The 72,089-nt window shown below is 36.0% G+C and overlaps 2 protein-coding genes across 3 annotated transcripts; both read right to left on the bottom strand.

The window, feature by feature from the left end:
* Positions 1-17,669: 17,669 nt before the first annotated feature.
* Positions 17,670-23,147, bottom strand: LOC132300504 (small ribosomal subunit protein eS25-like). Its single transcript, XM_059797611.1, has 4 exons — positions 23,011-23,147; positions 22,831-22,905; positions 22,561-22,695; positions 17,670-17,986 (listed from the first exon to the last, which is right to left on the bottom strand). Exons 1-4 carry the CDS (start codon positions 23,011-23,013, stop codon positions 17,873-17,875), a joined length of 327 nt encoding a protein of 108 aa, XP_059653594.1. The 5' UTR covers positions 23,014-23,147; the 3' UTR covers positions 17,670-17,872.
* A 12,286-nt stretch (positions 23,148-35,433) lies between these two features.
* Positions 35,434-53,405, bottom strand: LOC132300503 (DNA topoisomerase 2-like). Of its 2 annotated transcripts, XM_059797609.1 has the most exons (9): positions 53,303-53,405; positions 53,117-53,191; positions 39,077-39,164; positions 37,934-38,230; positions 37,716-37,834; positions 37,300-37,636; positions 36,293-36,479; positions 36,146-36,195; positions 35,434-36,061 (listed from the first exon to the last, which is right to left on the bottom strand). In XM_059797609.1, exons 4-9 carry the CDS (start codon positions 38,006-38,008, stop codon positions 35,603-35,605), a joined length of 1,227 nt encoding a protein of 408 aa, XP_059653592.1. In that variant the 5' UTR covers positions 38,009-38,230; positions 39,077-39,164; positions 53,117-53,191; positions 53,303-53,405; the 3' UTR covers positions 35,434-35,602. The 2 variants fall into 2 exon arrangements, with proteins under 2 accessions (XP_059653592.1, XP_059653593.1); XM_059797610.1 differs by lacking the exon at positions 37,934-38,230.
* Between the last annotated feature and the right edge of the window lie 18,684 nt (positions 53,406-72,089).

Below are 72,089 nucleotides of genomic sequence, written 5' to 3'. Positions count from 1 at the left end.
TGTTCATAAAACAATCAATACAACTCAAATAACACCCTATAACATCCCCTACCTCAATTGGAATGAAAATCCCAATTACCACCGAAGTGAAATCGCCCCAAATTTTTGGTCCGCAAGATAGATATTTCAACTTGTTACCTTCAACTTGGGAAATTCATAAAAAATTCAATTCTCATCCAAATTGAATGAATCTAAAGCCCAATGAAAGCTTAAATACTGTAATTTGATAATATCAATTTAGTTTAACAAAATATTTTCCCCATTGAAACAGTTTTGACCCACAACTTTGAAACAAATTCTGCCCAGAAAACACATTTTCAGCCTGTAGCTTCCAACTTTGAAAATTCATGAAAAATTCATTTAACATCCAAATTGGGCAAACCTAATCTATTTTGGAAGTAAACATATTAGAGTGTAAAACTAAAAATTTAAGCCATGATCCAATGTCAAAAGGTTAGTGAAATAAATCATCTAAAAATATATTTTCCAGCTGCAATAAAAACATGGACAGCAGATAGTCTCGGATTTTTAAAAACATTTTGAAATGCTCTAAAATCGTGAAAAAATTCTGAGTAATGTAAAATCCAGAGGGAAAGTTCTAGTAAAAATTTCAAGGTAATTGAAGCACTACAGCTCCATATAAAAATTCGTTTCCGGACCAGATAAGAAAGGATTTAAATTTCCAGCAACTAACTTGCAACTTCAAAAATTCATAACTAATTCATTTTAAATCCAAATTACATGAAACCAAAACTAAATAGAAGCTAATTGATTATATTTTCATGTTGTATATTTAATTTGATAATATTTATTTCAAGTTAAAACAGTTTAAGGGCAGAATACAAGTCCTTCTCTTCTATGCATGTAAAACACTCAATAATGACATAAAAATACTTCAAAATAATAGATCAATACCTCACTAGAGAATTGAATCTCTAGATACCAAAGCAAAACTAGGAGTTAGGCTAGATCCTTTAAGTGTTTTGAAGAGGAGGATGAGGGGAACAAAAAATATTCCAAGCTTTATGGTCTAAAGTAAGTGGAAGGGCCTCAAAAATCAAGGTCAATGCCTAAAGTTTCAAGCTTCATCCATGGAGGCTAGGGTTTTGTGGTGAGGAAAAAAGAGATGAAATGTGAAAATGTGTGAGTGGAGGAATAGAAATCCTCCACTCACTATGTGATCCTACACCATGGTCAACACACACATCTATGGTCAATTCCACAAAAACCCTCCTTTAAAACCATAATCCTAAAGTGGCCCAAAGATATTTGTAAGACTAAATTGTGAACCTACACTTGTCACCAATCCATGGCTCCTTCCTAGGCTTAATCCCACATCTACACTTGTCAACCATCCAAGCCAACAAGTGCACCAATCCCAGGCCAACAAGTGGGTGAATCCTCACCCTCCAAATGTCATCATCCAATGTATCAAAGTGTTTCCACACAAATGTCAACAAGTGGACTAATAAGAGTGTGACACTTGTCACACTTTTCAAAAATTGAAAAAATGTCCTTTTTGAAAATATCTTCCAAATTTAATTGCAAAATGGTCCCAAAGATGAAAACTAATTACTTTATTTAATTACACTAAAACCCCACAAGTTAAGAAGAATTACACTAAAGTATGCATTAATGCCCCTTTATGAAGGAAGTAAGCAATCAACATGCTTTTCTAGAAAAGTAAAAATATCACTATCATGGAAATCAAATATCATGAATGCATGTAAAACCGGAATTAAATCCGAGCACAAAAAGTGAGGTTGTGAAAGGAAAAAGGATAAACGAGAAAAAGACAAAATGAGAATAGTGTTCGGAAAAATAAAATATGAAAATGACACAATCCCCAAAGGAAGTTGTCAATCCAAGGAAAAGAGTCTCGAAAATCATTCCAAAGCACTCGAGACAACATCAAGTGATGAAAAACCGAACCCAAAAAGGAAAAGACAACAGAAAAAAAATATCCGTTAAAATATGAGAAAAAGAAAAGGAAGAAAAATGACCGGGTCATCATAGTTCCAGTGTTGTAAAACTAAGCATGTGAAATTATATATATTCTATTATGCTTACTTAGAATTAATTGGTTTACATGTATGTCCTGTAGTATCAATTATTGGACTTTGCGGAGTAGTATCGAATAAGTCTGTTAATTTACAAAATTTTATCATGCTTAATATGGAACAATTGATGTTTATATTTAATATTTTAATATCAGTTGTTGGATATATGAGATAGTTGATAACTACATTTATTACTTGTTTTATCAACTGCTGGATGTTTGGATTGTATGCACTGGTATGGGACGGTGGCATATTAGGTTTGGATTAGCTCGAAACGCTAAGTCCTACCTATATCAGAATAAGGGAACAGATCATAAAAATAAAATCCTACTTATATGTAAGTCTGTGCAGCTGAACAAGCTGAATGGCTAACTGGATTTATTATGGATGGATAGGATGTACTTTAAGTATATATTTATGGTACCGTGATCTGAGCTTGAGTCTCAGAGTCGATGGTTAGAGAGCGTATATGCAGTAAGATGTGTAGCTAGATATAATAGATTGAGGTATACCCTATTAGGCTTAGGTACTCATGCCCACTCAGGTACGTTTTGCATGTTGCCTTCTATTCAGGTTGAGACCCCCTGCATAGTCCAGTGAGAGTCCCGTAGTGTGGATATATATATGTATGGATTATATAGCTATTGTTGAGTTGGTTAAGATGTACATGCCTATCGAGTCTCTACTTGGATTGTAGTAGGATAGAATTTGTTCGTGGGCCTAACCCACTTATGTTTTTTCAGGTATTTAACAATTCCAGTTTTAGGCTTGATCGTACTGAGCAGAGGCTATCACTCACTCTTACGACGACGTAGGACTTCTCTCCGTGGTTTAACTTTGGATATTCTTTCGGTTATTTACATTTCAATTTGGATTTTTATTAAGAGTCCATTGGATGGATTCCCGAGTTGTTAAAGTATTGGAGGTTTTGGATTTTAAGTATTTAATTTTAAAGGATTATATTTTAGAGTTCTTTCAGCTTTTAATTATTTATTTCTTAATTCCTTTTGAAATTTGTGTTTGGTTATATATTAATTGTTTGATATTCCCTCGGGTTTGAGCTTGGGCCTGATCAACCCATGTCTCGGATTTAAGGGGTATCACACAATGGAAAAGAAGAAGGATGACAATACGACTAGGCTAACACAAAACATGGGGATCAAAAAGGTTAAAGGTTATAAGGCAGTGTATGTTGAAGGCGAAGGAAACTTTTTCTTTTTTGGCCGACTAAGACACTGAAAGACGAACTGTCTAAGCAACAACGTGATATAGGAAATTGTATATTTCATTATTGAGCCATGTTATGTGGTTGTATCTATTAATTCCTGATGGATAGATTTTCAAGCCATTAAACATGTCTGTAATTCGTTGCAAGGATTTTAGGAATCCAGAAGCCTCAATGATATGGATATATAAATTTGTCTTTTGGACCTGATGTCAAGGTTGTAACTAACTTAGTAGGAGTATTACATCTGAAATTCAAGAGTAGAAGGATATTAGTATTAGAAAACTGTCTTTATGCACAGATGTTAGACGCAATCTCATTCTTGTTTCACTTTTGGTTTTGTAAAACTGTTTTTATAAAATTAAATAGATGTGCAATTGCTTCTGGTTCATTGAAAGATGGCTAATATACTATAACCACCAGCTCTAAATATTTGCATGATGTAGAAACTAATGTTGCATCTTCTAGATTGAATGTTAAAAGAAAATTTGTTTTTCCTAACTCATTAGAAGATTGAATCATTAAAAGAAAATGAGAGTTTTGAGTTAACTTATTTGAGTTGCCTATGAAATCGCGAAGAGTGTTTTAATGGGTAAAGATTGAATCTTTGGTATTTTTAGTATCTATTATTGGTTACAATCAGTCAAAATGAGATTCAAAGATTAGTTAAAGAAGGTTTATTACCTAGTGAGGTAGGGGAGCCTGAACCAACTTGTGAATCCTGTATTGAATGATAGATAACCCTAAGGGCTTTATCAGCCAAATGAAATAGACATAAAGAATAATTGGAGTCGGTACACATTGACAGGTGTGGTCTTCTGAACATCCAAGTAAGATTACTTATGTTTTGGATACATTTACCTGATGCGACACAAGTCTTAAACTTTTGGTATATTTCGAGAGTGTCAAGACTGAAATAGAGCACAGATTAGGTAAACTTATCAAAACACTTCGATCTGATCGTGGATGTGAGTATTTCTTAGGATATTACAAAAACTATATGGTCAATGAGGGTATTATGTACCAGTTTTCCGCAATTAACTACCCTTAATGAATTGAGGTGTTAAATAGGAATAACATAATTCTTCTTAACATGGTTAGATCTATGATCTATTATGCTACATTATCTCTTTCATTTTAGAGTTTAGATATCGATGCACATTATGAACTGCATTTTACCTTAGTCTGTCTCAAGGATACCTTTTGAGCTGTGTTTCTTACTAAATCTTAGTTTGAACACATGCACATATGGGGTAGTCTTGCACATGTGCACTTAATATGGAAAAGTAAGTTGGAAGCAGATCATAAGCATGCTTGATTTGTTGGCTACTTTAAAGGCACTAGGATGGATTATTTTATGATCTCAATGATAAAAGTTGATTGTTATCACTCACTGTTTATTTATAAGAGGATCATATTATAAATCGTATACCTAGTAGCATAATAGTGTTAGAGGAGATGGTCAGAGTATTTGTTGTACCACATATGAACACACTTATTATGGAGATTAAGAATTATAGATGAATTCCATATTGATGCGTAAGCATCATCAAGTACACAGATTCCTGCATCAGTACATTGTTGTAGGGGGTGGATTATCATCCAATCTGACAAAATCATGTTTTTAGGTGAGATCTTTATGGACATTCCTATTAAACATTAGTTTAACCCAGTAAGTTACACGAAAGCGTGAACCGATATAAATAGAGATCGTTTTAGCAAGTTGCTATGAAATCAGAGTTGGAATCTATGTATTCTTATAAAATCTAGGATCTTGTAGAACTTTCTAGTAGGGTGATCCCTATGGAATGCAAGTTAATCTACAAGAGGATACTAGAAGATTTCTTAGTGAATGAACCATGTGTGTACATGGTAATGTCATTATTTTTTTAATTCTATATATATATTGATGACATCCTACTTATTTAGAATAATGTGGAAGTTTCGTTATCAGTAAAGAGGTAGTTGTTCAATTACTTTAAAATGAAAGATCTTCAAGATGTAAGCTATATTCATAGGATGAAGCTTTTGCAAGATCAGGTTAAAAGGAAAATAGGCTTATCTTAATAATCCTACATTGATAAAGTTTTTACCAGGTTTGGTATGCAAAACTCAAAGAATGAGTTCTTGCTTTATTGACATGGATTACTCTCTCTAGTAAGTAGTTTTCCAAGACTAGCATAGGAGATTGAGCAAATGAGACTGGAATAATATGCTTCGGCATGTGGGATTCTTATATATGTCAATGTCTATACCAAATAGGACATTCGCTACATTATAGGGACAGTCAGTAAATATCAGTCCAATCCCGAACTTGATAACTGGTCAGTTATGAAAAATATCATAAAGTACCTTAGAAGAACCAATAATCTCAAACTCAGTTATGGATGTGATGATGTGGTCCCAATCGGGTATGCAAGTTCTAATTTTCAATCAGATATAGATACTATGAGGTTCATAACTTAGTGTATGTTCACTCAATGGAAGGGAAATTAGTTGGTAGAGTAATAAGTAGATTTTAACTGCTAACTCAAACCTGAAGGTGGAGTACATTACAGCCTTAAAGGCAACAAATGAAGCCTTTTAGTTTGATCTCACTGATTTAGACGTTGTGAAGCATACTAGCCTGCCTATCAAGCTATATTGCGACAATAATATAGAAGTAGCCTAAACTAATGACCCAATACTCCATAGAGGAACAAGGTACACTGAGAGAAAGTATCATGTCATATTGTCTGGCAAGAAAATGTACTCATGGCCGAGAATATTGCATCAAAACATAACTTTGTTGATCCATTAACAAAGATGTCATTGATCAATAGTTTTGATCGTCACTTAGATAACATGTGAGTTAAATGCGATTCGAATTGGCTATGAGGGCAAGTGGGAGTTGTTGGGATTTGTTTGCACTGGCATAGCAAATTCCTATTTGGATTAAAGTGACATATGTTCCTAACATATCTAAAATATTTATGCTTTACACAATTGGTGAATTCAATGTATTATGTTTCGATTCATTATGGAATTGATAGTATCCACTTGATTACAAGAGATATTTATATGTATGTGATGATGACCAATACATAGATATAAATAATAATCATAAATAGTTCATAGTCGGTAATTATGGATGGACTCATTATTAACTAAGACTTGAATCGGATCCACGTTAGGTTGAGACATATTGCTAGAGTCGTCGTATGCAATAGCTCCTTATCACTGTCATGGCATTTGACTCTTAAGCATGAGAGAAGTATAGACTCTTTTATTAATTAGTAATTACTTTAATTTGTTCGGCGGATTCTTCGGAATCCATAGATCGGCACTTTGGGTAATTATGTAATTAATAGTTAGAGTGTTATTCAATATTTGCATCATTGGTACTTGTATTTATTTTGTATTGATTATGGTGGATCACAAACTAAATTCGAAGGCCTTCGTGTGATTTTAGACAAAATGATTTTCTATATATTTATTTATTTAAATTATTATTTTTGTCAAACAAATGTTTTATTGTGATTAAGCCAGAAATAATCAAAGGTACGAAAATAAATATATTAATTTAGTAGTCAGATTGATGGCTTTATTTATTCGATAACTAATTGGAGTTCAATTAATTTCTTTTAGTGGAGTAGAAATTAATTTATGAATTAATTGAATTGGGTCTATTGAACGGGTTAATTATTAATTCATTGTAGCCAATAAAATAATAAGCCCAAATGATTCCCACTCATAACCCAACTTGATATTGGAGGCCCATTAGATTTGAGATATCACGTGAATTTTAAAGATTGAGAAAAATATATTTTCTTCAATTATTATTTTTATTTTACTTATATATACATGGGGTCCATGTATATTTTAGGTTACGCCTTTGTGCAATAATTTTTAGAAGATAAGAAAATATTTCTCTCTCTAGGATTTTAGGGTTAGTGTTCTCATCTGATGGAGGCTCCCACAAGCTAAGCTCTCAAAGGTCATTCATGTAAACTTATGGGTGATTCCTAAAGGCAAGATTATCACCAAGAAGATGAAAATCCAAGGAGAAGACATCTAACTAAAGGATTTACAATAAGTGAGAACATTCACTTTAAAGGAGAGATCTAAGGTTTACTCAAACCTTGATATAAGTTTTCTATCTCTAATTGAATGAATCATTATGTTATTCATACATAAAACTTATGTCTACACATGAATCAAGATCTTTATTTGAAAAACCCTAAGTTTTAAAAACTTCCATTAGAATAACTAAATGTATGTTTTTTTAATACTTAGAAGAAAAAATAAAAATAAAAAAAGGTTGTGGCTCTTTTCATTATTTTGAGAATCATCCAGTGTTTAACTTGTTGTCTAAAATCAACGGTAGCGGTATTAGGATCCTGCTTTCCAAAGGAAGGTCAGGGGTTCAAGCCTCAGTAGAGGTATGTGTGCGTAAGTACCAACTAGGAAAAAAAAATTCTTGTTGTCTAAAATTAGTCCAATTGACTTTAACCTTAGGATAAAACTTTTTAAATTAACATATAAAAGTGTCTTTTTTTATGCTATATTTTTTGTAGTGAAATTTAATTTTAAATAGTAATATAAATGATATGTTGAATTGAGTTAGACTAAAATGTGACTTTAATTATTCAGCAATATGTAAATATCTAGGGTCATGGGTGAATGCAGTGACTAAGCAAATGATAATTAAGTTAAGTCAATAAATTTAATTTTATAATTATCACATTCAACCAAACGGGGTCTCAAATCCTATTAAATAAAGGACTATTGGATGAATATTCTAGTCTCCATGAATTGTGGGATTACACAATATAAATTAAGGAGAAATGTATGGGATTACATACTGTAAATTAGGAGTGTATAGTGATAAGCGCCGAATATTGCATATTCAAGTGCCCTTATTTGCATTAGTTAAATCCATTATTTGATTATTTTATATAGATTATCTTCATTTGCATGTTTTTATATATTTTCAGGTTTGTTTCCCAAAAAGGAATAACAATGATGTTTTGATGAGTTCTTGAAGATCAGAGTGTGCAATGCTGAAATTTATAGCCTTGCAGCAGTGAACTTTGTTCTTCATTTTTGACCCACCAAAATTGAGAACTGGACTTCTATTAAAACATAATATACTTATATCTTTGAGTTAGCTTTCTAAATCATCAAACGGTTCATCATTTGGAGTTTGGAGCAAAAAGTTATGGCCTTTTTACCAAAGGTGCGCAGAACAGCCTAGCAGCAGTGAAGTTCGACTTTACTATTCCTTTTTGACCCACCAAACTTGAGAATTGGACTCCCATTAAAACATAATGTACTTAGATCTTTGAGTTAACTTTCCAAATCATCAAACTTTTCATCATTTGGAATTCGGAGCAGAAAGTTATGGCATTTTTATCAAAGGTGCGCAGAGCTGACAAGCACCCGCAGGCGCCCGCCAAGAACCCGCGGGCGCCCGCCAAAGTGACCAAAATCTTCATACATCCGCGGGCGCCCGCCATTCTGTTGACAGGCAGGCATGGGCTCCTTCTTTTCCCACCAAATGTTATCCCCTTAATTAGGGGATTGCTCTAATATTGTCTAGGGCTCATGGACCACGAATTTGGAAGTAGATAGGAGGATAAGGTTGATATAATAGAGGGGGGAAGAAAGGAGTGTTCTTGAGAGTTTGGCTTGTGGGCGGCTCCTAGGTACGAAAATGAAAGGGTTGGCCATCTCTTCTCCTTCCTCCATTGCTCCTATGGGTAACTAACTCCCTTTTTAGGGAGGTGATGAAGCCCTTCTTTGTAAGCATGCCTTAGTTTCATTTAATTTGGGGAATGATTCATGTATATGGTAGTTTCATGATTTAGAGCACTTACACTAGTTGTAATGGATTTTAATGCCTATAAATGATCATATTGAGTTCATTATCTTGTCTTAGATTTTATCCTCTCATGATTATATAACTTGCATCTTCATAGTGAGAATGGAAATGAAAATTGTGAAATGGGTTTAATGGCATGTTGTATGAGAAACTTGATATTCCATAGCTTAGGACCTTCCTTTGATGGATTACTCTTGATTTTTGACTTCATGTACTATTATCATTTGATTGAGGGTTTGATAATCTTTAGCTTAGTGAGCATGTTATGGCTACACCCTAGTTTAGATAGTTCAAGCATGTGGAACTTTGAGGGGTTATACTTAAGTCTTAATCCTATGAACTTCTTGAAGATAATGTAGCAATCTAGTATTGCTACATATCATTGCCATACATTAACATTATTTCCCAAGTTGATTGCAATCTAGCATGTTTATGTGGAAGGTAGTGGATTCACTTCCCTAGTCCCATTTACATTATTTTTATCTCTTCAATTCCTTACAATTATTGTTTTATGCAATTGTTAATTTCTAGTTATAAGTGACAAACCAATCAAAACTCTATACCTCTTTCATCAAACTAAAAGTGATTTTAAAGACCTTGGTTGCCATAAACTAGCAAACCCTGTGGTTCGACTTACCTAAACAATAGCCCTATTTTACAATGATTTGTGTTATTGCAAAGGTTGATGTATAATTGTCATATTGATTATATAGCTAGCTGTTATAATTCTTAGATTGCTTTAATCATGGGATATGTTTCCTTTATTAGTTGTACTCTATTGTATATATACATGTGATAGCAATACAATAAAGTAAGAAATTCTGTGCAATCTTTCATGGTATCAGAGCAGGAATAACCTAGCAATATTTCTCTTTTTTTTTTTTCTATGGCTTCTTCCTCCATTGCTACTTCATCCTCATCCACTATTATTGCTTCTTCTTTATCAAACCACATGCCTATGGCCTCTTTTACAAGTTCCTTTACTGTTCCAAATATTTCAACTCTTGTCTCTATTAAATTAACAGAAACCAACTATCTCCTATGGGAAAGTCAGATCAAGCCATTTCTTATTGGCCAAAATTACTGGCGTTTCATTGATGCAACTCATCCTTGTCCTCCCCAATTTCTCTCAAACACAGAATCTTCAACACATACCTTGAATTCTGCCTATACCAGTTGACTACAAACAGATCAAACTCTTGTAAGCATGATCAATGCCACTCTCTCTGAATCTGTTCTTTCTCAAGTTGTTGGACTCTCTACTACTCATTAGATTTGGGAATGCCTCAAACAAAATTTTTCTCAACAATCACTTGCAAACGCCACTCATTTGCGTTTTCAATTACTCTCCATCTCCAAAGGGACAAAACCTATTTTAGAATATCTACAACATGCTAAATCTCTAGCTAATGCTCTTGCTGCCATCAATCAACCAATTTCCAATGCAGATCTCGTCACATCTGTTCTTTGCAGACTCGGTCCAGATTATTTTATGCTTGTCATGGCTCTTTTTAACTTCCTACCGCTCCTACAATACTACAATACTAAGATCTTCGTGCCCGTCTCTTGTCATATGAATCTCATATTAGGCCCTCGGCTCATCTAGAAACTCTGGTTAGCTATGACAATTCCTCGCAAATAACACTACTTTCTTCTCGTGGTTGAAATAACCATAGTCGCGGTCACACCAACAATAATCGCGGTAGTCGTGGGGGTCGCTTTACATTCCATCAATATAAGTCATCCTACAACCCAGGTCGCGGGGCTTATGGTCCAGGTGTTTCTGGACAACAGCCTTCCACCACCACACCTCCTATTCAATGTCAGATCTGTTTCAAAAATGGCCACAGTGCTTCCACATGTTACCAACGATATCGCAATCCTTATACAACAGAGGACGATCTCTCCTCTACCTTTGCTGGAATACAAATAGCTTCACAAGTCGATCCCAATTGGTATCCTGATACCGGTGCCACTAACCATATGGCCGGTGATCCTCGTTCCATGACAAATAAGTCTGATTATGTTGGCACCGATTAAGTTCTCTTGGGTAATAGTGATTCTCTTCCAATTGCACACACTGGTAGTATATCCCTTCCTACTGGTTCCTCTCTTATACAATTTTCTCGTGTCCTTCATGTTCCTAATATGTCTAAAAATCTTCTATCCGTTGCTCAGTTCACTAAAGATAATTCTGCTAGCTTCATATTTTTTCCATCGGGTTTTGAAATTCGTGATTTACGAACTGGTGTTGTTTTATTTCAGGGCCGATATGAAGATGGTTTATACCCTATTAAACCCTCTCATGTCTCCCAACATGCTCTCACAGCCTCTTGTTCATCATCTTCAACTTGGCATCAACGTTTAGGACATCCGTCCAATAAAGTGCTTTAAGTCTTAGCATCCAATAAAGCTTTAGGCTCTGCTTTTCATTTTTCTCACTCTACATTTTGTAGTCACTGTGCTTTGGGAAAGTCTACGCGGCTTCCTTTTTCCACTCATAAACATCGTAGTAATGCACTATTTAATTTACTTCATTCTAATGTATGGATGTCTCCCGTTTCTTCTGTCTCTGGTTTTAGATATTATATCTTGTTTACGGATGATTATACCCGATATTCATGGATATTTCCTATGTGACATAAATCTGAAGTTTTTACTCATTTTCAACATTTTCTTGCTTTTGTTGAAAATTATTTTTCCACATCTATTAAAATTTTGCAAAGTGATGGTGGTAAAGAATATGATAACCCTTATTTCATACTTTATGTGCACAAAAAGGGATACACCATCAGTTATCATGCCCTTATACTCCATAACAAAATGGTCTTGCAGAACGAAAACACCGGCATATTTCAGAAATGGGTCGCACTTTACTTCTAGTCTTCCATCTCCCTCACAATTTATGGGTTAAAGCCATTTGTACCGCTGTATATCTAATTAACAAACTCCCAACCCAACTCCTCCACTGGTCCTTTCCATTTCAGAGGCTCTTTGCCACTGATCTTGATTACCTCTCACTCCGTACCTTTGGTTGTGCATGCTACCCTTATCTTGGTAATTATACTACTAACAAATTACAACCAAGATCTGTCACCTGTGTTTTTATTGGTTATAGCAATCGTCAAAAAGGATATCGGTGTTTTCATCCTCCTACTCGACGTGTCTAAATTTCAAGGCATGTGTTATTTAATGAGGCAGACTTTCCATTTGCCTCCTCTCAATCATCTATTGGTCCAACCTCTACATCATATATAGTCTTTATTCCAGTTATCTCGTTGACCCCACCTGTTGTCATCTTACCACCAGAGCCATCACCAACTCAAGCACTGACCACTACAATTCTTTCTCCGGCACCACCTTCACCACAATATGTTGTCTTTTCATCAAGTGTGAAGGATTTCACTGACATTACCACTCAACATACTATATCGGAACACCCTCTATCAGCTAAACCACACTCATCATCGCATTTCTCCAATAATGTACATCCTATGAGAACGAGAGGCAAGGATGGAATTTTCAAACCCAAGCAACGGGCAAATTTTGCTAGTTGTCATCCGATTCCATAAGCTTTTTCCACCTTGCTCACCTTATCTGATGTAGAGCCAACTTGTTACACTCAAGCCATTCGCTCCGCGAAATGGCGCAATGCCATGAACAACGAATTCAATGCTCTTCTCAATCAACGAACTTGGTCTCTTGTCCCGCCGCCACCTAATGTCAATATTGTTGGGTGTAAATGGGTTTTCAAGCTAAAACGACGATCTGATGGCAGTATTGAGCGCTACAAAGTGCGTCTCATTGCTAAAGGCTTTCATCAGCAAGCCGGCATCGACTATACTAAGACTTTCAACCTTGTAGTCAAGCCCACCACGATTCGCACAATTCTTACTGTTGTTGTATCTCATGCATGGCCTATTCACCAATTGGATGTCAAAAATGCCTTTCTTCATAGTTCTCTTACTGAGGAGGTATATGACTCAACCACCCGAGTTTGTAGATTCTAGTCGCCTTCATCACATTTGCAAACTCATAATGCCATTTACGGTTTAAAGCAAGCACCCAGGGCATGGTCTCAATGGTTTAGTTATTTTATTCTCTCTTATGGTTTTGTACAGAGCAAAGCCGACAACTCCATGTTCACTTTTCATCGCAACTCCCAAGTTATGGTTCTTCTTCTCTATGTGGACAACATCATTCTTACAGGCAATACTCCTTCTCTTATTCATTCCTTCACCTAAACACTAGGGGCTGAATTTGAAATTAAAGACCTTGGGCAACTTCACTACTTTTGGGGTATTGAGGTTACTCATTTTTCACAAGGGCTGTATCTCTCTCAAAATAAATACACACTGGATATCCTTCGCCGAAGTAAACTCCTTGACAGCAAACCTTGTACTACACCTGTTGCTGCCAAATCTCGACTTTCTCTTTCTTCTGGAACTTTATTGGCTGATCCTACTGAGTATCAACACTTAGTTGGCTTTCTCCAATATCTTACCCTTACTCGTCCAGACATCGCCTACGCTGTTCAAAACGTTGCTTAATTCATGAGTCAGCCTCGTACTTCTCATTTGGAAGCTGTTAAGAGAATTCTTCGCTATCTTAAAGGTTCCCTTGGTCGCGATTTTCCTATACGCCGTTCTAACATCCCGATATGTTGGACTGCCTTTTCTAATGCTGATTGGGCCTGTTGCTTAAATACTCGTCATTCCACCACAAGTTACTACATTTTTCTTGGCCCTGATTTAATCTCTTATGCTACGTTTGGTGTGCAGGAATGGAATAGAATACAAGTGGGAATGGAATGAGAATGGGAATGGAATGGAATGGTCATTCTCATTATATTGTTTGGTTGTAAATATGAAATGTGTAGGAATGAAATAATAATAACCATTCTAGTGTTTGGTTGGACCAATTTAAAATTTAGAATGGAATAAATTTCTAATTGAATTCTCCAAAATATCCTTCTTAGTAACAAATAAATTAAATTAAATTAACAAAAATATATTCTCTAATAATTTTTTAAAAATAAATGGTGGCAGTGGCAGTGGCGGTGGCGGTGGTGGATGGTGGAAAGCGGTAGTAGTGTAAGTGGTGGTGTTGGAAGGCGGCGGTAGTGGAAATTGGTGCAGCAGTGGTGGTAGAAGGTGGCAGTGGTGTTGGTGGAAGGCGGTGGCAGTAGTGTAGTGGTTGTGGTGGAAGGAGATAATGGTGTGACTATGGTGGTGATGGAAAGTAGTGGAAGTGGTGGTGGCGGTGGTGGTGGAAGGTGGTGGAAGGCGGTGGTGGTAGTGGTGACGGCGGCGGTGGTGGAAGGCAGTGATGGTGGAAGGCGGCGGCGGTGGTGGAAGGCAGCGGTGGTGGTGGCTGCGATGGTGGCGATGAAAGGTGGTGGCGGTGGCGGTGGTGGAAGGTGGTGATGGTGGTGGTGATGAAAGGTTACAGAAGGCGATGGCGGTGGTGGAAAGCGATGACAGCGGCGTTGGTGGTTGTGGAAGGCGGCGGCGGTGGCGGTGGTGGTGAAAGGTAGCCGTGTGGGGTCGTGTGGTGGCGTTGGTGGAAGGTGGAAGGTGGTGGTGGTAGTGAAAGGCGACAGCAGTGGTGATGGTGGAAGGTGGTGGCAGTGGTGAAAGGAGATCGTGGCGGTGGTGGTGGAAGGTGGTGAAAGGCAATGGCAGTGGTAGTTGAAGGTAGTAGGGGTAGCGGTGGTGAAAGGAGGCGGTGGTGGTTGCGGCAAACGGTGGCGGTAGCGGTGGTGAAAAGCTATGGCAGTGGTGGTGGTGGAAAGTGGTGGGCGATGGTGAAAGTCGGTGGTGGTAGAAGGCAGTGGTAGTGGTGGTGGTGGTGAAAGGCGGAGATGATTGTGGTGGAAGGTAATGGTGGTTTTTGGACTTAGAATATGAGGGTGTTTTGGGAAGTCGATTTTTTAAAATAAATTACTTGGGAATGGAATGGCCATTCCATAGGTTTAGTTGTGGACTGGATTTTCATTCCCAGGAATGGATTTTCATTCCAATGGAATGATTATTCCCACTTTAAGTTGCATAGCAGATAAAGGAATGGTTGGAATGAGCATTCCATTCCATTCCATTCCTGCACACCAAACGTAGCATTAGTGTGCCAAGAAACAATCGACAATCTCCCGCTCTAGTACTGAAGCTGAATATCATGCACTTGCCTATACTTGTGCTAACACGGTTTGGATCCACAGTCTCTTACAGGAACTTTGTTTTCCCTCTATCCCTCCAACTGTAATTTACTGTGATAACCTCAGTGCCACCTACGTGGCTGCCAATCCGGTGTTTCATGCATGCACTAAACATATTGAATTAGACTATCACTTTGTTCGTGAACGTGTTGCAGCCCGCACTCATCGAATTCAATTTGTGTCTTCGTCTTGCCTCCATCGTCGCGTTTGTGGGGAGATATTGGATGAATATTCTTGTCTCCATGAATTGTGGGATTACACAATATAAATTAAAGAAAAATGTATGGAATTACATACTATAAATTAGGAGGTATAGCTAGCTGTTATAATTCTCAGATTGCTTTAATGATGGGATATGTGTCCTTTATTAGTTGTACTCTATTGTATATATACATGTCTTAGCAATACAATAAAGTAAAAAATTCTCTGCAATCTTTCAAAGACAACAAATATATGCCACGTAAAATAAACTTCAGAAAATTTTTCGGAAAGTTCGTTGCAGAAGTCGATGCGAAGTTGTTTTGGAAGGTAGCCCACATAGTGTCCCATTGTAACACCAAGGGGTAGAGGTACACCTTAGAAGAGACATCACTCATGCTCGAGTCATAATTGAATAAAATATATCCTACACCACTGCGGTTCACACATTATTTTGTGGCCATGGGATTCTAGGGACCTTTAGTTAATTAAGTATTATATTCTTTTTCAAACCAAAGTTTTCATCATCGAATCAATTAACGAAGTGTGCCAAAAACCATGTACCTAACAGAAGCACGTGCAATTCAACAAGCCACACACTCAACCCACACAAACTCACCCAAAATAAAACCCATAAACAAATATTCATATATATATATATATATATATATATATATATATAACAGACATCATAATGCAGAATAAGTATTAAGCAAGATGCCTTACACCATCCCATAATTAAAATAGCATTTGACAATGCAGTTGTAAGTAGGGAAGAGAAATTCCCACGTCCGCGGGGTCCGTCCCTTTTGAAACAATTTTGGGGAATTGAATATATAAATGAGGACGTGAATGGAGATTGTTTTGAAAAAATTCAACGAGTTTTGGAACAGTTATACGATTGAAAAATTAAACGAAAACGAGAATGTAGAACCCAATATCATCTGGAGATTTGAATTCTCAAATTCCCAATATAATACTTACTACATCCAAGCATGAAGTTGGAGAACATGCATTCCTTCTTATAGTCCCACCACACAAGACTAGCAAAGTTCATTTTGAAGTGAATGAGAGATGACCTGATCTCAAGTGTTGTTTTGGGATTGACGTGCTAAAATCCCTTTAAAGCGTTTTTTCTTTTTGGTATGAAAATGTCTTTCAAGTTGCTGAAATATATTGCTGCCGACCCGACTCACCCGACTTGCAAACTACCTCGCATGTAAAAAAAGTGTGCGCGATTGTCAGTATACCCAAAAAAAACAACACTCTTTCGGACCTGGGCCACATGGGGGGCACATCTTGGGCATTTTTTAAATATGAAACCGTCCGTGCTATTGCTATTTCGATTGTTAACAGTGCCAACAGGGACGGAGTGGGGAGCGATAATGCAACTTTTTAACAATTTCAAGGGTTGGTAGTGTAATTTTGTAGGTATATATATCCAAATAATAATAATAATAACAAGATATATTACTAAAAAAAAAATCAGTGGGTCCACGAACTAAAAAAATATATTATTTGCTTGTGTGCTTGCCTTCTTAGGAAAAATATAATCAGAAAATAATTTATTTTATATATTATTTTTTAGTTCATGGACACCTATTAGGCAAGTCAAAAACAATTAAAATTTTAATCCATGGATGCAATCAGCCAACAGGAGTACCAACTCCCAGCATGTTTGGCATTTTTGTTACTTATAACAAATACCTTTTTCTCTCAGAAAGATCAAATAGTATTTGGTAATACACAATAAATAAATAAATTATTTTATTTTATTTCATAAACGCCTATCACTTCAACTATGCCAAACTCCCTATGGTATTTTCTTTGACAACTATAAACGATTTCCATCAAAGCCTCATCCTTGTAGTTAGAACAAGAACGAACCTTTGGATCCCTGACCTAATACAACAATGCACCACGAATACTAATTACAATAATTCGACAACTAACGGGAAAAAAAAAATTCCAACAAAAAACCGCTTTGACACCTACGAAAGGTAGATTTCTAGATCTTGCATCTACTTAAATCGTTCCGACATCAGAGACACCGAAACCATAATTCTCCATCTCAAGGGAGCCATAATCTGAAAGATTGGATATGCCCAATTAAATCAATAGAAAGGATTCACTTATATCCATCACCATTACCAGGAAAAAAATGATCGAAGATTAATATTCAAACCAAATCAATCTCGCTAGAGTAGCAAAGGCTATGTCTTTAACAAAAACGCGCAGAAAGTAATAACTCAAACAAAATAGCAGTCAAAATTACCAATTTATAGATATCTATAAGCAACGTAACAAGACGCCTAGGTGTTGGTTGCTCTAGTGTATATCTGCTGGCTTGCATGAACAGATACCATCCTGATCAAACCTCTAGCCATCAATTCTCTTATTGCTTTCCTTGCAAGTGATCCATTGACCTGAGAAATTTATTCAAAAATGAAAGTATTAAGTTTTGGATTAATAAAGAGAAGAAATTCTAATCCACACCAAAAATTAACGATAATACGAGGACAATAAGCAAGTCAACCAAAACATATTAATGAAGATGCCAAATCTAATATTTCAAATGGCTATAGCCAAACAAACATCAATTAGCAGTAAAAGCTTAGGCAATATCGACAAATGGCTGTTCCTGTAACGAACCAAGGAGCTAGGCCCTGCACTTTGATAAAGATGCTTACTGTACTATGATCAAACATAACCGAGTCATACAAAACATGAAAGTGTTGGTCCTTCAATCAGATTAGAAGAATGACCAGGACACAAACCCAACTTTGTCATTATTTGCCACATAAAACATGTATTTTGAAATCATTGCTAAACCAATGACAATCAAGTTAACTAAACAAAACTCAGGCATAAGGTGTGACCAAAAATTTTTCCATCAGCAACACTAGATCATCGGAATCAATGTATATTCTAAATATAAATCTAGGTACAAACACATGATGGACAATATTTTTTTGAATAAAGGATTGGTGGTAAAAAAACCAATCTTTCTTTTTTTTGGAAGTTAAAGCAATTACGCACACACTCTGCCTCCACCGAGATTCGAACCCCCGACCTCCCCTTTGAGGAGGAAGGGGTGATACCGCTGGGCCAATTGGTACCAAAACCAATGTTACTAATAAATAAATAACCAGTACCACTGCAAGTGGTATACACATGAAGTGTCAATTATAATAGAAATCTAATTTAATTCCTGGATATAAAGCAGTGACATTCCATAGTTATCCACAGGAAATGTCAAATGTATTGGATAGTAGTTTGCCCAGAGGGATTGAGTAGCATCTTCTAAATTCTAAATCGTCTCGTCTATGTCCCTTTCAGCACGTTTGGTCTTACTTTACCTTGAAAATCAAAGCATACAACTAAAATTACATTGATTAAATTATTTTATTTTATTTTATTCTTTTTCACTATTAACAATTTGCAGCTATAACACTAAGAACTTTGGCACACACTTGCAGCACTATTAATGCACAAGCCAAAGTACCTAACACATATCTCTTAGTTGTCAACTTCAAAAACAAACCTTGGGGATTGCCTCGGCCAACTGTCAAGCATTTAAGATGCCACCACACAATTTTACCCTCAAGTAGATTATATATTTTGACGTGTTAGAATTAATAGTCCAAGTGTAAGAAATCATTATCCCAATTCTTATGCAAGGACCTAGTTCACTGATGAGGCGATAGAAGCATCTTCACAGACAGACAAACAGACACAACTCAACCAAAAAAAAAAAAAGGCATTATCTCCATCCACCCGAAATTTACTACATGTCAAAAATAAATAAATAATAAATAAATTAAATTCAATAATTGTTTAAAGAACTGAGTATAGTAAAAGCTCCCTCATCCCCACCCAAAGCTCTTAAATACTTTCCTACTCTATTTGCCTCTCTTTGACACTCTACAACCTCTATAGAAATCAACTCTATAAGGTCAGAGCTAGAACACAATATTCTTATTGAATAGAAGCCCAGCTCCCAACCAAGATAAATCTAAATATTAATAACAGCTACTTAAACATGTTCAAAATCAGTTAGCCGGAACATGGCAACTTGGTTGCTGAAGCGTGTTCAATAAAAATGTATTTTTTCCCCAAATTACCTAGGTGGAGCAGTAAGATCCATTTGATATGCCTAGAATGACTTGCCCATCAGACAAAGAGATAGAAAAGAAACTGGGGGGAAAAGAGAGAGAGAGAGAGAGAGAGAGGAAGAAATCTTATGCCCTGCCTACACATAGAAAAACATATTACTTAAATCGTAACCTTCATTTATTTATTTAAATTATTTATGACTAAACCATATATTCTAGAACCAATTTTCTCGCCAACATTAACCACCAATATAACATATAAATGCCCCTAATTATCTAAACTGTAACTCTACTTAAATCTAGGGTATTTTGCAGTCCATCCCAAATGTCATGGAAAACATAATCACAAGACCAAGAGTCTCGATTTTATATGAGTGTAGTCCCAGAAGTGTCGAGGGGGATGAGTCACCTTCGGAGGTAACCTGTCCTTTATAATTCGAGATTCCATGAAGAAGTTTTTTAGGGGTAGAGTCATTACTGCGTGACTCATTGACATCATATTCCCTTTGGCAGTAGTGTTGTTTAGTGTGACATTAGGAAGGGCAATGACTGAATGAGCCCGAGGCAGTCATTTCTGGAAGGTACAGGTCTAGAATTCCCCTGAGTGAGTGATTGTGAGGCCACAACCATGTTATTATCTAGTAAATGAGTGTGTGATATGCTGAAGTTTGGTTAAAGAGTCCAAGTTCGAGATATAGTTCACTCTAGACCTTCAAATGGAGACTATTAATACTAAGTGTAGGTTCAAACCCAAAAGGTACCAACACCGATTACATGGTATAAAGTTGCCCTAAATTGAGAAAGGAAATGTGTGGCCTGGGGATATGGAGAGGCACCCAAATGCATTGTCCTAAAACTGCTATTTCCTCTATAGCGGCTCCAAAATAAAAACCAATTGTTCACATACATGAATCCTCTATGAGCAGATTCACAAAAAGCTTAGTATCTAGTTTGGATCAGTTGTCCAAAATAGTTATAAAGGCAAAAAGAATACTAAGATGCACTTTCTATTTTACTCAATTATGACCACGGACTATTGGACTATTATAATGTTTATAGACTTGCTTCGAGCGGCAAGAAACTGATAATGGGAGATTTTTGGTACTTAATGTTAATAAAAAGGGTAAATCACTACCGCCTGGTCCCACCTCCCTTGACGTTTGGGTAAATAACCCTCGGAAGCTTTCTTTTTCAAAATCACTACGACACCCCTTGTTAGAGTCTGTCACATTAACTGACACTAAAAGTAAAATTAAATTACTTTTTAACCTCAAATTATAAGACTAGTAAAAAATAAAATAAAATAAAACAACATTTTTTTATAAGTAAAATAAAGCAACATATAACACAAAAAGACTATTATGTCAATTTTTTTTCATTTTTATATCTCCCTAAACACCACCCACCTTTCTTCACTCTCTACGATATTATCACTATAACTTTCATTTGATTGCAAATTAATTTGTATCACCTTCTATTTCCTCTCTCAGTAGACATGGAACCCTAGCTTTAACTTTCTCTGTGACCATATACACTTGTACACCAACTCTTCTTCTTTGACTAGCTCTAAATTCTCTTGGGTCTTCTTTGCACACGTGTTTGCCTCTAGACTCAAATCAACATGTGACAAACAAAATTGAGTTTGTAACCAATTCTAAAGTCATCCAAACCAGCTGTGTGGCCATTTCAAGAGGTTTGATGAGATGTGTAATATGCTTCCATATTAAAGAATAACTACCAAAATATTTCATGCCTCCTGTTTTAAAACATAAAAGTAGTCCTGATTTTCTCTTTCTAAAGCATATACACGAACACACCAACCTCTAAACATATAAAGATCCACAAAACAAAACAAGGACAAAGCATAAACAAGGAAACCCAAATAAAAACCCGCCATCTTTGCTTTGATAATAATTGACCGATATACTTTGTGAAGACTTTTAGAGAGAGCAAGGCGGAATACAGAAGAAAATAGGTAGCTAGAGTGTAAGTCGAGAGAGATGAATAGGTGGTGGTGGCATTGGTTGGAATAGAGTGGTGAGAAGAGCCTTGTGGCTGTGGGGTGGGGGAAGGGGGCTTAGTTGATTTGTGATATATGTGTAGTATACCAATAAGCATATAATTTGTAGTGCAAATATTAATTGTGAATAAAAAGGGAAATTATGGCATTTAAGGAGACTTCATTTAATGGACTTAATACTTTGATGTGGGGCTATTCGTATTTTCGTCAAACCTCAAGGGAGGTTAATCACAAATTTTTTAAAAGTTTCATTTACGATTTATTTAACCAACCCTCAGAAGAGATTCAAGGTAAATCAGCATAAACAGAAATATAATGAGAGATATTTGGTACTTAACAATAATAAAAGCAACAGACAAGAAAATAAAAATAACCAGAGATATTGGTACTTCAGTTAATAAAAATCATCACAAAAACAAAGAAATCTGGAAATTAACATTAATAAAAATTAGCAAAAAATTGGGTCACCTAATGAATAGGTTAGCAATCCTTACCTATACATCAGTGCATAACAGCATAGAATCCCTATTAAACAAATCAACTTCTAACCAAAATAACATAAAGGATTAATGTTTCCCCAAAACCCAAATTTTCAAATGTCAAGCTCAAATTCCCATCCAAACATGCTCTGTATAATACTACAAGTGGGATACAAACAGAGGAAATCAGCCATACAAAGCTAAACACGAAAACGGGTATCCACAGATCCATAATTTGCGCCCATATATGGATGTCATGGACTCTGAATTAATTTGGATTTGGTTACAGCAAAAAATAATAATATAAAAAAAAATAAAATAAAAAAAAACACACACACACACAAGCTAGAGTAAAATGATAAATGATGAGAGAGAAGAATTGATACCCTTAGGCGATCGGAGAGAATGGAAGGAGTGATGAGCTTGTACTTGGGAGCTTCAGAGAGGAGCTTGTCGTAGGTACCCTTGTCAAACAACACCATGTTGTTCACCTTCTCCTTCTGCTTTCCCTTGCTCCACTTCTGTATATTCCACAAAATCATCATCACACCACAGCATCAATCACAATTCATTCATAATACATTATATATATACACACACATAAATTCATACATAAATACATACAAACATATATATATATGAAAGAAAATTTTGACCTTCTTCTTTTGTTTTCCACCGCCAGATTTGGCTGGCTTGGAAGACGGAGGAGGAGCTTTTTCCTTCTTTGGAGCCTGCCAAAAACAGATTAAACATTCAGATAGAAGATGATGAGAGAGAGAGAGTGGGTGTTCTGGAGAGAGTAACTAACGCCACAAGAGAGGGGAGGAGACGCATACCATCGGATTGAATGAAAGAAAGAAACAGAGAGCGGCGGAGGATTGAACAGCGAGAGGTAGCAAAGACTAAAGAGAGAGAGTGAGACGGAGGGGTTTCTAACACTAGGAGGAGATTAAAATGGCACCAAGATAATGACGTCGTTTAGGTGTCGTTTGATCTGGGACGAAAACGATGACGTTTTAACTACTTTTAGACTACTAGTTACAAATGCACTTTCACGTCGTCGTTTGGGTGGTGTTTGATTTGTGGGGTATAGGTCGAAAAAAGCACCGAGACCTGGTAGATGGTGACATAAAAAAAATTGTAATTGATAAATTTCGGTGGTGACAAGTGTTGGGGGATCACCTGACCCATTTACCCAAAAGCTCGAACTGTTAGGTAAGGTTGCATACCCACCCATTTATACCCATGTCATTTCCCATCCGGATCCGATGTGGGACAAGTTTCCCCTTGTAACATTCTCCCCCATCCGAACTCGCAACGCCCTCGTTGCGGTTGGGCCACCCTGCCTACCCGGGGTGGCACACCCGGATGCCTTCCGGGCCGGGCGCTTGGCGTGGCACCGGATCAAGGACTGGGTCTGGCTCTGATACCAACTGTAACGGGTGGGCGCTTGCCCATTTACCCAAAAGCTCGAACTGTTAGGTAAGGCTGCATACCCACCCATTTATACCCATGTCACTTCCCATCCGGATCCGATGTGGGACAAGTTTCCCCTTGTAACAATAATCGTCTAGCATAATCAAGATACGCAAATCATTACTTGGCCAATGAAGGACTGCCATGACTCACAACCACAAATTGCATCAGGATGACAAATTGTGATCGACAAATTTCGGTGTTATAATAAGTTAGAATACATAGCTACCACGACTCGCGATCACATGGATAATCGTCTTAGCATAATTTTTTTTTTTTTTTTTTAAGTTGGTACTTACATACATTTGTTTCTTCTAAGATTTGAACCCCTGACCTCCCTTAAAGAAGTAAGAGGCTGATATCGCTAAGTCACTGGTCCGTTGATCTCAACATAATCAAGTTACGCGAATCAAGAGAATGAGTGATCGAAGCTTGATTATTAGCAAGGGACGACGATATGGACGAAAATAGGGGAGGACGTTACAAAATTCATATATAAATAGATGAACCACAAAGGCATAGATGAGAGGGTGAGATCGAGGAAGGAGAAAAATCTGTTTTGTCAGTTATTCTTTTATTGTTAACATATTCCGAAATGAGAACAACATATTAAAAAGTAAGTGTGTAATGACACACATATTATTCATCTTTGGTAAGATTTTAGGGGTAGGCATTTAGGTAAATATTTTCAAAAATATTTCTTATAAAGTTGGATTGCCTGTGCTTTTTCACAACTGGTCCACCTTCACCTTGACTGTTGTACATTTCTTTTTATGACGGCTGTGATTTTTTGACTCATGTTTGAAAGTTTTTCGATGTAAAATTTTGGAGGATGTTTGGTTTGCCATTAAAAAAAAATAGAATATTACTTTATTTTTTTTTTTTTTGGTTGCATGATTGTTTTATTTTACATTGATAAATACATATTAGTCAGTCAAGCAAATTAAAACAACATAGATTATTTTGTTTTTGTTTATTAATCTTATTGTCAGAATACCAGAATAAGTTTTAATACTCTCTCAGTTCCATATTAGTTATCCATTTTAGGGAGTAGAACTTTTATAGGACATGCAATTATTACATTGTTCCCTTTTAAAATTATTAAGTTGACCTTTTAAATTTAAATATATATATCTATATATATATATATATATATATATATATATATATATATATATATATTACTAATTGGGGGGATTTTTGAAAAATTAAAAGGGTAATTATGGAAGGACAACTCTTATTTTATTTTGACCAACTAATTTGGGACATCTCTAAAAGAAAAGATGAACTACAAATGCGGGAAAGAGGGAGTAGAATTTAAAAGTTATACAAGTATTCACCCCTTTTCTAAGTTTAGATCAATGAACTTTGCACGACTTTGTTCAAAGCCTCTAGGCATGTAAATTTTTTAAATTTTTTTGGGAAAACTACACATAAATATAATTAGGAAACCTGAATAACAAATTGGTCTATTTTAGAAGTTTGTTTTTCACTTTGGTTTAACTAAAAATAACAATTACATATGCATCGAGAATCATTATTTAGGTCCAAAATGTTTTTTAAGCTCGATCTTATTTCAAAATGTAAATTTATCCTTTATTAAATCAAATAATTCTTTCACTCAAGAAATTCAGAAAGAATAATTCCTTCACCAAATTATCCAAAACTCTGTGTTGCCTATGAACATAGAAGAGGTCAAAAAGATCATCAACCTATCCATTAGCACTACCATGTTGTCAAGCTTGCTGACCATAAGAGTAAGCCAAGCCTCTGCGACCAATGGATTCGAACTCCCAGCAAACAGATCAATCTCCAAAGCCTCATTGACTACAACCGGTGTCGATGCTAGAATTCGTATCCCTGCAACCTCCCTTCGAAGCAACTCCTGAAGAGATGCAGCAATCCCTTAAGTCACTCCCCACATAATCTGATCCTTATCCACCTGAGCAAGTGGTGGATCAGTGCCCATATTCTGCTCTCTGACCCTAGCTCTCCTAGGGTTGCATATGCCCCAGATGAGCTCGGTATCATCAACTTGCTTATCCTCAATGTGACACAAAAACTCTCCACGTGTCATAACCATGATGTTATAAGCGCGAAGAACTAAACTAGCATAGATGTAAGTCTCGAATCAATCATTTGAGCTCAAAACCGTATGCTACTCACTCAATGAAAGCATGAAACGTTATCCATGATAATGCAAATTAGCATACATGTCATGCTAAAATAAATGGGAAATGCTTTTAAACACTTAGTCACATAAGCACATAAAAATTTAAGCATGTTAAGACATTTCAACAAAAAGCATGAAATAAATTCAAAACCCGTCATCCTTAGGTTCTCAAACCCAGACGCTCTGATTCCACATTGTGGCACCCCAAATCTCATAATTCAGTTCATCAACTAAAGTGATACGAAACCCCGTCCCAAAACGATAAAGAAATGCGAAAGCTAAGGTCAAAAGGGGTCAAATGATCCATCCAGGTACCAAATGACATCCAATGGTCAAATACAAAGTACTATCATGACAATGGTCCGCCCAAATAAGGTCAAAATGAAGCACAAGGCAAAAGGAGAGAGAAAATGAGGTTCCATGTAGAACCAGTCGGTTGGGTTCCAACCCAGTCGACTGGCCCAGATTGGGACCAACTTGCAAGAAAAGTGAACCAACTCAGTCGGCTGGGTTACGAATCCAATCGTTTGAATTAAAGACTCAATCGATTGGCCTAGAGTGGAAGTGACCTATAGAAAGGGGAAGCCAATGCAGTCAACTATTGAATTGGAAATTCAATTGGCTGAGTTATAGACTCTGTTGACTCAATTGTCCTAGGAGTGGAAAAAAATGGTCTTTAGTCTGCAATATGACTTTTGTCCTATTTTAACCTCCAACATGCGTTCTAAGTGATCTAAAACTGATCATTTTAAAATGTAGTACAAGGCCTATAAGTATAGATACCAAGATGGAAGTGTGTGTAGCATGCTCAAGAGTGCAATTTAATAAAGAAAAGACTTTTAAAACATAAGACTCCATGGCCTCATTACATAGGTTTCAAAGTTATACAAAAGAGAAAAGAGGAAAAGGAATAGGAAGTGACTTGAGAATTCCAAAAGATGGTGGGAGTTCTGTAACGCCCCGAATCTCGTGACCCGGTACATTAGCCTAGAAGACTAAAACTCGACCCGATATCTATTTTTTCTTCCTGAATGGGATGATTTTATAAAGAAAAGGATAAAAGTTAAAGTACAAATACAATAGAGAGGCATACCCCTCTTTACAGAAAAGGAAATGGAATGAAACCATTTCAAAAACCAACTGAAATACTATAAAAGCTTACACCACATTAAAAATAGTAAGTATATCAGCAAGCCTAAGAGAAAAAAAGCTTAAAACTTCCCAGACAATCTCATTTGCAGCGGCAACAACATAAACTTTAATATTCCTATGCAAAACAGAATTCCGTTCCTTCCATATCTTCCACACAAACACCACAAACAGCCCTTCGAAAAGCTTGGACCTAATACCATTACCCTGAGTAACTTCAATCATCCAATCCACAAACAAACCAAGCTCTTCAAATCTCCTATCAGTAATATTGAACCGAAGAACAACCTGTTGCTACACTTGAATAGCATACTCACAAGAACAAAATAAATGATTATTTGAATCTTCAGCCTTAAAACAATTATGGCAAACTGCAGGCCCCTGAAATCCCCTTCTCTGCAAATTAACAAAGGACAAATTTTTATTATGCATTATAATTGTGAAAACCACAGCAACCCTTGGTCTACAATGAGTCCAAGATAACCCCTTCCAGCTGACCTATTGCCCTCTAGCTCTGCAAACTTTCCAAGCATTTTTCAAATTGAATTCACCATGAATCCAACTAATTTCATCATTACCATCCTTCAGATTAATATTACTAATAAACTCTACAGCTATCTGTGGGAAGAAAGGAGGGAAAACCCACCCACCAGCAGTAATAAGAAAGGCTGCTTGAGCTTTAGGATCGAAGTTCCTAAACAAGTTAATTCTAAATCTCTGAACCAAGGAAAGACCTGCACACCAAGGATCAAACAACATGTTAAAAGAACCACCATTTCCAATCTTGAACACCACGTTTTCATGAAGAAAATCTCTTGTGTCTAGGATGTGCTTCCAAATACTTGAATCATGAGGTTTAGGTAAGACCCTCCAGAAATTATGCAACGGTAAGTATCTAGCATGCATCCATTTCACCCAAAGAGACTCCTTATTCCGCAGCAAATCCCAGCAAATAGAAACCTTGGCTGCAAAATCAATATCAGAAATTCTTCGAATGTTGAACCCACCTTCTGCATAAGGTAATGTAACTTGGCTCCATTTGAGTTGAGACATCTTCCTAGCATCCAACTTTCCACTCCACAGAAAATGTTTAAATTTTTTCTCTAAGGCAGTAATACAACCCCATAGAACTTTAAACCCAAAAACCCAATGATACAAGAAGGAATACAGCACTGATCTAATAAGTTCCACTCTACCTGCAAGAGATAAATTCAAAGTATTCCAATGATCCAACCTTGCATTAACTTTATCAAATAAACCCTTACAGTCCACACTTCTCAGAGCCCTGTTTACCAAAGTAATTCCAAGATACTTTAGAGGAAAAGATTCAGTTTTCATTTGCAAAAGCCGAGCAAGCCTTCTCTTCCCTCTAACAGCCTTTGAAAAAATTACTGAGCTCTTGTCCTTGTTCATAGCAAGACCAGAAACTTCATAAAACCTGTTAAACACCTCATCAATGTTCTTAACAGTGGCAATATCCGCTTTTACAATAATGAAGAGGTCATCTGCATAGAAAGCATGAGAGACCAAAAGGCCAGACTTTTGAACCACATTACACAGCTTAATCTGACCTCCCAAAATTTTTTCATGCATGAGATTAGAGAAATAATGTGTAATAAGAGTGAACAGAATAGGGGATAGAGGGCAGCCCTGCCGAATCCCCCTCCCAGCAAAAAAATAGCCTGTAGGAACACCATTGCATAGGACAGAAAACGTAAAGGAAGTAACACACTTCATTATCCATTGAATCCATTTTGCACTGAAACCATAAACCTGAAGAATATTACGAATAAATTCCCAAGTAACAGAGTCATAGGCTTTCCTCAGATCTACCTTTAAAGCCATAGCAGGACCTGTTGTCTTTAAACCACAATTCTTAATCACATCAGTCACCAACAAGATGTTATCATGAATTCTTCTACCCTTGATAAACGCAGACTGCTCCAGCCCAACAATATTAGGAAGAACAACACTTAGCCTATTTGCCAAAATTTTAGAAATAATTTTGTAACTAAGGTTGCATAACGCAATTAGCCTGTAATTCTCTAATTTATCACCTTGATTCAGCTTTGGGATCAATGCAAGGAAAAATAAAGGAATAGGTCACTAGAGGTAAACACCACCTCTAGGACAACAAAATAGCCCCATAAGAAGTCACAAGGCTCAATTAACTCGAAGGCTAGGAATAAATAGGGTCAAAATAGACATAACGTAGGACTAGGGGTAAAATGGTCATTTCACGGTAAAACTAAATGATGATGTGTGTACCATTGGATTGCCAACAAAAAATCAATAAAATTAATCTCAAGAACGACCTAATTTGGACTTAAAACGAAGAAGTTATGACTTTTACAATACCAAGTTAAAAAAAAAAAAAAAAAAAAAAAAAATGGCCAAGTGAGGAAGCTGCTACCGGTAGCAAGACTGTGCTACCAGTAGCCCATGGGACACCCACATGTGTGCCCAGTGCGTACTCGCTAGCACGCCATGACAAGTTGCTACCGGTAGCCAGCTTTCAAACTTGCTAGTGAATAGTGTTTTGGCCAAAATGCTAAAAATTCAATTTTTTTACTTTGCTCCCCTTTACTCAACAATGAACCCAAAGGCCTTTAAGGTCAAATCCAAATAAAATAAAGCATAGAATGATATGAAAACAGCCTAAATTTCAAAAATACCTCAATTAGACATTAAAACACAAAGAGATTCGTTAAACATACACAAAGAAGAAGTGGCCCTTGGCCTCAATTACATTGTTTTGAAATCATATAACTATACATCCTCAAAAGTAAGACATAGGTTTACGTTTCCAAGAAAGTAAAATACATCATTGTGTGTGCAACTCCAAATTATACATGATAGTTAATATACATCAAGAATACATCCAAAAGAGAAATAAAGACAAAAATCCACAAGTGAGTCCTAAAATGAGTCTTCAACTCAAGAGTGATCTAAGCTACGCCGTTTCTGAAAAACGTTTGTATAATAGGGATGAGCACCGCCTCGTGGATTACACTAATAATATATGTCCTTCGGAATCCCCAAGGACATGCAAGAATGTTCGGCATCCCAAGGATGAAAGATCATACAACCTAAAGCCTAAGCTTCATGAAATGAAAAAGGATCGTACATCCTAACTCTAATTTCCGTAGCATGATAGTCCAACTCAACAAAAGCAGAGCATATAACTAAGTAGTGTAATCAATTTAGTAAGTCGACAAGTAAGGATCATAAAGAAAGTAAACCATATAGAGCACTTTACAACAAAACAACTACCACGAAACTAGAAAGATAAAAAAAGTCCACATAACTCCTAGAATTATGAATTCAACAACACATAAACTCCACCATGACACAACTTACACATGAATGACATGATGCAAAATGATAATGTTATGCTAGAATCACCGAAATCACATTCCGCACATGTAATAATGATGTGCTAGAATCATCGGAATATCAGTTCGCACCCGCAATAATATGTGCTAGAATCTCCGGAATAACATTCCGCACCCCATTGGCCAATGTTAGTAGAGATTTTCAACCCTTGGGCACCGGGCCCTCTTTTTCAAAGTTAGAATAGCGTCTATCCTCCAATTTATGTATAACGTTTCCGATTTTCAGCATTTTTCATTTTTCCGGAGATTCTGTCGCCGCAAGGGCATTTTCGTCTTTTCATGTCTTGCGTGCGGGGATTGTAGTAGAGCCCAATTGCATTTGTACATTTTAATTTATGTGGGTTAAGTGGTATTTGTAAGTGGTGCATTTTTATCAGTGTGATGTAGAAATTGGTGTAAAAGAAAAAGAGGAAATAAAAAGAATTGGTGGGACCCACCACTAAGGCTTAAATGGTCTAGAGACCATTCTTTTTCCCCTCATTTTTTCTCTCTCCCCGCTAGTTTCTTCCCTCTCTCATTTTTCTTCCATTTTTCTTTTCTTTTTAGAAGAAACCTTTGAAGCTTGATTTCTCCTCCATTTCTTAGTGGATTTAAGTGTCGTTTGAGGCAAAACGAAGCTCACAACGAACTCTACGCGTTCATACCAACAATTTTAGATTTGGAGCTTCCTAGCATTTTCGAAATTCTTGGCCCATTTTAAAGGATTTGCTCAAAATCAAGGTAGGGGCTCTTAATCCACAATTTTCTTACTCCTATGTGAATTACATCTTCTAAATTATTGCAAGACATGCTTATTTGTACTAGTTGTAGTTTAAAAGTAGTTAGAACATGTGTATGTGGGTATGTGAGAGCTTGTAATTAATGTTTTATGTGGAAAATTTGCCTATGTGATGATTTATATATGTTCGTTATGCTAGAGGTATTGTTGTATAAGAGTATGTTGAAATTTCTTGAAAAATTCTTGTGAAATTATGCATTGCTTACTTGAATTGAGTTGGTTGTGTAATGATGAGTATATTGGCATGACATAAATGCATCTATACATTTACATTGGGCAAGAAATGGGAAGAATTGATTTTGAAATGAAAATGGGGAGTTTTAGGAAACTATATTGATGAAAATGTTTTGATAAAACCCGGTCGCTGCGGAGTCACCAACGGGCCGGTAGGTTAATGTACCCTAGAGGGAATTAGGGAAATTGCCCTAGCGTGGTTGAGCTATCTGGGCCCCAAAATGACGCTGCGGAGTCACCAAAGGTCAGGGACAGTAGCCAATCCTTCTCTCGGCGCTGCGGAGTCACCAAAGGGAATTACATTAACAATTTGGAAAGTGATGGATGAACGGTTTTGAAAATGGGGAGTGACAATGACATGCATTACATTCCATTGCATTATATTGTTAATGTTAAGTTCGGATATGATGTTGTATTTTCCCGACTTTGTATGACCCCGATTCCTATCGCTCTATTCTTTGCTTGGATTCACGGGGACACAAGAGACGTGTCTTAAGTGTCACCTACTGAGCATATTGCTCACCCCATCATATTCTACATTTTTCAGATCATGGAAAAGAAGTAGCCGACGGTAATCCAACTTAGCCTTAGCTTGGAGTAGAGAAATGCCATTTTTCATATCTTTTGTAAATGAACCTAATTTTGTAAAATACTAACTCAAGGTGTATTATTTTGCAATGTGTGATGTATTGAGGTTCATTGTGTATATGGTTATTTGAGAGAATGTAATTAAGTTTTACTCACTCAAAATCAGTTGGTATATTTTAAGTAATGTGTGGTAAATTACGTTAACAACGTGGTTGTTATTATTGCAATTTAGTGTTGAAATGTATTTAAAATTACACGTAAGTGTAGTGGCGTGGGTGGTTGAATTACCAATGTTGGTGTATTTGGATTATCACTGGACAGTGGGAAAAGAAGTGAGAGTTTCCCAGAACCGGTCGACGTGTGGCTTCCTATACGTCGACCGATATCTTCTCAGTGTGAGTCATTGTGGCTCACGTTGCAAACCAAACCAATCGCGTATGGCTTCCCATACATCGACCGGTATGCATTGTAACACACGTTCCAAACTATCTCGGCAATAGGTTTTCCACTGTTCATAGCCCAAACCAGTCAACGTGTATTGTATATACGTCAACCGGTTTCTGTCTCATATGTAATTTCTATTTTAAATTCTTAAATTACACTTTGACACCCCAGTGAGGTTACACGTAATTATTTTATGACCCACTAAAATGCAATAATTATATTTTCACCATCGAAAGGACTATATTACTCCGAACCTCACTTTATTTGCTATGTGATTCACGTAAATGACTATTACGTCCTTTGAGTCTTAATTTATTGGAATATGGCAAATTACCATCTTGCCCTTTTCGGACCTTGATATGTAAATTTAACGTGAAATGACCGTATTACCCTCGGACGTTTTTGGGTCGGGTAAGGACCCGTTTAATGATCCGGATCCAAGAGGAGCTGGGTCGTTACATTATGTCATGCATATATTACAAACACAACCTCCAAATCCTTAAACTAAATGAGGACCACTATATACCCATGGCCAAAGTGACACTCACACAGTGATTCACACATAAAGAATAATAGCTTAACAAATCACAATGCTAAAACAAAGTCTAGACTACTCAATAGCCATTCAATCAAGTCCTTATAATGTATACCAACACATATACATACAATTATCAACAATATCTCTATTTCAACCTATATTATGCTTAGACAAATATAAGACAACTAAATACTCAATTTCCTCCCATTTCTATCATGTTTGACAATTACTAAAATCCAATACAAACACAAGAGATATAAGGATGACATTACAAGTACTTAATATGATATAAAATACACATATAGTCAAATTAAGCATGGCTCACATATACAAATTGCAATTAATCATGCTTCACATAACTCCACATCCATAAGACCCAAAGGAATGTAAATTATGAGTATAAGACACCCCTACCTCAATTTGAGGTGAAAATCTCAAATGAAGCCAAAATGAAACCGCTCCAAAAGTAATGCAACTCCGGGGTTATGTCGAGGACAACGAGGAGAACAACTAATCCTCTTGCGGCACCTTTCAAATCCAAACCTGAACTCACTCCAAAATCTCAAGAACTATCCAAATGAAAATCTAATCGATGGAAAGATGGTCGTTAACAAGGCCAACACAAAACCCTTCAATTGCAAAGGATAAATCAAAGGTCTAAACCACCCCACACTAAAAGGTGTCCGAAAATGAAAATAGGGACAAAGGTTTTGAAGCCCTTAGTGTCCCCAACCTTTCTCCCTCCTATGGAAAGTCAAAAAGGTGAGTGGAAGGCATGGCAAAGCAAGCTCCAAGTTTGGTTATAAATGGAAGAGGGTTATAGAGAAGAAGAAGATGAAGATTAGGAAAAAAAAGTAACCAAGGTAAGATGATATAATCAAACACACACTCTAGCACAACCTCTCTCTCACACACACACACATCTCCACCCTTCACTTGTCACTATCCTAGCCCCTCACATGTAATCAATCTCTTTCCAACACATGGCCAAATCAAAACATCACACGTCTCCAACTTTCCTTAATTGCACAAAAATCTCTTCAAGAAAATATCTAAAAAGATAATCATACTATTGCCCCAAAGAAAAATATTTCCAAAACATATTAGCATGAAGGCCCCCAAAAATGAAAATATCCTAAAACTTAATCTCACAAATAACCCTAAATAATAAAAGATAAAACAAAACAAGTGCAACACAAATCCTAAATAAAAGAAGTGTCGGGAACTATTCCCGAGTACTTGACTCTACCTGGTCCTGCAAGACCCGAACCCGAAAAATAAACGGAAAAAGGGGACCAGCCTCTACAAGTTCTCAAATCATTTCCCTCCTCAAAATATGCATATTACATTCCCACATTTACCAAAAACCAAAATAGTATAAAAGCATGCTAAACACTTTGCATGTGAGCAAGAAGGAAAAGATGTCCAGAACAACACACAAGTCAAGTCAAGCTAAGGGTGGTGTGCATCCAAAAAAAAGTACCTTTTTACCTAAAAAATGTTAAATCAATTAAGGTGAATAATTTAAATTACTCCACAGAAAAGGGCATTATAAGGATAATCTAGAATTCATTGGCCTCACAAGAGTAACATAAGAAATACTAGTGTGGTACATACTTCCTATGTGTCTACTTCGTGAAACTAAGAGATCATCCTAGAGTTAACATTTGAAGTAATAAAAGAGAATTCAACTCAAGAACATATATGGAACAAGAACGGAACAACAATATCAAATACTCTACGCTAACATAGGATACAGAGGTTTGAAAATGACAATGCCCAAATAAGTATGTGAATACCAGATTATGAGCATGAAGTTCATATCGTTGAGCAAAATACACAACGTACGCGATCCAAGATTATTATACAATTTCACAGTGAACTCTCTTATTATGTTGATTTTGTTACATTATTGCTTCAACATGAGTAGCCCTTGGGGAAATTTCGTAAAAATTTACACAAATTATTTTTGAAAATATGCTGTTTTTTTTTTTTTTTTCGGTTTAGGCAACCAATGTCCAAGCCTAATAATAGTTCCAATAGGCAGAGTAAGGAAGTCGAACAACTAATGACTAAACCTTAGAACAAAAATAAATACACACAGAAAATCGTCTTACCAGATTGAATAGTGTGGAGCCTCTAAGGCTTGAACAATTGGATTAGTAGAGTAATGCTATAAAGCCTAATACCATATTTGGAAAAATTTGTAATCAATTCTAGCGAGCAAGGTTCCATACTTTTCAATAAGACCAATAGTCTTACTTTAAAATTATTTTCTATTTAATTTCTAAGCCACTAAATCTCTATTTTTATGTTGTTTGAAGATTTAATTAATTGATAAATATTATATTATTAAATTATAATAAATTTAGTTAGATCGTTTCAATTCGAAAAATCTTGGGTAGAATTTAGGACCATAAAAATATGAAAATTTAAAAACAAAACTATTAATAAAAAGCAATTACTATATTTTAAAAACAAATCTACTAGAAAAAAGGCAATTATTGTAAGAATATAGTAATTGTTTTTATGTACAGTACTAATTTGAATAATTTATCATCATCTCCATTATTATTACTATTTGTAATTTTGCAGTAGTCGTCAGCAGCATAATCATTCTGAGAGCTCTGAACTTGGATAGCCTTCCGGCGCCCTATTTTATTGTTGCGGGCATGCTGCTGCTGCTACCTCTATCAGAGCCTTCTTTTGGACCTTCCCTAGGCTTCACACCCTCGGGAACATATTTTAACAATAATATCTCAAGTTCGTCCGGATCTTCCTTCCACAAAGACTTTGGAGTTGCATTTTTCATATCATCAAGCCGTTTCTTAAGTTTATCCTTAGCACGCCTATTATCCGTAGCAGCAACTAACTCATTGTTAAACACCTCATCACTAAAGACCTTCATTGGCAATGATCCATAACCTTCTGCAGAAACTGCTTCTTCAGGAGTTTTTGTTTCCCCACTTGCAAAGCGTTTCTCTGGCAACGACGCTAACAGATCAGCGCGGTTCCTGTTCAATACAACGTCTCCTTTGGCAACCCCACTCGTGCACCTACTTTTGTTGTCCAATTCCAACAATTCCATTTCAAGATTTTCCAACATAGACTCCTGCACAAAATTATTTTCTAGTTACACAATGTAACCAAGCAATTCAAATATCACCAATTTAATTTCGTTTTTGACCAAATTTGCCTTTCTTTTCGCGTAGAAATCTAGTCTTATAGGATAGAAGTCCTCAAGAACTGCATAAGGAAATAAATGAGTTTAAAATAAAGTAAAGTTAAATACATAGAGGTTAAATTAACTAAATTAGTTTGTGGTATGGATTTTTCTTCTTACTTTGTTCTGGGGTGTCATATTTCTTGAGATTGCCTTTTGGGTCGAGCAGGCGCATGTCACTTGTGGTGATCACATTAGTAAGATTAAATTTCTTAAGCAAACCCTCTTGCTTGGCCATGAGCATGTTCCCCTGAGATAATCGGACTTCAAACTGTGCAGTTCTGGTACTACCGTACCGTCTGTAATCCTACAACATGAAAATTCTGATATTTTTATTCCAATCTTCCACTACACTTTTTTTGTTTATATTAATGTATCAAGAGCTACCAAATTTACCACTTAGCATTTAAGGGTATCTCCTCCTACAAGATAGTTCAAGATAGTTCAAGGTGTTCAAGTTCCTATTGGGACAATAGTAGATCAGTCTCTGCGTCCCCGTGTGAGAGAGAGAGAGAGAGTTGGAGTGTGTGTGTGAGAGAGAATAAAATATAATAAAATACCACTGAGACTTCAAGGTATATCCTCCCACATGATAATTCAAGGTGTTCGAGTTACAATATTGGGACAATAGTAGGTCGGTTTTGGAGTGTTGGTACCAACTAAGAAATAGGGTGAAGTGCAATAAACCTCCTGAACAATACTCTCTCCTAAGAAATCCCCTAAACTTCAAAATTTACAGTTCAGTTCAGGTATTATCGTACCGTACTAGGTCAGACAGCATCATGTGTGTGTGAGAGAGAGAGTTGGAGTGTTGGTACCAACAATAAGAACAAAATAAAATAAAATACGAAACTTTAAGGTATCTCCTCCCACATGATAATTCAAGGTGTTGGACTTCCAATATTCAAGGTGTTCAAGTTCCTATTGGGACAATAGTAGGTCAAGTTCCTATTGGGACAATAGTAGGTCGGTCTTGGAGTGTTGGTACCAACAATAACAAATAAAATATCGCGGAGACATTAGGGTATCTCATCATCCACCTTCCTATTGGGACAATAGTGGGCCAGTGCATGTGTGTGCGCGTGTTGTAGTGCTGGTACCAACAATAAGAAAAGAAAAAACAATACCTTGATGAATGGATCACTTCCTGTCATATTGGATTTGAGAAATTTTATATAATCTCGAGTCCATACACCGATTGGTAGCTCTGTGATCCGAAGTGTTTCGTCATCGACTTGGTCGATTTTTCCACTCACAATGTAGATAACCCCCGCTTTCTTTGTAACCAATTTCTCAATGGTTCCTCCAAATCCTTTGTACCATGGCTCCATTGGCTCATCATTCAGTAAACGCCTAACATTTGAAACAATGTCCCATGGATTATAATTTGGGATCTTAGACCTCAATCTGGCCCGGGTGACTCGGCTTCCATTGACTAGAACCATTCGTATAATTGGTATGTACCTGAATGATAAAACAGATTAGTTTGTCATGCCCAATACCTTTATTACCTACACACTGATTCGCTGGTAAAAAAGCTCACCCAGTAGTTTCAATCGATTGTCCGTCTAGCAGAAGATTATCCTCTTTGGGGAAGAGGGTCCGTGTGATGGGAGACAGCCGAGTATTTATTATAAATGCTTCACCGGGATCTTTGCCACCCTGTGATAAAACAAATTAATCTAGGAAATGAAAGTTAAAGCAAACATAGTAATTTTTCATAATCAATTTGGAGAGCTGAAAGTTGTTTGTTCGCCTCACTAGGTAACGAGTTCCAAATTGGCCAATTGGTAGAAGGCGGCTTATGTTGTTGCTTCCTACAAAATCCTGTGCCATGCCAATAATGGTACCGGTAATCCTCTTCCGATAATGTACAAGTACATAGCAGCATAAATTTTGAACAGATAGTGTCTGTCAATGATCTCCTTGAAAAAAGAACAAAAAAGGATCTTTCTTTGAACTGGTTTCAGGACGTCAACCATTGAAGGAATTGTCGATTGAAGATCTTCCATCGAAAACGGTATAATCTCCAGGTAAGTACCAGGCTAATAAGGATCACTATATTTTGTATGTACCACGATGCAAAACAATAAGTATTGCACAAGGAAAGAAATGAATTTACAATAAAGCAAAGTTACATACATATATAGACTCCCCATCATAGATATTCCATGATTCTGGAATTCACAAGATCAGATATGCCATTATTATTAAGAGCCATGGCAGCAAATATCACATGCATGCATATGAGAGCTTTATAAGATTCTAAGATCCGGAATTTTAACAATTATGATATTAACAACAAGGCAAAATCATATTAAACCCGATCTTTGTCTCAGACGAGAATGAAAAAAGAAGATATGCAGAAAAAAAAAAATTCATGATGAAAGGGTAATTTACAAGACCTTCTAGATTCGATCTAAGAGAGACAGAGAGTTGTATCGATGTACAGAACATGTTTTCATGACCTTCTAGATTCGATATTAGAGAGAGTTGTCCGCGGAATGATGTGGTTGAACTGAAGTCTTCTCCTGCCGCCGCTGTACTCCTCCTTATTATGTCTCAAACTTTAGCGAACCAACGGTTGAGAGATACTTTAAAATCTAATGGTTGAGATGCTTAGAATTTCATTTTAATTCCAATTCAGATTCCTTTTCCAAATCCTAAAATAATTGATTCCAAACAAAGCGTAAAATCTAATGGTTGAATGATGGGCTAGTGAAATCATGGTAAAATCTAATGGTTGAATGATGGGCTAATGATATCATGGCCTTGTTCAGGATGATGTCCTGATTTTCAACCTTCCGGGAAAAAAAAAAAAAAAAAAAATGTCCTGATTTTCATAATTTTATTACTAATGACATAATTAGCATTTATTTTTTGAATTAGAGAGAAAATTCTCACGATTTCTTTTTGGGAGCTTGTCGTAGGTACCCTTGTCAAACAACACCATGTTGTTCACCTTCTCCTTCTGCTTTCCCTTGCTCCACTTCTGTATATTCCACAAAATCATCATCACACCACAGCATCAATCACAATTCATTCATAATACATATATATATATGTTGGCACCAAAACTTGGCAGCCACTTCAGCAGCGACGTGGACCAATGGGAAGCCGATAAGGGTTGAGCATGTCCAAGAATGGTCGGCCAATGGAGAAATAGTAGGAGAAGATTTAGGAGGATATCTATATATATTCAGCCACCTCACCAAAAGGGTTGTTACTAAATAACCGAGATTTGTGTTAATTTTAAAAGGAAATTTCGTCAGAAATAGAACATTGGGAGAGGTTGGCTGAGGTGATATAATTAAGTTCCTAAAAAAATAGGGATTTAGTTATAAGAAAGGAAATTGAATCCTTATGGAAATGAAATTCAAAAAGAAAGGGGGAGCCACGTGAGCGTATGGGTCAAGGCTATAAATGGTTTTCCAGCCATTTAAAGGAATATTTCAGTCAAAGCTTGAAGAAAGAAGTTGCTAAAAATCAGCAGCTTATTAGCAATCTTCCAGCAGCTTTCTACCGACTTCTTAGCAATTAATATTTTCTTCAACAAAGGTATTTTATTTGAAGTAAGACGAAACAAGAGGAGAAGAGATGTGAAAGACTACTGGAATACGACTTATTTTCAGCAACAAAGTGAAGCAAATCAAGGAAAAGAGAGATTTCAGTAAAGACTTTCCCATTGAAACTGGAGCATCGATATTGAAGGCGAGGAATGTTGGGCCGTAGCTCGGTTTGAATTTCAAAAGAAAAAAATGATTGAAGCAAAAGAGATTTTCTAGCAATTAATTAGGAGAATAGGTTGAGATAGAACTTCTATAAATAGAAGTATTGTATTCCATTCCAATCTGTCCAGCACCACCACAAAACATGCATTTCAACTAAAAATGTTTTCAATTGACTCTACGTCATTTTTTCCTATCAGTTTCTTTATTTCAATTTAATGGCAATTGATTAGATCATTGTCAACTATTTCAATTCAGCCATTTACTTTCTTTCAATTTCAATTATGCCAATTTAAATTACGCAATTTTAGTTAGGCTTTTAATTCAATGGCAATTGATTAAATTCTTGCCATTGAATCGTAGTGACAATTGATTAAATTCTTGTCATTACTTGGCTAATGGCAATTGATTAAATTCTTACTATCACGTTTCAGTGGCGATCGATTAAATTCTTGCTATTGTGTTTGGCTGATGGCGATTGATTAAGTTCTCGCCATCACGTTCGGCCGGCGATCGATTAAGTTCTTGCCGCCTGTCTTCACTCGGCCATTCCATCCATTCAAACATTCATCAGCCGTTGCATTTCTTTAGACACTCTAAAAGTCCTTGCTACAAACAAGACATAAAAGAACCTTGCTGGGAGTTCTTACTAGTCTCTCTCCCACACAATCGCCTGAGAGTCAGCCATCGGAAAAAGGGATAGGCTGGTGTTCAATTACATATTTTGGGTATTTTGTACAAATACTCTGGCACGCCCGCGAAGAGTCCATCGACCGGCGTAGGGAACAAAAACCGCGCGAACACGTTTTGGCACGCCCGGTGGGACCACTACTAGAGTGTTATAAAAGAGGCAAATATGCCGTGGCCCACAAAAAATTCTAAGGCCGTTGCTACTGATGAAGATTTGGAGGAAGGCGATCAGCCAGTACAGACTGAGAACTCTGCAGCAGGTCCTACTGATGAGTTAGCCGTACTTCAGGCACAGGTTAGCTCCTTGGTAGATGCAATGGGAAGGATGGGAGCACGCTACAACGACTTGCATGAAAATATGTCCCAACTCTCAGCCTTTATTTTGAACAAGCCGACTCAAGCTAGCAGCTCCAACAATCAGGAATCGGCTTCTCAGCCGAATCTATCCCAAGCTGCTCGGCCAGAGAGGGCCGTTGAAACATCACAGCCATGGCCGCCAGTAGTGACACTCCAACCAGTTGCAACATCAAGTCAGCCGGTTCATACGCTACTCACCTAGGCAGAAAGCTATCCTCAGCCTACGTTGGCAGGTTCTAATCAGCCACCGGTAGTAGGTTCGCAGCCACAGGTAATTCTACCAAACCCTCCTCGGATGCCTTTGAACTCGGGGGGGCAATCAGATCAGGTAGAGGCCACCGAACCCACTGTATACTCATGTGCCGCCACAGGCAGGGCTCGGGGGGCAAAATATGGCTAATCAGCCACATAATTGGCCGAATTGCTATCAACCAGCGGCTAATCAGCCGCCAGTTTTTAATCAGGTACCACCAATATTAAATCAGCCACCTCAAGTCATGTTAGATAGAAGACAATTAGCTTATTTACTCACAGAAGAATATGGCCTGGAACTTAGAGGTGCCGGCCGACCAATTTATAGAACTCCTTATCCAGAAGTGGTAGACCAAGTTGAGTTCCCTAGAGGATATAAAGTCCCTGACTTTGTAACCTTTAGTGGAGAGGGGAATCAATCGACCGTGGAACACATTGGCCGATTCACGGTTCAATGTGGAGAGGCCAATGTTAGCCCGTGGTTGAAATTGAGACTTTTTCCTAACTCTTTGACAGGGGCAGCTTTTTCATGGTATATTCGTCTACCTCCTAACTCTGTTTTTAATTGGCCACAGATGGAGGAATTATTCCACAATCAGTTCTACCGTACGGAGACAGAACCTGCTCTGGCCGATTTATCCAGGCTAAGTCAATTGCCTAGTGAATCGGTCGAGACATTCATTGCAAGATTCAGGAGTGCAAGATTAAGATGTCGTGTACCTCTTCCAGAACAAGAGTACATTCGTTTGGCTTTGGACGGCCTTGATTTTGAACTTCGGAAGAGGTTTGAAGGAGTTCCATTTCGTGACATGTATGACCTGGCCGAGAAAGCTACCAGGTATGAGTTGGTTCTCAAAGAGGAGAAAGAACGAAAAAATTCCTCTAAAGGTACGTACTATAAGGACCCCAACTATGAAGTTTATTCAACTGATATGGTTGAAGAGGAAGATTTTGAAGCTAATTTGGCCGAAGTCATTCTAAAGAAACCTTATGTATGTGACGCTTTAACAAAACCAAATGTATCCACCAGTGGTACTCAGCCATCGACTACATCGGCCAGGAAGGGTACGGCTGATACTGGTAAGGTTTATACGTTTGATCTGGCCAAAACAGAACAAATTTTTGATCATTTGTTGGCCGACAAACAAATCGTTCTGCCAAAAGGACACAATATACCATCTACCAATGATTTAAAAGGAAGAGAGTTCTGCAAATTTCATAATTCATGGAATCATACTACTAACAATTGTTATGTATTTAGAAATGTATTGCAGAAATCTATCGATGAAGGTGTATTGAAATTCCCTGAAAAGAAGCCAGATGTAATGGGGGTCGATGGCGATCCATTTCCTAATATTGTCAGTACCAATGTAATCAGCCTGGCAACTGAAAAAGCCGCTGATAATGGTAGACAGGAAAGATTACCAAAAGTTCTTGGTAGTTCATCGGCCAGTAATGATGAGCAGAAAGTTAAGGACTTGGAAATTTAGTTAAGAGAAGCTCAAATTGCCCTCATCAACCATGGTTGTTGTCCAAATTGCAAAGGCCAAAGGAATGACTCAGACAAGAGGGGCTATTTCCAATCAACCAGAAAGCGCAGTGTCCATGAAAGGTTAGGCCATCAGCCTAGACAGAATCACGAAGAAATCAATCGATCAATATTTAGAGAAAATGGGCCGAGGGCAGTGAGAATCATTCGGTCATCGGTGGCCGATAGAGTCCTGCCAGAACAACATTTTTATCCTAGTTTCAAAAGGAAACCAACAATTCAGTCAGAAATATGGGTTCAAAAAGGAGAAGAATCTAGCCGTGTAAGAACGGTTAGACCTCCTTTGGTTGACCATGGCAGATGGACTCGAGTAAGTCACCCAAAGTTTCCTAAGCAGCCTCCTACACGTACCCAAAAAAGGAGGATGCAAAGGAAAAATGCAGAACTCAAAAGGAAAGAAGACAAGATCAACCATGATCAACTAGAAAGGAAAATTGAACCAGTGGTGGCTGAAGACATGGAGGTCGTTACATCCTTTGAGAATAAGGCATGCTTTTATGAAGAAAAAGATGATCAGCCCGACCAGGATCCAAAGCATGCGGCCAAGTACAGAATTCGTTTTGGTTCTCTCCCGGATAAGGTAAATTGTAACATGGTATTTGTTTTGCCTTCTGTGTTTGAAGCAAGGATAGAACCAACGGTGAACAGGGATGTTGAGTCAGCCAAGCAGGAAGAAAAGGCTGAATCTTCAGAAATTAAGAACGATTTGACAAGTTCATCGGCCGGGATAGGATTGATCTCTCAGGATCATCCATCTAAGGCCGATAAAATCATTTTTGAAAAACCACCTTTGTCCATGACACAGCAGTTGAGGCCGTTGTATGTTAAAGTATGGGTTGAGGGTCAGCCAATCAATAGGGTTTTGGTTGACAATGGTTCGGTGGTGAATGTCATTCCATCAACTACTTTGAAGAAATTGGGTAAAACCATGGATGATGTAGTTCCAACCGACGTGGCCATCAGTGGTTTTAATAGAGGATCTAGTAACACCAAAGGTATTCTACCTTTGGAAATTACTATTGGCGGTAAGACATCCTTTACGGCTTTCTTTATCATTGATTCAACCGCGGCCTATAATCTCCTTTTAGGCCGAGATTAGATTCATCCTAACATGTGCATCCCATCAACCTTGCATCAAATGTTGATTTTTTGGGATGGAAATGAGGTAAAAATTGTTGAGGCCGATAAAAAACCCTTTATAGCTAGGGTGTATTCGGCTGAGGCTGCACTTTATGATGAAACTGTTGTACCTATCAAATTTGTTGGCATTAACAGGATGGGACGACCAGCAGCGGCAACAATGAAGAAGAATTTAATTAATGCTGATATTAAAGAATTATTGTCAGAAGCAGCTCGGCCGAAAATTGATATTTTCAGGTCGACCATCAAGGACATTGAAGATGTTACTGATGGATCACAAAACCAATGAAGAGAAGAAGCGGCAAGCTTTTAGGGCCGCTTGCATCAGACTGAAAGCATATCTGGCTGAGAAGAGACTGGCCAGAGAAGAACAGCTATATGAAGAGGTATCGGCCAGCACGGCCGATATAATTGAAGAAGGTTTCGAAAAGTTGGATGCAATCCAACTTGAAGATTTGGAGTCAGCCCCTTCCAGGATGGAAGATAATAAAGCAGAGGTGCAAAATCCTTTATTGGAAATAAATGTTGGTACTAAAAAAGATAATCGGCCATTATTTGTTAGTGCTTTGCTTGAGCCTAAATTCCAGGCCGATTTGATTAATTATTAAATGAATATAAGGATTGCTTTGCTTGGAGTTATGAAGAGATGCCTGGCCTGTCTAGAAAATTGGTAGAACATAGATTACCGATCAAGAAAGATTTTCAGCCATATAAACAACCACCAAGAAGGATGTCTTCGGAAGTAATGCTCAAAATTAAAGAAGAAATTGAAAGACTTCTTAAGGCAGGATTTATTCGAACAGTTAGGTATGTTGAATGGTTGTCTAATGTTGTTCCGGTAATGAAGAAGAATGGCAAACTTAGAGTTTGTGTGGATTTTCGCAATTTAAATAATGCCACTCCAAAAGATGAATATCCAATGCCTGTGGCCGATCAACTTATTGATTCGGCCGCTAAGCATGAAATATTGTCTTTTATGGACGGCCATTCAGGTTATAATCAAATCTATTTAGCCGAGGAGGATGTTCATAAAACGGCTTTTAGATGTCCTGGATCAATTGGTACTTTTGAGTGGATTGTGATGCCATTTGGCCTAAAAAATGCCGGGGCTACTTATCAAAGGGCAATGAATTCTATCTTTCATGATATGATTGGCCGATTCATGGAAATTTATATAGATGATGTGGTTGTGAAATCATCGGCCAAGAGACAGCATATGGAACACTTGAAAAGGGCCTTTGAAAGGATGAGAGTCCACAAATTGAAAATAAACCCATTGAAGTGTGCATTTGGAGTTTCAGCCGGGAATTTCTTGGGGTTCTTGGTACACAAACGAGGTATTGAAGTTGATCAGAACAAGGTCAAAGCTATTATAAATGCTAGGGCCCCAACCAACAAAAAACAAGTGCAAAGGTTCCTCGGCCAGGTAGGTTTTCTTAGAAGATTTATTTCTAACCATGCTGGCCGAGTGCATGTCTTTTCGACTTTAGTGAAATTAAAGTCACATGAGAAATTTCATTGGGACGAATCCCATCGAAGGCCTTTGACAAAATAAAAGAGTATTTGGCAAACCCCACGGTTGTAATGCCTCCAAGAAAGAAGTGGCCGTTAAAGCTTTATTTATCGGCCGCAGAAGAATCAATTGGTAGTATGCTCGCACAAGACAATGAACATGGAAAGGAGCAGGATGTCTACTACCTGAGTAGAATACTGACTGATGTAGAATGCAGATATTCCTCAATTGAGAAACTTTGTTTATCTTTGTACTATTCGGCCATGAAGTTGAGAGTATACATGCGGCCTGTTGATGTTTACATTCTTTGTCAGACTAACGTGATCAAGTATATGCTATCAAGGCCATTGATCACTGGCCGAATAGGTAAGTGGGCTTTGGCTTTGATGGAATTCAATTTTATCTACGTCTCACAAAAATCAGTAAAAGGAAGGGTTCTGGCTGATTTTTTGGCCGATCATCCTTCAACTGATATTGATCCATGGGTTTATGATGAATTGGAGTCATCAGCTATATTCTTGACTCCTTGAATCTTGATGTTTGATGGATCAAGCACGGCTGATGGAGCAGGAGCAGGTATTGTTATTATTTCGCCAGCTGGCAAAAAGGCTTCATTCTCTTTCTTTTTAGATTTTAAATGTTTAAATAACCAGGCCGAATATGAAGCGCTTATAATCGGCCTGGAGATTTTAATTGAAATGGCTGTTAGAGATGTAAAGATTTTGGGAGATTCAAACTTAGTCCTTAGCCAAATTTCTGAAGATTTTAAGTGCCTAAGTTGGCAATTAAGGCCGTTTCATTCTCTGGCCACTTCATTAATCAATCAATTTGATAATGTTCAACTTAAGTTTTGGCCGAGAGGGCAGAATAAGGAGGCCAACAGCATGGCTCAAGCAGCCTCTGGAATAAGAGTACCAGCCGGAATAGAAGATCAGTTGATAAAGATAACACGAAGATCTTTGCCATCGGCCGAACTGAGAAATACTATGTTTGATACTTGGACAATTGATCTAGAAGATTTGGCCGACGATGACTGGAGGATACCATTTATAATGTTCCTTCGAAATCCAAACATCAAGGCTGATAGAAGTATTAAAAGAAAAGCGATCAACTTTGTGCTTCTAGATGGGGATCTATACAGAAAAGGGTTAGAAGATGGGCTCTTACTACAATGCATAAGCAATGAGGAATCACTTCAGGTTATGGCCGAGGTACATGAGGGCAGTCGTGGGGCTCACCAAGCTGGGATTAAAATGAGATGGCTGATTCGCAGGTATGGATATTATTGGCCGAGAATGAGAAAAGATTACATAGATTACTCAAAAGGTTGTCAAGCTTGTCAAAGACACGGGCCGATTCAGAATGTACCAGCAAAAGAATTACAGCCAATAATCAAACTTTGGCCATTCAGAGGTTGGGGCCTTGACCTTATTGGTAAAATTAATCCACCATCAAGCGAAGGCCATCACTAGGTGATTGTTGCCACAGATTATTTTACTAAATGGGTTGAGGCCAAAGCTTGCAAAACGGTTGATCAGCAAACAGTGATTAATTTCATGGAGCAAAACATCATCCACAGATTTGGGATTCCAGAAACACTTGTTTCAGACAATGCAACAGTATTTAGAGCAACTGATGTACTACAATTCGGCCACAACATGAATATTCATATGTCAGCCTCTACGCCATACTATGCTCAAGCAAATGGCCAGGCCGAATCTTCAAATAAGATTCTAATTGAGATCATTGAAAAAATGATCAAAGATAAGCCAAGAAGGTGGCATGAGACTTTGTCTGAAGCTTTATGGGCCTATAGGAACTCAAAAAGAACAGGCACAGGAGTTACACCATACATGTTAACTTATGGTCATAATGCTGTTCTGCCTATGGAGATGAAGGTTAAATCAGCCAGAGTTGCTTTTCAAAATAATCTAACTCCAGCTGATTATACTCAAGCGATGTTGGTAGAATTGGAAGATTTGGATGAATTTAGAAGGGATGCTTTGGATCATATCATAGCTCACAAGAAGAAAGTGATGAGGATCTACAACAAGAGGGTAAAACCTAAGTCTTTTGCTGAAGAAGATTTGGTTTGGAAAGTTGTTTTGCCAGTGGGTAAAGTCGATAGGAAATATGGGAAGTGGTCCCAAAAATGGGAAGGGTCATACTTAGTCCATCAAGTCTTAAGTGGAGGAGCATATAGGCTGAAATATTTCAGTGGCTGATTACATGACTATCCCATTAATGGCAAGTACCTCAAGAGGTATGTACCGGCAATCTTTGAAAGGGAAAATTAGTGTTAGCCAGTACTTATGGCTGACCATGTGTACCTTTATGTAATAAAAATCGGCCTAGTTTTCTAGGCTGATTTGGTTATTTTAATAAATTCTTTCTCGCTAGAATGTTGATGTTTGTTTGGAGTAACAAAAAAGGCCATTTATTCATTAAAGTGTAAAAGATTACATCATTTAAAGATCATACACTAAGATGGCCACAAAAGGAAGCTAATATAAAAAAAAAAATTCATATGTTTGCAAATTTTTCCTTGAAATCGGCCCAAATAACTAAGGACCGATTGAAGGCCACCATGGCCTGCCTCTTTGACTCTTCCAATTTAGGTAATTCTCCATGAAGATTTGCATGCTCATGAGCAAGGTCTTGAGCTTCAAACTGCAATGTGGCAGCTTCAGCAGACAAGATGGCCTTACGAGCATGGATCTGGTCGATCTCTTTCTGAAGGACATGTTCTCTTTCCTCAAGGCCGATGAACTCTGTATTCACTCTTTCAAAGGAGGAAGCTTGAATTAACAATTGGTTAGCAAGGGTATCCTTCCTGTTTTTACTCTTGTTGAATTGGTTGATTGCTTCATTGGCTTGGAAAATATCATCGGTCAGAGTTGGTAACTGGCCTTTAAAGGTAGCAATAGTGGCTTGAAGATCAACCGGAAAGTCTGGGTACTGGCTGAGTGTAGAAAGCACTGCTGTGAGCTCACTTTCAAAATTAGGAAGATCAGCAGCATCCCTTTTCAAGATCTCAAGTAAAGATTTTTTGGTCTCTTCTAAGGATTGTATAGGGATATTGGTTGAAGTGACTGGAGTGGCTCCAGAAGATTCACTTCCTTTCTCTTCGGTCACTGAAGCCACCACATCCTTAAAAAAATTGCTCAAGGCCAGTAGGGATGAAGCAGGAACTTTGTGTGGAGGAAATAAAGGAATAATTTGAGTTTTCTCATACACAACCTGACAAAATGAGGAAAGATTAGATCTTAAGTTTTTTTTTTTTTGGGGGACATGAGATAGTCAATACCTTAGATGATTCGGCTATGTCTGTCACTAAGAGTGGCTGATGACTGGTTTCTGGAGGAGGAAATTCTGGCTGAACCGCTGTGCTATCTCCCTGGGATGAAGTTTTAGCAGGAGTGACTTGAACATTGAAGGGCACCTCAATGGGATCATGAAAATCCTTCAGAGGGCTGAAATTTCTAACTGGGCTATAGACCAAGTCAAAAAGAGGAGATTGCTGCAAAAGAGAAGAAATTAACGACCATATTAATTGAAAAGTTTGAAAATTTCAAGTACAGTTATCTTTACCTCTTTTTCATCTGAGGAATGATCAGAAGGAGTGTCAGCCACATTAATTACGGGATCATCGGCCACGTCTTCTGTAGGATGAAGGCTTTCTAGATTTTCTTCCACTTCCTGTTTCTTACGTGTGCTCAGTCTTGTTCTTTTTAAAGTGCCATGAGCAGTTGATTTCTTTCTTTTTCCCTGGAGATGGAAGCTTTATTAAAGTTTGTCTCGGCCAATAATAGTTGTGGCCGAGAATTAGAAATCAATATTGGCTAAGTATTTTAACAATTGAGCCGATATGATTGTCTTTGTGTGTTAATAGAAAAAAAAAAAAAAAACTTTTACCTTTGGAGGAATTGGAGGAACATCAGGGATGATGACTGATTCAGTTATTGAAGGCTGAGGAGGTTGGCTGGAGGAAATCTCATCATCTTGGGGCTCAACGTCTTCTGGATTAAGCGAGGCTGATAAAGTTCCACTATCTGAATCTGCGAAAAAAAAAAAAAAAAGGGGGGGTAAGAGAATTTCAATTAAAAGTTTATATATATATATATATATATATATATATATAAATAAAGGAAGATCGTACCCTTGAGGAGGCTGACAGTGGCTTTGGCCTTAGCTTTTCTCTCTTTATTGGTCCTTGTTGGAGCATCTGTTGGCTAAGAGAAAGGGAGTTTCTTGGCCGTTTATTTTTTATCTTTGGGAGGATCTTTTTGAGGCATCTTCTTTGGGGTAACGGCCCCGGAAATTATGAATGCCCCTTCAAAGGCCACAGATATGAACTTGAAAGATTCCAATATTTTAACAACAAGGGACTGGCTATCAGCCGTCCTTGTAGAAGTAATGTAAGAAGACCACCATTGATCAAAACTAGAATCTGAGGCTGGGTTTTTGATGAAGGGTAGGAATTGGAATCCGGCTTGCAGATTTGAGAACCGGGAGGACACGTTCTTTACATAGGAGTCATCTGGAAATACCACACGCCTATGGAAGTTCTTGTTGAAAGAGAAATAAGGGGGCATGGGGATCATTTGAGTCAGACCAAATTGCCTAGCAAGTTGGTTTGGATTGTAGAACTCAACTCCAACTTTTGAGTTTACTGTGCCTAGAGGGCCAGTGTTGAAGTGAAGGTCTCTTGAAAGTAAGAAACTAGCCCACATGGCCGAATGCTTATCAGCTGATTTTTTGGTAGACACTCCTTGAGGAGGAGTCAGCCATCGAGGTGCTTGTGAGCAATGAGAAAATGGAAGGAATTGGCTGATAGTCCTCTGTTCACAACCGGAGTAAAAGAAATTGAAGCAATCTCCAAACGAATGGGATTTAGGTACGGCTGATGCGTAACTTACAGAAAGTAATGGGTCATTGGCCGAAGGCCTTACCACAGGTCCGAGTTCAGGAAAGTACACTTGAAGCAAAATTTGAAATAACCAGAGGGGACCACCATAGCGTCCGAAGTTGGAGGTAAGCAAGTCATAAATCCCTCTATATAAATGAGAAAGCACCAAGGGGGCAAGAGCAAGGTGTTTACCTCTTGAAAGGGCAACGGCCACATGAATGTAATCCTTTGTGACTTGAAAGGCCGGTACGCATAGAAAAAACTTGTTCAGCCATGCCAACAAGAAGGCAATATGTTCAGCATCATTCACAGGGACGCGAGGATCCATGGTGGAAGTTAAGTATTTGCCATAAGAGGATTCAGATGATTTGGTTCCAGTTTGCTTTGAAGGGAAGATGAAAGGAGAATCCTTTTCTACCAATAAGGTACTTACATCAATCCCAAAGGGGGTTTGAGGCCGGTTAGATAGCACACGTCTTGAATGGTTGGAGCCATCATGCCACATTTCAAGTGTAAGGAGTTGGTGGTGGTCGACCAATTAAACATGGCTGCTATCATCAAGGCTCTGTCTTGGGCGATGTTAGTTTTACTTAGCTGAATGGCATCATATATGCCACAATCCTTCCATATTTCTCCCTTCACAGCTCCAACTCAGTCGACCCAATTGATCCAAGCATCATTTGGGCTATGCCATGTTCTAAAATGAAAGTGTGGCAAACTGCCATTTTCATTAGGAGGGAAGGTTTGAAGGAATGGAAGAACGTCGGCCGAAGGATAGAAAGGTGAGATTGATGAAGGAGCTTCATCAAGGAAAGCAGGACCTAAGCCTTTGAAGTCAGTACGAAGATCGATAAGGGTATTGAGACAGTATTTGTAAGGAGATAGAGTTTTTAGGGATTTTTCTATGATGTTGCCATGAGTTGAAGGATCGGTAGGTTGAGGGATAGAGGTGGAATCAGTTGATTTAGTTTTCTTAGGAACCATAGAGGACGTCAGAAACGATTTCGCCGAGAAAGAATTTCAGAGATAGAAAGTTTAAGGAAAGAAGAATGATTTAGAGATTAGAGGGTATCAAGCTAAATACTTGTTGGATGTAATAGCGGATTAGTGTAGTCGCCGCTTTAATTGGGAAAGATAACCATTAAAGCAGGTGGTTGGGAAAAGGATTTATTACTAAAATTTGAATTACAATTTTAGGGCGATTCAAATTCCAAACGCTTCGTATCATAAGTGATAAAAGCCTTTGAAATTCAGGGGGCATTTGTTGGCACCAAAACTTGGCAGCCACTTCAGCAGCGACGTGGACCAATGGGAAGCCGATAAGGGTTGAGCATGTCCAAGAATGGTCGGCCAGTGGAGAAATAGTAGGAGAAGATTTAGGAGGATATCTATATATATTCAGCCACCTCACCAAAAGGGTTGTTACTAAATAACCGAGATTTGTGTTAATTTTAAAAGGAAATTTCGTCAGAAATAGAACATTGGGAGAGGTTGGCTGAGGTGATATAATTAAGTTCCTAAAAAAATAGGGATTTAGTTATAAGAAAGGAAATTGAATCCTTATGGAAATGAAATTCAAAAAGAAAGGGGGAGCCACGTGAGCGTATGGGTCAAGGCTATAAATGGTTTTCCAGCCATTTAAAGGAATATTTCAGTCAAAGCTTGAAGAAAGAAGTTGCTAAAAATCAGCAGCTTATTAGCAATCTTCCAGCAGCTTTCTACCGACTTCTTAGCAATTAATATTTTCTTCAACAAAGGTATTTTATTTGAAGTAAGACGAAACAAGAGGAGAAGAGATGTGAAAGACTACTGGAATACGACTTATTTTCAGCAACAAAGTGAAGCAAATCAAGGAAAAGAGAGATTTCAGTAAAGACTTTCCCATTGAAACTGGAGCATCGATATTGAAGGCGAGGAATGTTGGGCCGTAGCTCGGTTTGAATTTCAAAAGAAAAAAATGATTAAAGCAAAAGAGATTTTCTAGCAATTAATTAGGAGAATAGGTTGAGATAGAACTTCTATAAATAGAAGTATTGTATTCCATTCCAATCTGTCCAGCACCACCACAAAACATGCATTTCAACTAAAAATGTTTTCAATTGACTCTACGTCATTTTTTCCTATCAGTTTCTTTATTTCAATTTAATGGCAATTAATTAGATCATTGTCAACTATTTCAATTCAGCCATTTACTTTCTTTCAATTTCAATTATGCCAATTTAAATTACGCAATTTTAGTTAGGCTTTTAATTCAATGGCAATTGATTAAATTCTTGCCATTGAATCGTAGTGACAATTGATTAAATTCTTGTCATTACTTGGCTGATGGCAATTGATTAAATTCTTGCTATCACGTTTCAGTGGCGATCGATTAAATTCTTGCTATTGTGTTTGGCTGATGGCGATTGATTAAGTTCTCGCCATCACGTTCGGCCGGCGATCGATTAAGTTCTTGCCGCCTGTCTTCACTCGGCCATTCCATCCATTCAAACATTCATTAGCCGTTGCATTTCTTTAGACACTCTAAAAGTCCTTGCTACAAACAAGGCATAAAAGAACCTTGCTGGCAGTTCTTACTAGTCTCTCTCCCACACAATCGCCTGAGAGTCAGCCATCGGAAAAAGGGATAGGCTGGAGTTCAATTACATATTTTGGGTATTTTGTACAAATACTCTAGCACGCCCGCGAAGAGTCCATCGACCGGCGTAGGGAACAAAAACCGCGCGAACAATATATATATACACACACACATAAATTCATACATAAATACATACATATATATATATATATGAAAGAAAATTTTGACCTTCTTCTTTTATTTTCCACAGCCAGATTTGGCTGGCTTGGAAGACGGAGGAGGAGCTTTTTCCTTCTTTGGGGCCTGCCAAAAACAGATTAAAAATTCAGATAGAAGATGATGAGAGAGAGAGAGAGAGAGAGGGTGTTCTAGAGAGAGAAACTAACGCCACAAGAGAGTGGAGGAGGCGCATACCATCGGATTGGATGAAAGAAATAAACAGAGAGTGGCGGAGGATTGAAAAGCGAAAGGTAGCAAAGACGAGAGAGAAACTCAGACGGAGGGGGTTTCTAACACTAGGAGGAGATTAAAATGGCAACAGGATAATGACGTCGTTTAGGTGTCATTTGATTTGGGACGAAAATGATGACGTTTAACTACTTTTAGAGTACTAGTTACAAATGCACTTTCACGTCGTGAAGGTTTGATGGCTTTGCAGAGTTGGTAAAATAAAAGTCTGAGGTATCATATGTTCCAGATTCGAGCCCATTCATTCTCATTATATTTTTTGATTGAAACGACAATATTCCTAGGTTTGTAGTTTATAGTGGGTCTCGAAGAGACCCTACCTAGGTGAGTTCTTTAAAAAAATAATAATAATAATAAAAAAAAGGGATAACAGCCTCAGCATAATCAAGATACCTAATCATTACACAAATAATCAAAAATTGTAATTGACAAATTTCTATGTTGAAACAAGTCGGCGATACAGAATCATCACTTGACCAATGAAGGACTGCCACGACCACACGGATAACTGTATCAACATAATCAAGATGCGCAAATCAAGGGAAGGAGTGATCGAAGCTTGATAATTAGCAAGGGACGATGATATAGAAGAAAATAGGGAAGAATATTACAAAATTCATGTATAAATGGATTAAATAGTGCCCACAAAGGCATGGATGAGGGGGTGAGATCAAGGAGAAAAATCCGTTTTGTCATAATTAGTTCTTATTTTCCTTCTTGGGTGTTGGTGCAAATCTTCCTTCACAATTTTTTGCACTTACAAAGTCTGAACGAATTGTAATTTTATTATTTAATTTTGAGTATTGAATTCGGAAGCAGAATTGAAATATGTGAACATGTCAACATGCTCTAAAATTAGAGATGGCAAAATAGGTCAGGAATCATTAACCCACCTATAGTCGTCCGTTTTTTAATGGTTATGAGTGAATCATATTTAATTTGAGAGTCAAGATGGGTTGGATAATTTTTAACCACTTAATTTGAAGGCCAAGATGGATTGAATAAGGTTAACCATATTCAACCCATATTTCGTCCATCACATAATAAACACACAACACACACCCATACTCTAAAATTCTCTCACTCATAATCTTCTCTCTTAAATTTATCTCTCATCAATCCCCTCTCTCTAAATTTCTCTCTCTATAAATTTCTTCAAAAAAAATTAAATAATTAAAAAATAATTTTAAAAATTTTAAATAATTAAAAAATAAATTTAAAAATAAAAAAATAAAAATTTTAAAACGTTTCGGAAAAAAAATAATTAATTTTTTTTAAAAAAATTTTAATAATAAAAAATTGAAAATAAATAAAAACAGGTTAAAAGAAATGCAAAGGCAAAATGGAGGGAATGTGTCAAATCCAACTCATCTTCCTTGGCTATTTGATGCTTTGCATGCATTGTGTTTTCGTATGACTAATTCATTGCGATATATGTAAGATGTAGGTGCTACAAAGCTGTACTCATATATACATATATATGTGTGTGTGTGTGTGTGCGCGCGTGTGTGTGTGAAAAATTCATTATAATGGTCAACTTGTAATTAATTACCGTACAGATAAGAAGTCAAGGAACCAATCTCCACTGTAGCACTTTGGTGACGACAAAAAAAAAAAAAAAAAAAAAAAAAAAAAAAAAAAAAAGAACCAATCTGACTTATATAGATAACAATAATGGCATGTGCATGCCACACAGACCTCTAGGCATTGCGCCGCTCTCTCTCTCTCTCTATATATATATATATATATATATATATATATATATATATGTATGTATGTATATCACACACATAACTAATCCTACATTTTTACCCTCTATATATGTATGTATGTATGTATATCACACACATAACTAATCCTACATTTTTACTCTCTATATATGTATGTATGTATATATATCACACACATAACTAATCCTACATTTTCAGTTAATGGTTCGTATTCATAACTCCTATCTTTTCGTTACTAAATTTTCATTATTTTTTAAAAAATATAAAAATAATTAAAAAATAAAAAATAATTAAAAATAATAATTAATGGGCTCACGGGTCATAACAGGTTGACCCTACCCATTTTCAACCCGCTCATTTTCAATCCATTTTGAACGGATTAAATATGAGTCTTGATCCATGTTGACCCGCCCATTTGCCACCCCTATCTAAAATAGATGGACCTTGCTCCTAATGGACTTGATCCTACCTTTAGTCATCTTTGTCATCATGGAAGTGATTTGTCTTTGGAAAGTGCTGTAAGTAGACGGCTTTTTCAGCCCAGACGACCCCAATGAATGTCAGGGAAATCCTGAAGCTCATACCCATTCTTAGGATGTTGCAAGCTTCCCATTCTTCGACTTCGTTTAACATATTAAAAAGTAAGGTAAAGTACATCAGCACTCTTGAGGTTTGGTATAAGGATAGGTAGATAAAAATTGTCCTACTTTTGGACAATCACAACCCTTTAAGTTTTAAAAAATGGACAAAGACATCTTGACAATAGTGAATTGATTTTATTACCCTTTGATATAAAATTGACAAATACAATTGACTTAAATACTGATGCGACCCGAACGTGTGCATAAAATAATGCACAACACTTTAGGTTTAGAAATAATGTCAAGTGGGCATCATATTTTAAAATTTATAAAACCACTAAACACTTATACTATGTAGTATGAAGCGAGTAGGGATCGAACCCAAGGGATTGAACACGTGTTGGGATTAAACTTGATTTTAGTGCTAATGAGATTGCACAAGAGAGAGAGAGAAAGAGCAAAAGATTTTTGGTGAAGTGATTAAACTAGAGTTAAATCGAAAGCATGGAAATAGAAATGACAATGCAAGTAAATTAAATTAAATTAAACTAAGAATTAAAGAGATATGAAGAGAGTCTTAGGGTTAGGATTCACCACTAAGGTCATGCAATTAACCATATGCTTTCAATTAATGGGGAATTCATTAGTGTAATTATAGATGTGGTCACATTATCATCACAAATCACAATTGTAAGCATAGATTATCAACATCAAGAATGAATTGTTTACCTAATGACAATTAAACTAAAGTGTAGAACCCATTCAAGACTACGTCATAACCCACTATACACATTCACAAATGTATTCGATAAAAGCACACATCAATCAAAAGGATAATACTAATTGTAATTAGAAGTATGGATTAACATAATCAAGCACAAATTGCCTACTTTACTACAATTACCTAATGACAATAAGCTAATTTGTAGAACAACCCATCAAGATTAAGCCTTTATCCATCAAATTAATTTACAATTGTATCAACTAAGTCTCATGCTATGGCCATCACTAAACACAACTAAAAGAAGTATCAAGTGTAGAGTATAATTCTAAATCAATCACACATAGACATGCAATTTTCATATAGAATCAATGGAAGAATTAATTTTCAAACATCTAATGAAGAATAAAATCCCTAATTAATCATATATAGACATACAATCAACTTGGAGATTTCAATGGAAGAATTAATTAATACAATCCCTAATTTGTCAAATCAAGCATGTATATATAAATAAATCACAAGGCCAAATATTTAATTACAACTTAATAATACACCAAGAAAAGAAAAACAAAGGTTTAGGTTACATGAACTTAAGGCTCATCCAAGCCCTAAGTGAAGAACTAGCTCATGGAGAAGATGATCATGGTGTTAACAAGCTCCATCTCCATCTTTTGGCTCCTTCTTCTTCTTCCTTCAATTGTAGACAAAGTCTCTGTAAAAATGTTCTTCAAACCCTATCTTTTCCTTTTTCCCCCCAGAGAGAACGTGATATCCCGGTACAGAAAAATAATATAAAACTTAATAAATCTTTATAATATTCCACTAAATAAATAAATACTAACCCTAATCTAATGACTCACTGGGCCTTAAGTAACAACCCTATTAAAGCCCAATAGTTCACAAAATAAGCCCAAACAATAAAAAAAAAAATCTATAATGTTGCCAAGTCCTGGGGGATAGCCTGGGGGATCGATCCCCCCAGAGTTGGAAATTTCCTTTAAGCCCTATTTAGCTCCATTTTGGCCCCAAGCTCATTAGTTTGCTTCTTCATCTTTGGGAACATCATCAAAGGCCTGAGATTGACCGCTTTTGAAGAATAAACACACTATACGAGCAATGGACTGCGACCTCCTTTTTGCCATTTTTAGAGCTTTTTCTGAATATCTTTGCTTGACTCTAAAAATGCTTTAATGGACCGTTCTTAGCTCATTTTAACTTTATTGCCCTGAAATACACATAAACATAAATTAGGACTAAAATATGAAATTAAGATAGATGCAAAGACTGAAATACCCTAACTTAGGTGCTGAAATGTGCAACATTTAAGCCCTTATCAAATACCCTTAAATCAAATAAGTTTAAATTGATTACTGGGTAAAACCCATATGATAAACTCAAATTTTCTCTATCATTACCCTCTTCTTCTCTTTCTCAGACCCTAACCCAAACAATTACTAGTATTTGATATAGATATATATATTGTCTGTATAGACACCACCACAAATCACGCACGCACATGTATCATCACTACCACAAATCAGTCCCACTGTCACATCATCATCATCCCTTAACTTCATCATCATCCATTCATCAATTTTGATTTTGATCTGTTATAGTTATATATATGTGTGTGTATATATATATATATGTATATATATATATTTGTAAGATCTTGTCACTAATTGTTGAGGAGCAGAAATTAATGGGCAATGGAAGCAATAATTTGGCTGAGATATGCAAGAAGAAGAAGATGTTGATGATGTCTGTAATGTCCTTGCCTGAAATATATATATGTATACTAGATGAATCAATGTGCGTTGCACGTAATGTAAATTATCTGTAATTATTTTTATTCTTTTGCAAATATCAAATATCACCCTATGACTTCAATATGAAAACAAATTATTTTTCCCCAACAAGAAATAAAAAATAAAACAGATATGCATATGAAGTTTAATAAAATAACAATGAATTTGGTTTATTTTCAGTGAATAAACCAAAATACTTTGTACACATGTATTTTGATAAATGTATATACTTTTAGCAATTTTAAAAGTTTTTTGCAATTATGAAAGCATATCAGACCACCAGTTATAATTTGTTTCCGAAACAATTGAAATATGTCTCAAAAGGTGAATATGGAAGAGAGTATTTGATTTTTCTAAGAATAAATAGTCATAAGAGAGTAAAAATCCTTGCTCAAGGGGAATAAATAGAGTCAATGTTGCTATTTATTATTTTAAAATAATAATTTATAATTTTAGTGTTTCTAACCAGCTGTTTTGTGTGTTTTTTTTTTTTTAGTATGAAATATTATACAAGAGGTGCTTTAATTTAAAATGTAACTGTTCCACATTGTTTCATATGAGTGAATAGTTACAACAAATCTAAAATTAATCATTAATATAAGTCACAACCATCATTTAAAATTTTTAGAGTAAGAACTTTATGAAAATTATAATTTATTAACATTTTATGATATGAGTGAATAGTTACAACAAATCTAAAATTAATCATTAATTTAAGTCACAACCATCATTTAAAATTTTTAGAGTAAGAAGCTTATGAAAATTATAATTTATTAACATTTTATGATATTGAATTTCAATGCATCAACTATCAAACAAAGTTAAAAAATAAATTTTCTTTTTCTTTTAATAAACACCAAAACGTAAACACAATGTTAAAATAAGTGTTTAAATTGAAAAAGGTCTCTAACTTATAAATCTTTCATATGTAAAATAACTAAAATCACAATCTAAACGCTGATAAAGTACTCAAACACTGACTACATAGATAGAGAAATGTGACTTTTAAAATTCAATTATTTTTGTGATGAGTCATCTCTTTTGGAAATTTAAAAAATAGACTTGTAGAAAGATAAATAATGCCACTTTTGGATGAAACTAATTTTTTGGAATTGATTTACAAAAATGAGAAAGGAACTTGGAGCATTAGAGATTTTATAAATCATGAATATAAGAATCATCTAATAATGTTGTGTATCAAATCTCGCAAATGTAATAATTTAATCGATAAAATTTTGAGAAGGAATATAATTCATCAGTTAATCAATTAATTGGCCACAAAATTTGATCCTACTAAGTATCTTGAAAATAGCCTTGAAGAAGAACATATATAATTTTTTAGATTAATTCAAAAATCTTTCCCAAAGTGTGGCACTGCATTCACAACAACTGAAACATACCTTTCCAAAATTTTAGAATTTTGAGATTTGATTTGATGCACACAAACCAAAGGTATGTTCCCTTCTAAAATGGTTCGAAGTTGTACGTGGAAGAAGAAAACCACTAACATTTTTTCCTTATGGGTTCACGTTGGAGGGATTGTGGAAATCAAGAGACTCTCTTTTGAAAATTAAAAAAATAGACTTGTAGAAAGAGAAATAATGTCACTTTTGGATGAATCTAATTTTTTGGAATTGATTTACAAAATGAGAAAGGAACTTGGAGCATTAGAGATTTTATAGATCATGAATACAAGAATCATCTAAAAATGTTGTGTATCAAATACCGCAAATGTAATAATTAATCTATAAAATTTTGAGAAGGAATATAATTCATCAGTTAATCAATTAATTGGCCACAAAATTTGATACTACTAAGTATCTTGAAAATAGCCTTGAAGAAGAACATATATAATTTTTTAAATTAATTCAAAAATCTTTCCCAAAGTGTGGCACTACATTCACAACAACTGAAACATACCTTTCCAGAAAGTTAGATTTTGAGATTTGATTTGATGCACACAAACCAAGATATGTTCCCTCTAAAATGGTTCGTAGTTGTCTGTGGATGTAACGACCCATATCCACTGGATTCGGATCATTAAACAGGTCCTTACCCGACCCAAAATCGTCCAAGGGTAATATGGTCCTTTCATGTTAAATTTGTATATTAAAGTCCAACAATGACAAGATGGTCATTTGTCACAATTCTAATGGTCTGAAACTTAAAGGGCAAAATGGTCATTTACTTGTATCACATAATAAATAAGATAAAGTCTAGGGCAATATAGTTATTCCCATAGTTAAAATATAATTATTGTATTTTACTGAACCTTATAATGTGTAATAATACACTTAAGTGAGTGGTCAAGGGCAAAATGGGAAAAGAAGTCACTAATGTTTACTACAGGAACCGATCAACGTGTATACATCACACGTCAACTGGTTTGGGACGTGTATAGTGGAAAAGCCCACCGCCAGGATACCGGTCGATGTATGAAAGGCTATACGTCGACTAGTTAAAGACTTGTACAGTGGAAATGCTCACTACCAAGATACCGGTGGACGTGTGGGAAGCTACACATCAATTAGTTCAGGTCATTCGGTCGACGTATGGCATTTCACGTCGACTGGTTTGGGTTATCCACACTCAATTTCTCACTGTCCAAAGAAAACTGAGATACACCAACTTTGATAACCAAGCACCTACACCACTACACTCACGTACATATTTAAATACATTTCAACACCTAATACAATAACACTACGTTAACACAATTTATAACACGTTACTTAAAATAAACTAAAGGATTTAGTGTGATTAAAACTTAATTACATTTCCCCAATGGCCACACACAAAATAAACCTAATTACATCACATGTTGCAAAATAATACATTTTGAGTAACACTTTACAAAATTAGGCCCAATTACAAAAGATTGCAAAAAGGGTCATTCTTCTAATCCAAGCTAAGGCTATGGTGGATTGCCGTCGGCCACTTCTTTTTTCGAACCTGAAAATGTTAAAATAATGGGGTGAGTTAAACGCTCAGTAGGAAGTGTCTAAGACACACTTCTTATAACCCCGTGAATCCACGTAATGAATAAGTGAAATGAAACAGGATCATAACATAGGGGTACATGGCAACAACTACAACGACAAGTATACAACAATTGTCACCCAAACATATACACACCATATATTCTAATGAAGTGCAATGTCATGCAAATGTCGCTACCCATATCCGAAACATTTCCGTTTCAACTTTCAAACTGTTAGTGTAATCCGACTCAAGGCACCTCCAAGGCATTATGAAAGGAGGGTTGACTAATTATCCATGACCACAAGGCACCTCCAAGGCATCGCATCCGGCCTAATTAGCTCAACCATACTCCTTTCTAGACTACACCAACATCTCGGACCACTAGGCGCCTCCTAGGCGTCCGGTTTTCGCAAACCTTTTTAGAAAATCTTTTCCCAAAACACTTTCATATGATTTCAAAACATTTTCCCATTTTTCTTTCCCAATGAATGCATGAATGCTTCATGCTTCACATCATCAATTCCTCTATAGAATTCTACACATGTTTTTCAATTAAATTTACTAAAAGTACATAACTCATACTTTCATTTCCCATTACTCTAACATAATAAGCATACAAAATACCAATTTTCATTTCACATAAGCATGTTTAAATTATAATATGTCAATTAACACATAGTCGCAAATTTCATGTAATACATTTAAGCAACTTACAAAAATTTAAACTAATTAAGCATGCAATTCAACAACTTATAAGTAAATAATTCACAAAAGCATAAGAAGATTATGTATTAGAGACCCCTACCTCAATGGAGATGAAAACCCCCAAAACTCCAAATCAAAGCCCAAATTTCGAAAATTCAAAGATGGCCAAAATGGTGAATTGCTCCTATCCAAGCATAGGTCTCAACAAGCTCTTCGATTTACCGCAAACGGCACCCAAAAATTCTCAAATTTGAGAAAGAGATCAAAGATTGAAGTTTAGAAGAAAAGAAAAAGAAAAAAAGCAAGAAAAGAAAGAGAGAGAGATGGTCGGGAGAGTGTAAGAGAGAATGAGACCAAAGTGGTCTCTTGGCCTCAAAATTAAAGTGGATGGTGGGCCCCACTTAATATATATATATATATTTCTTTCTTTTCTTTTTAATTTCTACCACCAATATACATATGCTCCAATTATATCATAGCCACACACTTTAGCACTTAAATAATTTACTTAGGCACAAAAATAATAATGCATGATATGCAAATGACCCGAGACATAACTCCCGTACACAACAACTCTGGTTACTGTTCCACTGAGACTATCCTGTCCGAAAAACTGAAAAAATGCCAAAATGACAACCCTTGCATTTCAAAGAGTCCTAAACTCAATGAAATGCCCCAATCAGCTTTTGAACACGCCTGGCACACCCCACGGTATCTGGCACATAAAACAAGGAAAGACGAAAATACCCTCGAAAAATAAAAAAATTCTAGAAAGTGAAAATTGGCGAAAAACAGAAATATTACAATGGAAGAAGAAAACCTCTAACATTTTTTCTTATGGGTTCACACTGGAGGGATTGTGCAAATCAACAGACTCTTTTAGATTTGAAACTCTTTTAAGTTTGTTTTGGAGTGTTGCAACTCTTTGATAATATAACGGATAAGTAACGAAAAGTTATGTGAATTAATTAAGACACATGTTTTGTTTTTTTTAAATAATTAAAAGCATTAAAATCCTAGAAGGAAGAAACTCTTCATGAATGAAAGCAACTTAAAATATATAAACTACGTATTTATTTTAGACTGGGAGTCTGTAAGTATCTTAATAGGTGTGACATTTAGGAATATAAAAACATAAACTGAAACGTCACAAATCATGTAATAATATTTTTGTTAATTAAATTAAGTGTTTTAAAATGTATATAAATACTATAAATTGAATACACTTTTTATAAGGTAATAATAATAATAATAATAATAATATAAAAGTGGCACTGCATTCACAACAATTGAAACATACCTTTCCAAAAAGTTAAGATTTTGAGATTTGATTTGATGCACACAAACCAAAGATATGTTCCCTCTAAAATGGTTCAAAGTTGTCTGTGGAAGAAGAAAACTTCTAACATTTTTTTCTTATGGGTTCACGCTAGAGGGATTGTGGAAATCAAGAGACTCTTTTAGATTTGAAACTCTTTTAAGGTTGTTTTGGAGTGATGCAACTCTTTGATAATATAACTGATAAGTAACAAAAGTTACGTGAATTAATTAAAACACATGTTTTAATAAAACATGAAAAGTCATTTTTTTAAATAATAAAATTTTAAATAATTAAAAGCGTTAAAATCCTATAAGGAAGAAACCCTTCATGAATGAAAGCAACTTAAAAGATATAAACTACATAACGTTTAGGAATATAAAAACATAAATTGAAACGTCACAAGTCATGTAATAATATTTTGTTAATTAAATTAAGTGTTTTAAAAATGTATATAAATATTATAAATTGATTACACTTTTATAGGGTATATAGATATATATTACAAATTAGAGAAAGGAAAAAGGAGAAAGGGTGGAAAGGAGCGTGGCGGTGGTCAGCTGGCCTCATTAATTTGCAATTAAACCTAATTGAATTGGTATGCGAATTACTATAAAATTCAAAATGTTTTGATTTTTATCTGTTATAGTTGTGTGTGTGTATATATATATAATATACTATAAATTAGAGAAAGGAAAAAGGAGAGAGGGTGGGAAGGAGCACAGTGGCGGTGGTCCCCGTGGAAGAAGACAATCACGTGGAGGAGGTCGCCTCCTCCGCTGCCACCTCTACCAACGCAACCAAATTCTTGGTTTATGGGCAGTGATTTGTGAACTGAAGTATTGCGTCAAAGGGACGACACAGGTTGATCCCAGTAGGCCTAATTACGGTTCGGATCGGTTTGGGGGTAAAGATCAAGCCGAACCAGTCCCCACGAATTGGTGAAAATTGAAATCGAATCGATCCGTACCGATCCGTGAAGTAAGGAATCAGTTCGGATCGGTTTCCACGGATTGGGCTGTAAGAGAGAAGACTAAAGAGAAAAGGGAAAAGAGAGAAGACTGAAGACAAGAGGGGCTAAGGGAGGCGTTGCTTCGATACACAGAGGTCGCTGTTGCTTCGAATCTGGTGATCGATAGATTGAGAGGTGCGGCTGAGGCTGTAAGAGAGAAGACTGAAGAGAAGAGGTGCTGGATTAAGAGGCGCGGCTGAGGCTGTAAGAGAGAAGACTGAAGAGAAGAGGGAGAAGAGAGAAGACTAAAGAGAAGAAAGGTTGAGGGAGCGCGGCTAAGGCTGTAAGAGAGAAGAGGGAGGCGTGGCTGAGGCTGTGTAATGAAATGAGATGGAGTAATGAGTTTGGGTACTACTAGGGTTAACTTAAAAGTTAAAAGAATAATTAATAAAAAAATAATAATACGATAAGTAATAAATATATACTAAAGATTGAATATATATATATATATATATATATATATATATATATAAAACATATTAATATATTATTTAGGTAACGGTTCGATTCGGATTGGTTAACGGTTCAAATAGGTAACGGATCGGTTTTTTCAGAGGCCAATCCGTTAACCGAACTGGGAATACAGGATTGTAAAATTTTTAAACCATCACCGAATCATGAGATCTGAAAACCGAATCGAACCACACGGATCGGATTGGTTCGGATCGGATTAATGGATTGACGAATTTGCTCACCCCTAGATCCCAGAGCTTCGTCGATACGGAAATGCTGACACCGTTCAAATCTGTACCCACGAATTTCGGGTTTGGGTTGGGGGTGGTGGTAACTGTTGCGTGTGTATATATATATATGTGTATTGAGAGATGAAAAGGGTAATTTGGTTATTTAAGTATTTTGATATTTTATAATTGAAAATAATAAAATAGTGAAGGATAAAATTGACTTTTTATATGTTTCAAGACTATGTTTGGATAGCAAATTTCACAAGGGGGGTGTGGTTGTCCAAAAATAGGCAAACTTTTATCTGCTTGGCCTTAGCCTAAACCTCCTTAGGAGGTGTCTGTGTACTTTACTATAAAAAGTAAGTGTGCGATGACACACATATTATTCATCTTTGGTAAGATTTTAGGGTTAGACATTTAGGTAAATATTTTCAAAAATATTTCTTGCACTTTTTCACAACTGGTCCAAGTTCCCTAAAACCAAATTAGAAATTATTTTTCTACTCCATAAGATTTTTGTTAGACAATTATGCATGAATTTAACTTGTTTTCCAATTATTTTAGGTCTTCGAAAATATATATAAACTCCCATTCTCTCTAACGGTGACCAGGGTAGTTTGGTAGAAATAAATTGGGGTAGAATGAAGGTTTGATGTCTTATAATGGACCTCGTAGATGGTGACATAAAAAACAAAAAAAAAAAAAAAAAAAAATTGTTATTGACAAATTTCGGTATTGACAAGCGTAGGAGGACCATCTAACCAGTGAAGGGGATAACCGTCTCAGCATAATCAAGATGCTCTAATCATTACCTGGCCAATGAAGGACTGCCATGACTCATGATCGCAAATTGTATCACGATCACAAATTATAATTGACAAATTTTGATATTAAAACAAGTCAAGGGATACGCAAATCATCAGTTGACCAATAAAGGATTGTCACGACTCACAACCACATGGATAACCGTCTCAGCATAATCAAGATAGCCGAATCAAGGGAATGAGTGATCGAAGCTTGATTATTAGAGACGACGATATAGAAGAAAAAAGGGGAGAACATTACAAAATTCATTTATAAATAGATGAAAACAGTGCCCACAAAGGCATAGATGAGAGGGTGAGATCAAGGAAGGAGAAAAATCTGTTTGGTCATAATTAGTTCTTATTTTTCTTCTTGGGTATTGGTGCAAATCTTCCTTCATGATTTTTTGCACTTACAAAAGTCCAAGTTTTAATTTTGTTATTTAATTTTGAGTATTGAGTTCGAAGCATAATAATATATTAAAAAGAAAGTGTGTGATGACATACACATTATTCATCTTTGTAAGAATTTAGGTTTGACATTTAGGTAAATATTTTCAAAACTATTTATTATAAAATTGGATTGCCTGCGCTTTTTCACAACTGGTCCAACTTCCTGAAACCAAATTAGAAATTGTTATTCTAGTCCATCAAATTTTCATAAGACAATTATGCATGAATTTAAATTGTTTTCCAATTTTTTTTAGAACTTTTTAAATATATATAAACTCCCATTCTCTCCGACGGGGAGGAGGGTTGCTTGGTAGAAACAAATTGGGGTAGATTTGGTATTTAAAAAAAAAAAGGCACTATTAATTATTTAGTTGATTATTTGTTGTCAGTAAGTACTTAAGGTGTGTAAACTACTGTGAAATTTAAGGATTTAGTAAAATCCAACACTTGCACGTGCCTAAGTTTATCTAACATTGCAAAAAATAAAAATAAAAAATTATATACAAAATTATTATAAAAAAATCTCTGGGATGTAGGAAATGTCAAAAACATAACTTAGTGGTCACTCATAACCAAACCTACTTCCTCTTCATCAAAGCATAATCATTCTGAGACTCACTCTGAACTTGGATAGCCTTCCCACTGTTGGCCCTCCTCTTCCTATTTTGTTGTTGCCGGCATGCTGCTGCTGCTACCACCTCTATAAGAGCCTCCTTTTGGACCTTCCCTAGGCTTCACACCCTCAGGAACATATTTTAACAATAATATCTCAAGTTCGTCCAGATCTTCCTTCCACAAAGACTTTGGAGTTGCATTTTTCATATCATCAAGCCGTTTCTTAAGTTTATCCTTAGCAGCAACTAGCTCATTTTTAAACCCCTCATCAGTAAGGACCTTCATCGGCAATGATCCATAACCTTCTGCAGAAACTGCTTCTTCAGGAGTTTTTGTTTCTTTATTTGCAAAGGGAAATGGCAACAAATCAGCACGGTTCCTGTTCAATACGACATCTCCTTTCGCAACCCTACTTGTGCACCTAGTTTTGTTGTCCAATTCTGACAATTCCATTTTAAAGATTTTCCAACATAGACTGCTGCACAAAATTATTTTCTAGTTACACAAAATAACCAAGAAATTCAAATATCTGCAATTTAATTTCGGTTTTAACCAAAGTTGCCTTTCTTTTCTCGTAGAAATCAAGTCTTGTATGATAGAACTCCTCAAGAACTGCACAAGGAAAAAAAAGCAAAGTTAAATATATAGAGGATAAACTAAATTAGTTTCTGGTATGGATTTCTTACTTTGTTCAGGTGTGTCATATTTCTTGAGATTGCTTTTTGGGTCGAGCAGGCGCAAGTCACTTGTGGTGATCAAATTAGTAAGATTAAATTTCTTAAGCAAACCCTCTTGCTTGGCCGTGAGCATGTTCTCTCGAGATAATCTGACCTCACAATGTGCATCTCTGGTACTACCGTACCGTCTGTAATCCTACAACATGAAAATTCTGATATTTTTATTCCAATCTTCCAGTACACTTACTTTTTGTTTATATTAATGTATCAAGAGCTACCAAATTTACCACTTTAGCATTTACGGGTATCTCCTCCTACAAGATAATTCAAGGTGTTCAAGTTCCTATTGGAACAATAGGAACTTGAACACCATGTAGAAATCAAGAATACTTTAATTGATTAAAGAGTAATTTAGACTCGTACCTGATTGATGATTAAAGCATATATACCTTTAGAATATCCATTTAATCTTCTGTGAGTTCCTGCAAAACATTAGAGCGCTTTACCCCCTTCTAAGAATTATCAATTAGGTCTGAACAAAGATTTTAAAACCCTTATATATAACAACAGGGAGGACGGTTTCTCTACAAACAAGCATATCTAAGTCTCCCTTCCTATCATAGAAACTTAGATATCAATGGTTAGAATTAAATCACACCAAATAAGTTGGAAAACCACAATCCAATGGTATAAAATCATACTCCCAATTAGACCACCAAATTGAAAAGAACAACCCAATCCATCAAGTATCAATAATTACATTGCAATCCTATTTTAGAAAACGTATTGCATAGGATCATAAATAATTTTTATTATTTATATATATAAAAATTTCCAATGCGTCGCGCGCGTGAGAGAGAGTTACAATATTGGGACAATAGTAGGTTGGTCTTGGAGTGTTGGTACCAACAATAAGAAGTAGGGTAAAGTGCAATAAACTCCATGAACAATAGGTTGGTCTTGGAGTGTTGGTACCAACAATAACAAATAAAATACCACGGAGACATTACGGGTATCTCATCATCCACCTTCCTATTGGGACAGTAGTGGGACTGTGCATGTGTGCGCGAGAGTTGTAGTGCTGGTACCAACAATAAGAAGAAAAAACAATACCTTGATGAATGGATCACTTCCTGTCATATTGGATTTGAGAAATTTTATATAACCTCGAGTCCATACACCGATTGGTAACTCTGTAATCCGAAGTGTTTCGTCGTCGATTTCATCGATTTTCCACTCACAATGTAGATAACCGCCCCTTTCTTTGTAACAAATTTCTCAATGGTTCCTCCAAATCCTTTGCACCATGGCTCCATTGGCTCATCATTCAGCAAACGTCTAATATTTGAAACAATGTCCCATGGATTATAATTTGGGATCTTAGACCTCAATCTGGCCCGGATGACTCGACTTCCATTGACTAGAACCATTGGTATAATTGGTATGTACCTAAATGAGCAAACAGATTAGCTTGTCATGAGCAATACTCCACTTTTTTTTTTTTTCCTTAATTGGTACTCACACACACATGCCTCCATCGAGGCTTGAAAGGTAAAGGTCTGAGACCGCTAGGCCACTGGCCCGTTGGTTGATCCGTTTGTAGCTGGTAAAAAAGCTCACCCAATAGTTTCAATCGATTGTTCGTCAAGCAAAAGATCATCCTCTTTGGGGAAGAGGGTCCGCGTGATAGGAGACAGCCTAGTTTTTATTTGAAATGCTTCAGCAGGATCTTTGCCTCCCTGTTATAAAACAAATTAATCTAGGAAATGAAAGTTAAAGCAAACATAGTAATTTTTCATATCAATTTGGAGAGCTGAAAGTTGTTTGTTAGCCTCACTAGGTAACGAGTTCCAAATTAGCCAATTGGTAGAAGAATGTTTATGTTGTTGCTTCCTACAAAATCCTGTGCCATGCCAATAATGGTACCGGCAATCCTCTTCCGATGATAAGCAGAATGCAGAATTACAGAACAGGATAACTGTTCAACATATAGTGTCTTGTCAATGATCTCCTTGAAAAAAGAACAAAAAAGGATCTTTCTTTGAATTGGTTTCGGGCCGTCAACCATTGAAGGAATTGTCGATTGAAGATCTTCCATCGAGAACAGTATAATCTCCTTGTTGACAAAGGTAAGTACCAGGCTAATAAGGATCACTATGAGTTTATAGGCTTCTCCTTCTGATCAATGTATGTACCACGCTGCAAAACAATAAGAACTGCACAAGGAAACAAATGAATTTACAATAAAGCAAAGTTTAAATCTTTCTCTTACCATTAAATATAATTGGAATCGAAAAAATTAAATAGTTGTGACCCAAAACTATCTTTAATATTAATTAGAATGCCCTATTTAATTTTTCTCTATCAAGAACAATTTGGGGACTGATTTTTCTTAGACTGACTGAATGCAAATTGCTTTTTTATATACTCCTTTCGGTTTTAAAAGATTGTGGTGTCTGTAGTTTTGTGCATCTATGTAAAAATTTAGATCCTTGTTTTTGATGTTTGTAAGCTTGATTCTATGTAACGATTTATTTGTTTGTCAAGAAAAATAAATAAATAAATAAAAATTTGTGGATTCGGTAGAAGAGCTTGCTCAGATTGTGAACAACCTATCAATCCGATTGACCACTTTCTAGGACTTCCCTAAAGATTGAAGGTAACTAATTGAATTTATGGCTCCAAGCAGGGCACTATGGTTGACACAATTGACTACATCATTCAGAATTGTTCATCATCAGTTTTTTTTATTTTTTTTATAAGGTGCATCATAAGTTGAGGAGGGTTTAAAACGGTTATAAAAGGTCTTCCTGCTCTTCCTTCCTACCAAACAGAGCATAAGAGTTTCTCCTTTTTCTCTTTGTACCACAAAACACTTCTCTTTGGACCACAAAAGATAAGTAATGGTCGAAAAATCAGAGATGATCAAAAATAAAAAATAAAAATAAAAAAAATTACAAATAAAAATGTGAGGACAAGAAAAGCAATAAAAATGTGGTAGATTAACTAATAATAAAAAGAGCTTTGGGCAATGACTATCTGATTGTAAAAGAGCTTTGGGCAATGACTATGCTTCCCATTAACTGTGATTTTCTTAAATTCAGTTTGTGGCGCAAAGCTCTTTTATGATGAGGAACCGTGATTTTTTAATTTTCTAAAGAAATAACGTTGTACCATTTGTCTTTTCACCTTAATTATACTTAATGGTAATTGAAAGATTTAAGAATTTCCTAAATTATTACAAATAAAAGAAATTCGTTGGATTAAATTTAAAACAGCACTGTATGTGTGTGTGTATGATAAATAAAATTAGTCTGTGGTATCAAACTCACGGAATGTCGGAACTCGGCTTGTGGTTTCTGTATAAATTTTTTAATTCTCCCGATGATAGATACTGTTATTTGTTCCATGATTCTGGCATTAACAGGATCAGATATGCCAATATTAATAGCCATGGAAGCAAATATCATATGCATATGACTTCTTTATATTGGATATTATGTAATTAATTAATGACCACCCTGTTGCAACTGAAACAAGAACATTAATATAAGAATTGTAATTTCTGATATTAATATGTCTCAAAACCAATGGTTGAGTTGCTTTAAAATCTTATGGTTGAGATGAGATCTAATTTCACTGATGGGCTAATGAAATCATGGCCTTGCTAAGGATAATGTTTTTTTTTTTTTTTTTTTTTTTTTAATTATTCTTATATTTTCTTGTGGAAGTTGTCAGTGGCAACCTTCTAAATTTGTACTAAAGAATTTTAGTATTTATTTTTAAAATAAAAAAATATTTATTGATTGATATAAATTTTTTTAAAAAAAAGAGCTCCTATAAAATAATTGATATAAAAAGAGATTTTCAAAGGGTTTCTATAAAATAATTGATATAAAAAAAGTTTTTAAAAGAGTTTTTATAAAACTCCAACACAAAATACCTATTTATCTATTTATTATGAGTTTTTTAATAAAAAAAAATTATTTCAGTATTTATTTATTAATATGTAAAAAATATTTATTAATTAGAATAAATTGAGTTTCTATAAAACTCTAACACAAATTACCTATTTATATATTTGTTATGAGTTTTTTAATAAAAAAAAATCTAATTAGACAAAAATTATTAATATAAAAATATTTATTAATAAATATAAAAAAATAAAATAAATTTAAATTACATTTTAATAAAAGAAAATCTAATTAGACAAGGTTACATTTAAAGAAAATAAAATAATTTTTATAAAACTCTACAATAAATTACTTATTTTATTTTCAATAAAACTCTATTACATTAGATAAGGATATATTTAAAGAGTTTCTATAAAATTCTAATACAAATTACTTATTTATCTATTTATTATAAGTTTTTTAATAAAAGAAAATTTAATTAGACAAAAAAAAAAATTAATATAAAAAATATTTATTAATTAATATAAAATGAAGATTTTTTAAAAGAGTTTATATAAAACTCTAACACATATTACCTATTTATCTATTTATTACGAGTTTTTTTTAAATAAAATGAAATAATTTCTATAGAAATCTACCCCAAATAACCTATTTTATTTTCAATAAAACTCTATCACATAAAAACTCTAACACAAATTACCTATTTATCAATTTATTATGAGTTTTTT

The sequence above is a fragment of the Cornus florida genome, unplaced genomic scaffold (genome assembly GCF_030987335.1).
Source record: "Cornus florida cultivar Cherokee Brave unplaced genomic scaffold, ASM3098733v1 CherokeeBrave_3.0.0_Hap2_Chr03, whole genome shotgun sequence".
NCBI lineage: Eukaryota > Viridiplantae > Streptophyta > Magnoliopsida > Cornales > Cornaceae > Cornus > Cornus florida.
Note: the sequence above shows the minus strand (reverse complement) of the source record. Positions and strands in the feature narration are given on the sequence as shown.

Excerpts from the sequence above, each read along its gene's own strand:
- LOC132300504 (XM_059797611.1), bottom strand. Across the intron at positions 22,696-22,830 it reads GTGGAAAACAAAAGAAGAAG|AAGTGGAGCAAGGGAAAGCA; the intron begins GTCAAAATTTTC and ends TGGAATATACAG. Across the intron at positions 17,987-22,560 it reads TTCTCTCCGATCGCCTAAGG|GTCAATGGATCACTTGCAAG; the intron begins GTATCAATTCTT and ends TAAATTTCTCAG.
- LOC132300503 (XM_059797609.1), bottom strand. The coding sequence starts at position 38,008 with ATGGCACAGGATTTTGTAGGAAGCAACAACATAAGCCGCCTTCTACCA. Across the intron at positions 36,480-37,299 it reads GAAGTGATCCATTCATCAAG|GATTACAGACGGTACGGTAG; the intron begins GTATTGTTTTTT and ends TTCATGTTGTAG. Across the intron at positions 36,062-36,145 it reads ATTTCTACGCGAAAAGAAAG|GAGTCTATGTTGGAAAATCT; the intron begins GCAAATTTGGTC and ends AATTTTGTGCAG.